Genomic DNA, 70,493 nt, shown 5'->3' on the forward strand with positions numbered 1-70,493 from the left:
TCAAGAGCGGCTTTCAACTCCATCCACCTTACTTCACTCAGTAAGATTTCGGCCTGCCTCGTCTTCTCGTTAAGTTGAAGTTGCTGGATCTACTTTATGCTAGCCGTGAAATCCGTCATTCTAGCCTTATTCATCTCGAAATCCCTCTCGAGTTCTAAAGCAACAACCGACCTTTGTGGTTAAAGCTCAACAATTTGACGTTAAAGCTCAGAAATTTGGCGACCAAATCCGGTCAGCTGCGGCTTCTTTGCTTTTATAGCCTCAACCTTCGACGAGCTAGCCTTATGAGCAATCTTTACAGCCTTTAGGTCATCCTCAGCCGGAAGAGCTTGTTCAAAAGTAACAAAGTTATGCCGGGTCCGCTCTATGAGGTCAGATAAATAAACGACATTTTCAGTGCTCAAGAAGCCGTCGTCCACAAGGTCGTTCAGGCACTCTTCTACGGAGTCTAGACCTTTGCATTGGAGGACCTATGAGGCAGAAAGGGATAGGATTTCTTACAACTTGGCAAAAGCATTGGATTCGGCCACGTTTTCCGAAGGCTCGGTCGAAACGGCAAAAAATCCAGCTGCCCCGAAAGTACTCAAGAGTATAGCATCAAGCTCGACCTCCCATGAAGGCTGCACAAGAAAAGATTTTAAGCAGAGGGAAAATTATAAGGAACATAGCAAAGGGAATCTGTTTTAAACCTGCCGAGAGGAAACTTCGGCCATGTCCCCTGGTTCATTGGTCAAACCTAAAGAGCTTAATGGCTGAGCCCAGTGTTTAAGATTGCTTCTCAATTCACGTGGTTGATGGAGGTTATCCACGTTCAATGGCCACTAAGGTGGCCAGGAAATATAGATAACACCCTTCAGCGCATAGAATTATCGATGAAATAAATGGTCGAGCACCTGACATTTAATATTTTCTCAGCTCAAATTGTTTATAGTAAAACTAACAAGAGAAAGGAATCAAGCCTTACAAAAGCCGAAGTGACTTTTTGAGGAAGAACTCCAAGGTTTTGATCCTGCGGATGGATCGGTGTCTCTACCGTTGCTTCAGGCTCGGCAAGAGGCCTTTTCCCACGATCTGCTATGGGAGGGTCGACATAGTCGGCCACCTCAACCATAAGATGAGGATTAATGGTAGGGGTTTTGGTTGGTCAAGGGCGACTCGCCAACAGAATCTTGTCGCTTTCGTCATCCTGAAATAAAAAGCTATTAATACTTTTGAATTTAATAAGATGAAAGGAGTTACCAACAACATAATCATACCTTTTCCAAAATGATCGTTGATTGTTTTTTGGGAGATTTTTCCCGACAGATGGAGCCACTTCTTCCAAAACAAGCACAATGGTTGGCCCCGGAGCTGCAGGTTCTTCAACCAGCGGAGCAGCAACTGGTTCAGCCATGACCCTAGGGGCCGGTTGAATTTGGGCCGCTTAGCTAGGTGGCATTGGCTGTTTCTCCATCAAGGCTTGAATGATAGAAGCAGGAGGAAAGACACTAGAAGCGGTCGCTCTCGTAGTCTGGCTGAAGATAACGTGAATCTCCCGTTCTCCTTTTTTCGCCAATTTTTTAATGCATTTTGTGGGGCGAAGGGCTTCACCTGCCATCTCAGTTTCCTGGTGAGGCCGTTTGCTCGGTGAGGTTTGCATGGAAACTTTAGTTCTCTTGGAGGGAACCGATTTTTTCCTAGCCACAACCGCAGCGATCATGTCTGCTTTTTTCAGCACTCGACAGCCTAAGAAATCGAAATTAAATTAGTAAAAAATATATATATATATATATATATAATAATAATAATAAAGGTATAGATAACCGTATACCTTGGGTTGTCTTTTTGGATTAAGGGGCAGAAGTTTTTTTTGGTTCGATCGTCGAAAATTCTGTTGATGACATTTTTGATCGAAGCCCCAAAAAAGTCCTGAGTGTACTTTTCCCACCAGTCGCCAAAGGTGTCAGTGCCGAGAGATTCAGGAACAGCTGGTTAGAGGCGGAATGCTTTGCACCGTTCCTGAAACTCTTTTTCAGTATCTCTGCACTCCCTCTCTGAAGAACCATATAGGCGTCATAGACTTAGGAGGGAACGGGAAGTAAGCAGAGACACTGGACAACCTTGGAGGTAACCGAGTTGTCGGGTGCTAAAGTGGGGGTGGTAAATCTCCCAGCTCGCTCGGCGAGTGTCGCAGCCAAGAGGAAGGTCATGTGTTAACACGCACGACCCCTAATTTTGACGAAGATCAACATCTGCACTTTCACTCCATGCTGATGTTGGAAGCTTGATGGGAGAGGGGTACTCTTAACGATGACATATTAAAAATTCGTCGTCAGAGAGGACATCTAGGTAGAAGAAATATTTGAAGACTTCTTCGGCCCAATGAGGAGACGCCAGTTGGGATGCCAACTGAAGGCCGAACGTTTTTGTGGATTGGAAGTTGGGGATCTCTGGCCGAAATGTGGCAAATTAGACTTGTAGCCAGAGTTGGAAGAACCAGAAAAGACCGTTCTGGTTTAGGTCAATTTTGTTGATGGTCGCTTCGGCCAAGCAACGCAAAAGATTGGCGAGAACGGCTGAGCTGAGTGCTAGAGTGTGACCACTAACTAGGGCTTCAGCCATTGGCATATTTCCGACCAAGCATTTGTTTAACTTGGTACAATAGATAAACTTGTTGTACCAGTAAAATAGGAAGACTTCGTGTTCTCCCTTCCAAAGACTCGCCTCCCCTCAGCCAGCAAAGTGGAGGATGAAGGTGTTGTAGTTGAAGAAGTTCTTGTGCAGCTTCTGAACTTCTTCTTTTGAAAGCTCTTAACCGTCTTGACTCAGCGTCTCGACGGCCCGTTCATCGAATAATGCCTTGAGGTCGAGATTTGACGGGCACCCAAAAAGGGCGGCATCTATTGGGATGCCAGAAAGAGAAGTTCCAAGGATAGCTGAGACGTCGAGGATGGTAGGGCCAATAAGGCCGAAATGAAGGATTATGGTGTTGGTAGCCGAACACCAGAGGCTTAGTACTGCTATAAGGAGTTCTTTGTCCATAACGATTTCCGCAGTCGAAAGTCTAATGGCATCTTAGATGCCAAGAGCTTTCCATTCTTGGCCAAAGAATTTTTCCATCTGGACAACCCAGGCTGCCCAATTTGCGTTGGTCGTAGGCCAGACTCCTTGGGGTTTTGTCAGGTCCCATTTGGCTTAATCAAATCTTTGCAACAAAGGTGTCAAGCAGTGGGACTTGAAGAGCTTGGTGATGGACGACGGCACTAAGTCCTTGAAGAGTGGCCCCAGGATTTGATGGGTGGTGCTTAAATCGCTTCCGAAGCTCAGAGTCTTGATGGCACTCCGGTCAATGAAGTCCTTGCATTTGTTGCACTCATCAGAAAGTTGTGAGATGAAGGAAACCATTAATGAAGATTTGGGGTTTGAAGGAAGAATTTCTGGTTTCAAGAGCTTTAAGTTTTTCTGGGGTTTCAAAAGTAAAATGGCGAGAGGATTTTCAAGGTTTCTGGAAGCGTAAAATGCAAATGGAAGGGATTCAGGTATTTATGGGCATTTCAAGAGGAAGGTTAAGCGTTTGATTTTCAAACTTTAGGGCGAAATTGACCTGGAAATCGCTAATCATTATGGATATCTAGGGAATCCAGGGAATAGGATCAAGGTTTTCATTGTTTGAGGATGCACGATTGCGTGTTGCGGCAGATTTAATGCATTAATGAGGAAGAGACGTTTCAGCTGATGCACGTTTTCAAGGGTCATGATTAAGGGCTGCTAGGTTAACCAAAGGATTGACACGCGGCAAGACGTGCAAGGGAATTCGGATCGTGCGATCGTGCTTCATAAATGCGCTCAATAAATGGGATGTTTGAGGCTTTTCTCCTTTAATTATCTTGTAGGGTTTAATTTCACTTCTTCAAGGTCGAAAATTGGTTAAGGAATTCTACGTTGAAGACCTGAGAAGCGAGGGGGTAATGTTTGGGCCCAAAATAATATTATTGGACCGAGCGTAGGTTTATGTTCAGCCCAAAGCTTTTTCAAATGTACTATGGGCTGTCTGGTGGTCCTAAGCCGCTCAGTTGGGGTGGCCGAGTCCTATTGCAAGAAGGAGTGATTTGGATAAGAGCGGATGGGTCGAGGTCCTAGTACGATAAAAGGTCCTAATGCAATGAGGATTCTTGGCTGGAAATGAATACGGCCTGAAAAGAGGGTGAGTTCAAAGTCCTAATAGGAGTAAGATTGGTCGAGATGAGGTTGGATCAGAATAAGAAGTCCTAATCCGAATATGGTTTCAACTCGATCTTAAGGAGGATTTGTTGTTATAAATAAAGAGCAGTGTGCATCATTCAAAACCCTCCAATTCAACACACAAATTGCCCTGCACAAACCTCTCAAACATCTTAAGATTTTTTATTTTCTTTTTCCACCAACACACATTCAATTTAGATAAACAGCATTATGAAGGCAACCGGTGAACATCTTCAATTTGGACAAACAGTACTGTTGCCGTAAAATCAGTCGACCGAGGAGCACCTTCAGTTTGGATAAACAACATTGCATCGAGCCTGACTGGTTACCTATCCAATTCTCGGTCGAGAAAGGTTTCCAAATCCTTATTGGCAGAGGTCATCTTATTAGCCTTCCTAGCGAAGTAAGGTGTTACAAGTTACTACATTCGGCACATTGAACGTCGAGTGGTTTTATGGTTGGATACTCACAAGTGAGTTTCAGAGTTCGGCATTTTGACGGCCGAACCACATTTACCATCAAGACATACATCTCTTTTGAGTACTTGTGTCCGATTTGACGTGCTTATACTCTTACAAATATAATCACCGTGATCGAACCCGACACTGACGATTCGTGAACTTCGCAGAACTAGCTGCCTTGTCTTCAGGCTCGAGGACCCAAAGGCCGAGACGTGGTCCTTCCTCGGTCACAGTTGCAAGATTAAGAAGTCAGTAGTGCGTTCAACACAACATCAACAAATTTTACTCCTCGGTCGAGCTCGACCAACTAGTTGGCACACCCCGCATCAATCAAAGGACGTAGTTAGCTCATTAATTACTCGGCATGCGTGTCACGTAGGCTTGGTAGTTTTTAGGGTCAACAATTACAATAAGCATAATTAATTAAAAATAAAAGGCAACTGAAGAAGATGATTGAACTTTGTAAGTTTCTTAGGTGTGTTGTTCAAAAATAATTTTTTGAAACTTTTTGAAATTTTTTTACCCTTGAATTAATCCTGGCAGTTGATTTATAAAAAAAAATTTAAATACGATGCATCATATTGTGCTGCGTGGTACAACTTGTAATTATTAATTTTTTGTGATGTTGGAACTCTAACGGTTGCAAGAGTAGAAAATTCAGCTCAAAGGCTCGGTGGTGTTCATGTGGGGCATCCCCTTTCTGCAGCATGATGACGTCATGGCTCACCAGCGGGCTCAAGGTCCAACAATTATTACAAGGCTGGTCCAACGGGCAACCTTTGGTCCAATTGCCCTCCCCTTTTTAGGATCGATGAAGATGAATTTATTGAGTTGGAAAGATTTTTCAATATGACCATCACGTAAGGTGGTACATCACATGTCTCTATATAAATGGTGGGTTATGTGTGTTAAAAGGTTAATAACTTAAAAATTAAAATTTTCCACCACTTGCATAAAAACATGTGGTGTACTATTCGTATTCCCATCATAACTAAAAATTTCTCGTTGAGTTGAGGGCAATTCAATCCAAATGCCTAGGTATTTTAAGGTCCAGTGGACTTGTTCTAAAGGGCCTTTCTTTTTAAGTATATTTATTTGGGAAAATTATTATAATTTTGGAAGGCAAAGAAGCAACTCATTTCCTCTTCTATAAGATTGATTATCTCCAATCGAAAGGATTAAACATATCTCGTTCATAATTATAGTCCTACAAAAAAATATTTTTAAATGAACAGTGTCAGACCATATTCATATATCATCTTCAATCGAAGGGGCTAAACATAACCTCCTCAATAATTTATTAGTTTTTAGTTTATACTTTAAATTTATTGATTCATTTAATTAAACTACTGTGAGATGTTTTCAAATCTAGTCATTAGTTTGGTTCAATTATTGCAATTGATTAGTTGGGCCCCAAAAAAAAAAGGCTAAGGCCGTCTCCAACGGAGATGGTTAAGGGTCCAAAAGCCAAAAAATAACTTGATTTATGGAGTCCACCGAACCATTATTTAACCAAAGGGGCATCAGGCTAGCCAAATGTAGCCCTCTTCTTAGCCTTTTTTGGGGGCCGAGCTCATTAGTTACAATAATTAGTTTAAATTCAACGGCTAGATTTGAAAAACATTCAAAGGTAATTTAACTAACTTAATTAATAAATTTAAAGTATAAACTTAAAACTAATAAATTATTGATGGGCTATATTTAGCCCCTTCGGTTGGAAATGGTATATAAGTATGGCCTAACACTGTTCATTTAAAATAATATTTTGCAGGCTTTAATTCTGGACGAGACTATATTTAGCCCTTTCAATTAGATATGACATGAGAGAGAGCTACGTTTGGCTAGCCTTGTGCTTCTCTGGCTAAATAATGGCTGGTGAGCTCCTTAAAATTATAATCCAATCATCGGTTAGAGATGAATTTTTTAACAAATCAGATCATTTTTTAACTTTTGAACCTAAAAGGTCCACTTCTCATTTGTAAGATCCAAAAAGCAACTCTTGTTACTTATGAATAATACTTTTATACACACTAAAAAACAACAAAAAGTTATGCTTTATTTTTTTATTTTTCATTTCTGTTTCTGGACTCAAGTGAAATTAAATTGTGAGTGCATACGAAAATGCCACATTACAGATTTTCTCAACACTCCCTGCCATCATCTTATCATGTATGTTCTGCTCACATAATCTAACCCTAATTTTTGTCGTCTACACATTCTTTTTTTATCACCACCACCATTTTTTTGTTTTTAAAGAAAATCAATAGACAAAAATTACTATAAAAATGTGTGAAAAGTAAAAAAAACATTCGTTAATAGCACTACTTTTTCTTTTCTCTTCTTTTCATTTCCTCCTGACCACGACTGCTGATCTATAAGGCAAGACTAGAGACCACTTGTCCATCAGATATCAGGAAAAAAAGAAGGGACAAACTTTGGACCAAGTGGTGGCAAACATAAGGGGTCAGTTTGGCCCATTACTTGTCTAGGGTTAGCCATGCAAAACCAAAACTAGGGTTGCCATCAAGTCATTGCATGTTCTAAAACCTCTCGATCGATCGAGATGGTGCATGCAGCTATCCGTTTTCTATTTCTTCAACATTGATGGAGTGCTAATTAAACCAACCATCATGCCTTGTTGGTTGGCCAGGGCTCTCACCGCCACCGACCCTCCGTTCATCGATTGGCCGTGTTTTCCTCCCCCTATCATACCCTATCATGGACTACATCAAGGTGGCCATGTGCCACTTGTGTTGTTCGTTCCTTTATTTAGTGATGTTACTTTGAGACTAGTTGCCTAATTATTATCATTTGGGAAATGCTAATTGCATCTCCCTAACTACTTCGTGAAACAAAGAACATTTATAAACAAATACATCATGAAAGAAAGAGTATTTATAAACTAGTAATAAAGTTAATTAGAGTAATGATTCTTGAACTGTAGTCTAATTGGGGGTTTGGGGTTTGTGAGTATTGGACACTTAACTTATTTTAATGTACAACAATGGTCATTTTGGGTAACTTTGTTAATTCTGTTAGAATGTGTGTTCATATTTTCCCCATTATACCCCTTATTTTGGATGAAATTTTCATCCGTGTTACTCAAATTGAATTTTACTCCATATTGAGACAAATTCAAAGACTAACATTTATGATTTTTAGTTCAATGACTAAAGTTCCAATTGGCCAAGGACGTTTGAGTTATTTCGGCTACATGCTTTCTTTCCTTTAAATGAAAATTAGATTAGAGCCTTAGAGTCTTAATTTCATAAGAGGAGTCTTAATTCATTATTTAATAAAACTTACTGTTTTTTTTATGTGTGGTGATCAAGCAGTTATTTAATTTATAGGAATCAAATCAATATCCTAAGAATGAATTTTGACTACGATAACATAAGATTTAATTGTAGAAAAACCCAAAGACCAATGCCCCAAAAAATTTCATAATACTAATTATTCATTTGCTACGCTTAAGTTTTTAAAATCAAATACGTTCTCCTTGTAACCGACATTACATTGCACGTGTACTGTGTGTGTCATTCGCTGTTTAGTGTCTTTTGGCGGGAGGCTAACGTTATCGGTTATGCATTAGCCACTTATGAGCACTCTATCAACTTCTATGTACAGTAATTGATAATAATTTGCACCTCTTTGTATACGATGCTTTCTGTTCTGGTGACCCTGTGACTCTATTCCACTCCGACAAATATCGTTTACATAAACTATCAACACGTGCAATACACATTCAATTCTCATAAGTTATCATTTTTTTTTTTTTATGAACACATTATTGATAAGGAACACAAAAAGAAAATGATTTTTTTTTAAGAGTCGTGCATTATCAGTCATTCATGTATGTAGATTCTACCGTGTATATTGAGTTCAATAAAAATAAGGAAGCTTTAATGAAAAGTTCCCGGTATTATTCATTTTAACGAAAAATCACATTTTTACACTAAAAAGTCAATCCTGATACTATTCACTTTACTCTTTACTTTGTCATTTTCATTAAAACTCAAAATTTTCAAACCATTTTCATTAGTTTTCCTTAAAAATAATAAGTGATGGTGATTCAGTAGAGTGTCGATGACTATTGAAAGTAAATTTCATGTCCCTTAATTGAATAACCAAATCAAAGAGACACAAAAACCATAAATACACCTAAGAAATACAAGAATAAAGCATTACCTTACATTTTCCAACTAAAATCAGGAGGATCTAGAATTAGAAAATGTATCCGCTCATAACTAAGTAATAACACCATGTAACGTTATGATTATATGCAGTGGCGAAGTTACATGGAGGCTAGGTAAGACTTGGGCCATCCTGAAATTTGACAAATATATATGTATAGTTTGCTAATGTTTATAGTAAATAGCTTGTAATGCATTGGGAAGTGGAGTTTGAGGGTTTTTATGGGGCCATGGGGTTCTAAATTCGTTGATGCCAACAACCCTCTGTTTTTTTTGTGAACTAAACCCCTTTTGTTTTACCATATAAAAACTAGTTTTTTTTAGCTCACATAGAACAAGGTCTATCTAACGTAGAAGAAGATTCCTTTTGTTTCATCATATGAAAACAAATTCTTTTTTTTGTTCAGTTCACCTAAAGATAAGGTCTATCTAATGTAGAAGAAGATTCAATTATGTTGAAAGGATTTGTTCTACGATATGAAAACTAATTTCATTATTTTTCTGTTTATATAAAACAAAGTTTGTAAACCTTATAATTAGTCTTATGTTTTATCATATAAAATCTAATTCTTTTTTTTGTTCAGTTCATATCAACAAGGTCTATCTAATTTAAAAGAAGATTCAATTATGTTGAAAGAAAAATCTCATGGTAATAGTTTTGCGTTATGAACTTAAATTTTTGTTTGAATCTTTATTTTCATTAAAACTCGTAAACAAGTTATGTTCTTATGAAATAATTATCTCAATACTGATTTTTTCAAAAAATAAAGGTTTAACGTCCCATCACTCTTGTTTGATAAAATTTCCATGCCAATAAAAAAACAAAAAAAAAAAAACGTAAATATTTCTCATATTAATTATATTGCTATATTTGGTTTACTTTCTTTTATACGTCTTAAAAGACTCATTTTGAGAGCAATTTTTGGCTTCGCACCACTAATCATACGAAATTCTTCTAAATTATGTTTTTAGAAAACATTCTTAATTGCAAATATGGTCAATCACCTATAATAAGGAAAACTAATGAAAAATGTTTGAAAACTTTGAGTTTTAACGATAAAGACAAAATAAATGATAAAATGAATAGTACCAGAATTAACTTTTTAATGTAAAAATATAATTTTTCGTTAAAATGAACAGTAACGTGACTTTTCGTTAAAACTCTCGTAATAATATTCTTTCCATTCGGAATTAAGAACGTAGTGAAATGCCGCCTATAAACATGGTCACTGACTCAATTATGACGGCCACAGCCCACCGGGATAATCACACTGATTAGTAGTCAATTAGTCCTTAATTACAATATACTAGTGGATTACAATCATAAGCCACACCCACCGCTTCCTCTCTCTTTCCTAATTTTAGCACGTGCCACTTGTGTAATTCTGGCGACTGTTGCAAGACGGTGACGCACGCTCAGTAACCCGCACGCAAGAGCAAAGCACATGGCCCATCCCTAGCCACCCCGCCATTCACGGCCCAGATTCCAGTGGGACCCACGTAATCACAATGTCGCAGACGGCGACCCCCCGTCGGTATTTCTCACAGCCGAAACGAAAGCTTCCACCTAAGCCCTTGCCAATAAAGACATTTCTCTCTCTATAAATCGACCCACCCGGCATTTTCTCTCTCTAGTCAATAGAAACACGACCTGGTTGCTCTCTCTCTAGAGAAACGTTCCCCTTCTCTCTCTCTAAAACGCTTCCATGGGTTTCCCAGTGGGATACACAGAGGTCTTCATCTTGCCCAACCTCTTTCTCCACACTCTTTCTCTCCTCGGTTTCATCCGAAACCTCATTTTCGCGCTCTTCCACTTTCTGGGTCTCTCCGAATTTCTCGAAACCGACGTTGTTTGGCCGGAGACCCGGTCCCACCCGCCGGAAAACCCATCCGCGTCGGCCCTCCTGATCCGGGAATTTCTCCCCGTCGTCAAATTCCGCGACGTAGCCGGAGACCCGCCGGAGAGATGCGCCGTTTGTCTGTACGAGTTCGAGGTGGAGGACGAGATCAGGTGCTTGACGAATTGCAAGCACATTTTTCACCGGGCGTGCTTGGACGGTTGGATGGACCACGACCAGAAGACCTGTCCGCTTTGTAGGATGGCCTTCGTGCCCGATGAGATGAGCGAGGAGTTTAATCAACGGCTCTGGGCCGCCTCCGAGATTCACCAAGATTATTACAGTGAGTACACATGAAAATTTCACCATGTAATGTATATACACATGAAAATTTGGTGCCAAATAAATAAAATTTGATGCCAAATTTGAAGAAGAAAAAGAAAAACAGGGAAATGAGAGAAAATTTTGGATAATTTCTCTCTTTTATGTTTGTATATTTTGATATTGGAAATACAAATGTTACATGATTCTCCATCTTTGTGCTCCATAAACTTCATTATTTTCCGGTTTTTATTTTCATGAGAATTTGAATTTTCTTTATATTGTTGTGGGGTGCGGTGTTTGGCCTTTTGGGTGCAAAGGAGGCAGCAATGCCAATTAGAGCACGACGTCGACTACCCATTGATCGATGGCAAGGGCAAGGGACAAGGAACATGCTCTCTGGCCCAAAAACCCTCCTCCAGCGCCAGCGCGTTAAATTGGCAAGAGCAAGTGGTGAGCCTAGCACTGCTCTGCCCAAAAGCCCAGTATCAGCGGGCATGTACCGACGTCACGCTCGCGTCAGCTGTCACCGGCGGGACCGCGGCCAAAAAGCACAGCAAAGCGATAGAATCCTCTTCCATAGTCGACCCACGAGCCACATCAAGAAAAACACTCAACTTCTTTCAAACCATAAGTTCTAGGCGCTTTCGATCCAGTGACGCCTTTTAGAGGCCTCTATTCCGACCGTGATTTTGTTGGAAGATCCATGGGCTGTCCATGGTGGGACTAGAAGAGGGTTTTTTCTTTTTTCTTTTTTTGCCAATTTTCCACACAAACTCTAATTTTAATATAGGGGTGTCATTTCTGTCAATTTTCATTGAAAATTCTATCAAAACTCATCATTTATTGCACACTTGATCAACTTTTCATGCGTACTTTAACCACTCTAAGTCCTCTCGGCGTTGAGTTCTTCTACGATCGGACGTTGATTCAAACCTCATCGGCAATTAATTTAACAGAAGTTATCGTTTGACCAAAAACCGAAAAAAAAAAAAAAAACCTTTAGGTGGTCTGGGATAAAAATTTCGTTGACTGCAACTTATTTTCGAGGAGGCAGAATAAATGTTTCACAAACTTTAGTCAACAGAATTCTTACTCAGTCACCAAGGGTCATTAGGTGAAAAAATACCTTTGAAAAAGGTCTTACATATGTTGATGATAAGTTTTGACTAAAGTTTTAACGAAATGTCATAGGGGTTGTATATTCACATTAATTGGAAAAAAAACATGTAATGGGTTACTAATAGGAAAAAAATACATTAATCAACATTTAAGTAATAATTCAATCATTGACAACCACGTCATATGATTTATAAAATTTGGTCTAAAAATTGGTTTCCCTCGTACTATCCATTCACATTAGAGCATGAGTATGGATGATGAATTTGCAAGATTTTAAGTTTTGGTGGTATTTGCGCACACTTCTAATAATTCAGATAGTAATTGTTTGGACTAAAATCAGGCATTGGGCATGGCCAAAGCCCAATTCTTTAAAATTCAGTTGGTTTGCTTGTTGGTATTTAGTTTTAATACAGATGAACAATAAGCAGCACAAAGTTTAAAAATGCTTTTGACTTGGTATGTTTGGGCGGCAAGATCACCCTCGTTCACACTGAAAGAAGAGATTTGTAGTTGGATTTGCAAGGAAAAACACTTTTAGTGGAAAACTTGTAGATAGAAGAGGATCAAAGCTCAAGTATCCAAGTGGGAGTCATACTTTGACAAAATTACATCAACCACTTGAGCCAGAATTGAGAACTTACTTTGGAAGAAAGAGGCAGTTTCTATAAAAGGGCAACTGAGAGATTGAAGAAAGGACACTCAACTCAACATACAAAAAAAGACTTTTAAAAGCTATGCAACCTACCTTTCATATATTCCTTTGTAGTTCAAACATTCCTTTATATTTATAACTTTGCTACTTCCCTTTGTAGTATCCATTTCATGTATTAAAGTTTCCTTTTCAAAACATGTCGTATACTTGCGAGACCTTGCCTGACTGGTATATGAACTTGCCTAAATAGGTCAAACATTGCCCGATTGGTTGTATTTGTCATTTATTTTCCAATTATTGTTCTTTCATGCAGTTTATCGTCCTTGTGACTAACAATTACAAGTATTTGCAAACTCTTTACTTTAAGCATTCTACTTTTTCTCCGTCTCGCTTTACTTTATGTCTTTACTTTTTCACAAAGATTGCAAATTAGATTGGACCATTTCTGATCAGTCTGTAGTCGTATTTTGACATTCAACACAAGGAGAATATAAAGTCCTTGTTCTCAAGGCAAAGAAAAGAACCTAACATGGATTTAAGTCTTCCATAGAATAGTCTTTTGATACAAAGCTGAATTTACTTGTGACACAAGCAAATGACCTATAAACATTTAAACTAATTAAACAATTTGTTGATCTTGGCTAGCAATGGCACGCTTAACAACAACTAACTGTGTAAGAGAACCTAAGAGCCCATTCATGGCTTTGCCAAGACACCTTCAATTAACTCAATGTCTAACACTCATGCAAGGGAGTTGTGTGAGGATCTAGCACCCCAACAGTAGCGAATGAAGGGAAGCTCGAAGAGCTTACGAGTGAGCTTACGCTTACTCTCAGCCTCTTTGATTGGTAGGCGGGCGGCCTAAGCCCCCTACTTAAGATACATTCATAAGGGGAATTTTATAGAATTTTCACTTTTATAGTTTAGTCGAACTTTTTAAAGTGTCAATAAACAATATCTTCACTTTTTATAACTACGTGGTCGCGGTTGAATTTAGGGAGTATAGAGGTTTTTTGATGTTGTTGGGCAGCTGGTAAGGCAGCCAATCGAATTATTCGGATCTTGTCAAAGCCAGTGCTATAATGGCTTGGATTAAGTAAAATAAGAGCATCAGATGACATAAAATAACTAAAATTCTATTTTAAAGAGCTAAATTTAAAAAAGACATCTTTAACAGGCTCAATAAAAAAACTTCTATTATAGCAAAATGAACAATCACTCCTTAAATTTACAGAGCAACTACTCATCAGAGAAAAGGTTGTTTTAAATAATGAGTGAGTGAATTGTCAATAATAAAACATCATGTAAAAATAGAGTGTTGTTAGAGATAAAAAGTTAAATTGAGTAACTAAAATAGTTTTGAACACATTTCACTTGCTAGTTTAGCAAAGGAGATGCTCTAAGATTCAACTATATTTTTGTTAACACATTGGAATTTAATTGTTGACAACCATCGTATACTCTTTTTTTATGGGCATGAAATCTTACAGATGTGTTTGAATATCATTTGCAAAGTTTGGGCAACATGACTGATGATGGTTCACCTAATACTTGCACTCCTCTACTTTGAGTAATTAATCACAAGTTGATTGGTATTAGTGTAAATTGCTTATTCATTAAGAGAAATTCTAAGGAGATTTTCTTAAAAATGGGATCCTCATTGATCTTTTTGGCATCTCATGTTTTTAGCGGTGTTTTATAATTTTGGTAAGAAAATTGACATTAATTATGGAGTATCAGAAAGTTTATGAAGAATCTCACTTGAGGAAAGACCTCTTACCATCTCTTATCCATTAAAATTTTAATTTTTTATGAAAGTGAAATTTATAGTGAAATTTATGATTATCACATGTTTAATAACCCTTCATTATCGAGAATATAATATTCATTTCATCTGTTCTTCCTTGACATCATCATAGCATCCTCCTCGGTCCGCCGCAAAGAAAAGAAACTCTTTACAACAACGAAATAAATGTTTTTAATATAAGCCATCAAAGGTTTAGTTAAATTAGTTGTGCTTGTACGCAGCGGCGGATCCAGGATTTTAAACTCGGGGGGTCCCAATAGTAAAGGTTAAAAAATTTATAGACAAAAATAACATTGAAAAGTTAAATATAATACATTTTATTCAAAAATCATTTGCATAACAATATTACAAGCTATAAAATCCTAATTCAAGCGTCCACGACGAGGTTTCATGGTCTGAAAATGTTCCATGATAGCTTCATTACCAATACATGAAAAAACATCTTTCTCAATGTAAACAACTAAGCTGTCACTCAACCATTGATCTCCCATTTTGTTGCGAAGTGGACCCTTAATGATATTCATAGCGGAAAATGCCCTCTCCACTGAAGCAGTTGCAACCGGTAAAACCAAAGCCAACTGAACAAGCAAATATACATATGCAAATGTTCGATGCAACCCTTTCTCCACCATTTTCTTAGCAAGCTCATAAATTCCCCGCAATTGAGAAAAATCATTATCATAACGCACAAAATGAATGTAAATATCAAGTTGATCTTGAAGTGCCGATCTATCTCGATCCGTGAAATCTTTAGGATACATGTGAGCAAGGCGAACAAGCTTCTCTTTATCAAAAGCTACAAATGAATCATTTGGACTCAAGCATGCCAAGCAAATAAGCAATTCGGTATTACCTTCAGCGAAGCGATCATCTAATTCTATAAGTTGGAAATCAATGACCTCGAAAAAGAGCTCCACTTTGTAATGATGATGATTGGTCTTTCTTGGAGCCTTACGCAATGACTTCCCTTGAATGACATATAAATCATCCATATTAGGCACCTCAATTTCATGTTCAACACAAAAAGATGATACTTTATCAACCAAAAGATCAAAATTTTCATCATTCCTCATGCAACGTAGTTGTTCTTTACATGTCTTGACTAAAGCCATTGCATTCACAATCTCTTGATCTTTTTTTTGCAATGCTTGTGAAAAATCGTTTGTAACTCCTAATATGGATTTCATCAAAAAGAGGAGGAACACAAACTCAAAAGATTGTAAATCTTTTAATAACCTCTTTGCTTCACCAGCACTATCATTGTAGCAATCTTCAACAATCATGTCAAGCACATCCACCACAGATGAGAACATTGTAATCAAACTAATCAAAGCACCATAATGTGAATTCCACCGTGTATCCCCAGCACGTTTGAGACTAGTTTCTTGATTTAACCCTTGCCCCGTTTCAAGACAATCATTTTCAATAGCTTTCAAGAGATTTTCTTGTTGTTTCTCTCTAAGTGCATCACGACGCTTACATGAGCATCCAACAACATTTACCAAACTATTAGTCAATGTGAAAAAAGCGGCAACATCGGAGTTTTTCTTTGCTACGGCAACAAGAGCTAATTGTAGTTGATGAGCAAAACAATGAACATAAAATGCACAACTTTCTTCATCCAAATTTTTTTTTTAAGGCCATTGAACTCACCTCTCATATTACTCGCACCATCATAACCTTGACCTCGTAGGTTGGAGTAGCTCAAGTCATGTAGTTTCAAGAACTCATCAATGGACTCCTTTAGTTTACTTGAAGTTGTTTCGGTAACATGTTGGACTCCCACGAACCTTTCAATTACTTGACCTTTGTTGTCCACATAACGCAAAATCACCGCCATTTGCTCCTTTGTTGAAATATCACGTGATTCATCTACCATTATAGAAAAGAATTTACTCTCTTTCACTTCTTTCATAATAGCCTTAATAGTTTCGAAGGCACATGAATTGACAATATCTTTTTGAATTGAAGGAGCTATTAGCTTGAGATTTCCCGGAGAATTTTCCAACACAACTTCCTTTATTTTCTCATCATGATCTGCAAGGAATTGCAAGAGCTCTAAATAATTCCCCCTATTATTCGAAGTGACACTTTCATCACGGCCACGAAAAAGAAGGCCTTGTCGCAACAAGAACTTAGTGCAATCTATTGATGCATTCAAGCAAAGATGATATTTCATACACTCTTCTTCTGATTGTTTGATCACAACTGCTTCAATATGTGTCTTTTGGTTCATTAGATAACTAGCCGCTTCTCTAGCTTTATTGTGGAAACTACCAATAGGACCAACATGTTTGTCAAAACATTCTCTTGCATTCTTCCATTTCTTAAAGCCTACCCCAGTGAAGGCATCGCTTCCTAATTGTGAAAAGTTGATTTTAAAGAGATAGCAATGAAGACAAAATGCCGCATCTTTAGATATACTATACTCCAACCAATCATATTCTTCAAACCACGAAACAACAAATCGTCGCTTTTTCTTTGCATGCAAAGTGTATGGGAACTCATACTTTGTAGGCCTACAAGGTCCCATTTGCAAATATGCTCTGCGGACCTCATCTTGAATATTAGAAGGATAGTCCTTCATTCGAATTCTTTTTCCCGGGTCTCTCTCAAGATTATTAAAATCAATGTCACACTCATTTTGTCTTGAGCTCGAACTACCCGAACAAGTAGATGGTGCTATTGGCTTTGGCTTGAAAAATCTTTCCATATTTCTTATTTCTAAACTACACATTTAACCAAAAACACAAAACATATACCAATCAACCAATAAACAAAAATTCCATCTAAATTTCAATTATAAAATGAGTATACAAACATAAAACACATCAACAATCATATCAATAATAGACTAAAAATCTCCACCAATATCTAATATAATTTAATTGAGATTAGATTAAAATACCAAAAAACTTACTTGAATTTGGAACCAAATAGTGGTGGCTTGGAGAATTGAAACAAGTGGAGGTATAATATTGGAGTAATGTAATTATAATATGGGATTGGGTGGGATTAGAAATTTAGGGTTTTGGGTGAATATAAGAAAGATGGGGGGATTAGGGGGAAAAGCAGTGGAAGGAACGGGGAAAGGAGAAGTGAAAGGGACGATAGGAAAGATGGCCCATGTGGGGCTGACTTTCAAAAAGAATATGTAATCGGTGGACCAATTTCAAACGTTGATTTCATTGGTTTAACAAAAAAAAAAAAAAAAAAAAGGGCCAAAACACTGCGTTTTGGACCAATTTTTTTAATGCCCTGTTTTCTTTCTTCTCCCCTGTTTTCTTCTTCTCCGTTGCAACCTGCAACCTGCTGTTGCAGCAACACAGACAGTCTGCACAGGCCTCGTGTTCGAGTACGAGGGGTCCTCCGGAAAATTTCTAGCAACATTTTAGGATGGTCGAGGGGTCCTGGGACCTCCCAGGACCCTCTGTAGATCCGTCCCTGCTTGTACGTATATGTGCACACAAGTTTGAATTTTCTTATTGTAATTTAGGTTGTCATTCAAATAAATTGTTTTGTTACTATCCCTTAAAAGTAAAAGTATATTATGAAAATAACTATTAAAAAAGAGAGTTGTTATTGTCACTAACTCGTTAGTGCTTTATTAACAACACATTAAGGACTCTTCAAAGTCATGTTTTATTTTTTGGATAGGTGTTTTTTATTCTATGGCGGATCGGATTTTCTTATTGTAATTTAGGTTGTCACTCGAATAAATTGTTTTGTTACTATCCCTTGAAAGTAAAAGTATATTATGAAATTAACTATTAAAAAAGAGAGTTGTTATTGTCACTAACTTGTTAGTGCTTTATTAACAACATATTAAGGACTCTTCAAAGTCATGTGTTATTTTTTGGATAGGTGTTTTCTATTCTATGGCGGATCGGTCTGTATTGTACGAACAGATCACTTGGGCGGATCGGTACCGGTGCGGCTAAGAGGAGAAGGTTGAGGATAAGCCTCCTGATGAGAAATCGGTGGAGGACCTGGAGGATATGGAGGAGCAGATGCAGATTCTGGAGTATAGCCAGGAGGTGGAGGAGGAGGTCCGGGGTTATAAAATTCTCCCGACTCTGGAGGAGGATGCGCAGAAGGTGGAGGCCCTGGAGGATATACTGGTTGCCCATATGCCGGTGGATGCATATATCCAACTGGCTGATGATGTCCATACCCTGCATGTTGATTTGGATACCCTGCATTTTGGTTTGGATACCCTGGATGTTGGTTCGGATATCCCGCGGGTGGATATCCTGGCGGTTGATTTGGATATCCTGCCGGTGGAGTTGGATATCCTACCGGTTGATTTGGATATCCTGTTGGTGGAGGTGGATATCCAGCGTGTGGATGTTTATATCCGGCATGAGGAGAAACTGCCTGATCAATCCGTGACATCTGCTGCATCGGAGGAACTGCCATCACGCTTGGTTGACCAAGCTTGCCATCCCTTTTGTCCAGTTCAATCTTGTGCTGGGTCTGCATAACCCCAAATCAATGTTTGTTTGCTACGATAGAGATTAATCGCCATGAAATTCGGGTTCTATCAAGTGCACCACTAATATAGGTTTGGAGATGAGGTTTTTAGTATCTTAGAGCAAAAGGGTTCAGGAATTACAGTTCACATTTCATTGGTTTATCAAAATTCAAATATCAACTTATATAATGCACTGATCACTAATTTAGTACATACCTGCATGCAAGCACAGACCCTGAAAAAACAAAAAAAGTCAAAGAATCAATAGAAAAGAGGTAACGAGCTCCGGAATGAATGTGTTGAAGAGGGTGGAATGAAGGCCTTACGAGCAGAACACCATGTCAGCTATACAGTTCAACACACTGGAAATATCTGAGAGCTCTTCGCTTCCAGTTAAGCAAGCAATCAAGGAGCATATACATGCAAGTTGGTTAAGGCAGAGCATACATCCCTACAAAGAAACGTCATATGTCAAAGTGATAAGGATATCATAAAATGTGTAGGCAGAGAAAAAGCTGTAAACAGAAACATAGAGATGGGAGATTACAATAATGCAATTGTCGCACGGTGTTGTTTGAATATTGAACTCATCTTGGATTAGAAAGCGTGTCGAGGAAACTGAACTTGCAAAGCAGCAGCAGACCTGAAAACAACAAAGTATGCAAACATATATAAAGTAAAAGTTCATGGATGTCCATGTCTAGAAAAATGCAGTAATAGAGCGCAGAAGGCGAGGAATACCTACATGGATTGCTAAATGCGTAAATTACAACAAAATAAAAAAAAAAAAAAAAAAAAAAACAATGTGATTAATACCTCCGTAAGAAGACACAGCTGAGGGCAACGCCTTTCTCCAAACTTTCCACTGCATGGCATATATCCGGCACAGCATGTGTACCTGTGAAACAGACCATTGCAAAACTAGTGTTCAGAAATTGCAGTCTTTCTATTTTGATCAGGAATATCTAGAAATGATTGTAATTATTAGTTTACCTTGACATATCATTGTAAAGAGCTCGTTTGCGCAGCAGGTAAGAAACGCACGGACCACTATCATGTAACGAAGACAAATTAGATTGCAGGATGCAAGAAACAAACCATCTCTCTTTAATACACAAGACTGAGTACAGAAAAATTGAAAAGAGCAACTGTATCGCTGGTACCAAAGTGTCACGATGAAATCGTTTATACGAGAACATCATACTAAACAATTTACAGCAAAAGTAGAAACATATCGAATCAATAAATGAGCTAAATGCAACAATTTAAGAATGCACCGCAGAGATATAAGAGTGCTTACCAGAGACATGCAAAGCAAAAGTCTGCATAACAAACACAAGAAAACAAGATTATATTTCGCGTCAGATCATATGAACGTAAAAAAAGAAATACCTAAATGAAAATTAAATAAAATCCCCATCCCATCTGCATGGAGCCTCTCAGACTCGGTAGGTTCTCTCAGTGGTACTCAAATCGTTTTTTAACGCATTAATGTTCTTATAAATAAAATCATCAAACAGTAAACATGCCGCAAAGAACGAAATTCCAATCAAAGGAGCAGACACGAACCGATTCAAAACAGAAACAAAGAAAGTCCTGTATTTTTTTCCTCACATTCTCGGCAACCAAACAGAAACTAAACAACAAGGTACATCAAACTGGTACAAACTGATACTTACAGGGACTATCGGTGGTCGCGGTTCCCATCAAATCGGCGTGCCATAGATTCCGGTACCCCTGGCGGGCCTGCATTTTCCCCACCTGGTCTTGAATCCCCATTTTCTCTCGATCCAAACAAGCCTCAAAACTTTCCGAGAAAGAAAACTCAACGCAATGTGATCGAAACGAGAGAAATCTCAAACACAAGAACACATGCAGAGAGGATTTGTGGCGAAATTGAAGCGTTGATTTCAATAATTTCGAAGAGTGATTACGTTTTTTGATGTATGCGTATATGCAGGTAAAAGCGAGTGGACGCCGGATATAAGCGAGGTGAAATTACGTTCGAGGAGCTGAAGAGAATGTGTGAGGGGTGGACAGCTGGTGTTTGCTATGTCTGATTGTGTAATTTTGCAGGTTGGGATCACTAGCCACGTATCTGCTAATTTCAATTTTATCCTCGTAGTGCAGTTAAAGGACACTAGTGCTAATTTTCTTTAGAGTTTGATATCGGTTTATCAAATAAAATACTGTAAAGATTTATAGAAATAAAATAAATTATTGTTTGTAAATCAGAAAACTAAACATGTCTAAAGGAGGTTTTAGTTCGCTTGTTAAGAGTAGTTGTATATCTTGTGATAAATGGTTCAGTGGATTTTCTCCATGTGAAAAGTGATTTTTTAGCAATACTTTGGGAATACCCAAAAGTTTTATTTTCTTTCTAAAACCATCCGAAATAATTCATAACAATTGTTGAGGCTCAAAAATGTAACATACCAAATAATTTAGTGAATTTTAACTTCAGAGTTGCAGATTGGTTCCCATACCCCAGCTCGGCATCAACCCAATTGGCCCAACCAATGGCTTCACTGCAAGAAAACTCAAAGTGGAGTGGCACCACAGGGAACCGACTACTCTCTATGCAACATCTCGAAATACACTTAGGATCGACAAGAGGAACCGAGTCTAGAGAAGGTTCTTCTTCCTTGAAAGCCTTATTCTGGAAGCCGAGAAGAGGTGGTGGCCTACCTCACTGGAGTCAATCCTCGGTCGAGAAAGACCCATCCACCACTGCAAGTACTTTGGAGAGTCCAAAGCCATAACGTACCTGTAAGGGAACGAACAACAAGCTATAAATACCACAACCCATCACATGGGCAAGTGGAAGAGAAGAATGGTGATGCATGAAGCAAAAATTTACCCAAGGAAAGCAGGTAAACATGCTGCGGCAAAGTGAGATCCCTAAAGTTCAAGCACACGCATGCTAAAGCCTGAGGCTTTAACATGGGACTAGCTTCTCTCATTCTATCACGCAAAACACACATGTTTTTCCCTATTCATGCCATGCCAACAATGAAAGAAAGTTATTCTAGCTCAGAAAAGCACGATATACTAATGTCCATGCAAAAGCAAGCTATATGACATCAAGCAACCATGCTATTGAAAGTCCTCTGGGTATATTGTATATTATCTGTGTAATAGGGTTTGTGTCAACCCTAGTAGTGCTTTATCTAGTTGTATAAGTGTCTTATCTGGTTGGCAGCTCCTTAATTCAAGGAGCTTAATTATGTATAAGAGTCTTATCTTGTTGGCAGCTGGTTGGCAGCTCCTTAATTCAAGGAGCTTAATTATATTTCCTATGACGACTTCTCAGCTTGATTCAAGGAAGTTCTAGGTTAGAGTCTTGAGTGTTGAGTGTAGTTTGCAACTCACTCAAACTCCTCTATATATTTGTATCATGTTTCTGTTCCTGGATGATAACAAAATACAAAATACACAAACTTCAAAAGTTAACATGGTATCAGAGCAGGCATCCCTCTGAAGCCTGTCTTTGAATATCTTACGTTGTGATTTTTCTTCAGCAAAACTATGGCTGATGAGCATTCGGAGGAAGAGAGCATCATTGCTTCTCCTTCCACTCACATCTCTGAAATGGATATCAATCCAAATCAACGACTCAGTTTAGTGTTACTGAATGAGTTCAACTATTTACCGTGGGCAAGAGCGGTTAGTCTCGCACTAGGTGGAAGATCCAAACTGGGTTTCATCAATGGCAGTTTTCCTGCTCCTGGAGTCACTTCTCCTGAATATGGAGGGTGGCTTTGCAAAGATCAGCTGGTCATGTCATGGCTGCTTAATTCCATGGAAAGGAAGATTGCTGAGATCTTCAGCTATTCCGAGTCGTCACTCACTCTCTGGACAACAGTGAAGGAGATGTATGGTAATCAAAATAATTATGCCCGCATTTTTCAACTCAAGAAGGATATCTCCAGCGTTCAACAAGAAGGTAAAACCTTTGTTCAACATCTTGGCTCTCTAAGAAGCATGTGGAATGAGCTGGATGTCTATAGACCTCACACCACTGATCCCATGGTGCTTCTTAAAAGAACTGAAGAAGATAAGATATTTTAATTGCTGTCTAGTCTGAGCTCAGACTATGAGGATTTGAGAAGCCATATCCTCATGAATCCTGAGCTACCATCCTTCACTAGCATTTGTGCAACCATCCAACGTGAGGAAGTAAGAAGAAAAGTCATGAACAATGGTACAAAAACCATTGTGACTGAAGCTAGGGCGTATCTGACAAATGAAAAAAGATACAAAGGAAAAAACCCCCATCTAAAGTGCCTACACTGTGACAACATCGGGCATGTGAGAGATAAGTGCTGGATTCTCTATCCAGAACTTAAGCCAGATTTCATGAAGGACAAAACCACGCAGAAGACAAGTCGAGCACATCCTCGTGCCAACACCTCATCATCTTCATCTTTCAACAGTTCTGATCCATACAAACAGTTCACTGCAAATCCTGCTACTCTTATAAATGAGTTCGCAGCCTATCTCCATCAAAAGAAGGGTAGGGAAGATCGTGCTGCTGAACATGAAGATGGAAGTACCTCGGCATTGCTTGGCAAGTTTGCTGGTTTCCTGGCTGATGCTGATCGCTTACCTCAACAAGGCATGAAAGGTATCATGAATGCTTTCAAAACTGCTCTTAAAATGAATGAGTTGCATGATTTTTGGGTTGTAGATTCAGGTGTCACAGATCACATGACTAATCAAGTGTCAAAATTGCATAAATTCGAGAAACTTCATAAACCATCACATGTGTCTGTAGCTAATGGTGAAGGTGCTAGGATTGTAGGCAAGGGAAAAATTCACTTGATATCTGATCAAATAGAGTCCATGGCCTTATACGTGCCTTCGTTTCCATTCCAACTTCTCTCAGTAGGAAAAATCACAAATTCCTTAAACTGCTTAGCCATTTTTTCACCAGAAAATGTCATTTTTCAGGATCTTGTCACCAAGAGGAAGATTGGTGAGGGATTTTACCTAGATGGTCTCTATTACATCTCGAAAAGCTCACCCAGTGGATTACAAGCAAAGTCTATACCCGTACATGTCTCCATTCAAGACCAGTTTTTGTGGCACCAGCGATTAGCACACCCATCTCAACATGTTTTGTCCACATTGTTTCCAGATTTAGACAAAGAACAAATTCATTGTGAAACTTGCCACATGTCAAAGGCAACAAAGCTACCCTTTCGTTCATCTTTGTCTAGAGTTTTTCATCTTTTTGAACTTGTACACTCGGATGTATGGGGACCAACTAGTGAGTCTTTTGATGGTTACAAATATTTCATAACCTTTGTTGATGACTATTCAAGAGCAACTTGGTTATATTTGTTAAAATCAAAGAGTGAAGTGATGGAAGTGTTTAAAGACTTTCATAGTCTTGTTAAAAATCATTTTTCCTCTCAAATCAAAACTCTAAGGTCTGGTAATGGCACCGAATACATGTCCCAAGTCATGACTCAATATTTGAGCAACAATGGCATCATGCATCAAACTAGTTATGTTGGCACACCTCAACAAAATGGTATTGCCGAGAGAAAAAATCGAGATCTCCTTGAAAAAACTAGGTCATTGATGTTTCAAATGAATGTACCTAAACGTTTTTGGTCTCAAAGTGTTATGGCAGCCACTTACCGGATCAACAGGTTACCTAGCAGGGTTTTGGGGTTCAAATCACCAATGGAAATTGTAAAGAACAGGAAAATAGACCTGTCACACCTTAAAGTCTTTGGATGCATTTGTTTTGTCCATGTTCAGTCCTTGCATCGAGACAAACTTGACCCGAGAACAACCAAATGCATTTTCCTTGGTTACTCATCCACACAAAAGGGATACAAATGTTACAATCCACAACTTAAGAGGTTAATTGTTTCCAAGGATGTCAGATTTCATGAAACTAACCCTTATTACAGCCAAGCTCTGGATAGTTCAAGTGAGGGGGAGAATTACTTGGATTTGTTTCCATTGCCAAGAACTGAAATCCTTGCCACTGAAGTACCTGATGCAATGGGGCCTGTTCATCACACAAATATCCCTACTGAAAATGACAACCAAGCCTCAAGTAATGATACCAACAATTCTGAATCAATCCACAGTATTGCTCCTGAGGAATCATCCTACGAGTTGCAATCGACTGCACCTCGACACAATCCTACTCGTGAAAGACATCCTCCAGCAAGACTGCAAGACTTTGTCACTTACAAACCAAGACATCCACTGTCCCACTACGTATCCTATCACAAAATGTCTCCTAAACACACTGTTTTCCTGTGCACTATATATGAGCATGTTAAGCCTCAGTCATTCCAAGAAGCAAATCAATCACCAGTTTGGCAGCAAGCCATGCAAGATGAACTGCATGCCCTTGATCAACACAAAACCTGGAGCATTGAGACACTGCCTAAGGGAAAGAAGACAGTAGGTTGCAGGTGGATATACAAGGTTAAATTCAACTCAGATGGATCCATAGAAAGACACAAGGCAAGATTAGTGGCTCGTGGCTTTACTCAAACATTTGATGTGGACTACAAAGAAACATCCGCCCCTGTTGCAAAGATGAACTCTGTAAGAGTACTCCTTTCAGTTGCTGTTAACAAAGGATGGCCTATGTTTCAAATGGACGTAAAGAACGCCTTTTTACATGGTGAGCTTGAAGAAGAAGTCTTCATGAGGTTACCCCCAGGCCATCCTCAAAGTCATGAACCTGATCTTGTGTGCAGATTGCACAAATCAATTTATGGTCTTAAACAGTCACCAAGAGCTTGGTATGCCAAGCTAAGTTCAGTCCTCACAACGGTTGGTTTTAAAAGAAGCAATGCAGACTCTTCATTGTTCGTACGCACGGGCACTGCTGGGAAACTGGTCGTTCTTGTCTATGTCGATGATTTAATCATCACAGGAGACAACATGGATGAAATAACTAAGCTCAAGCATTCACTGCAACAACGTTTTGCCATCAAAGATCTTGGCATACTTAGATATTTTCTTGGCATCGAAATGGCTACCTCTCTCATGGGTTTCTTTCTCAGCCAACGGAAATATGTTCTGGACCTTCTCAAGGAAGCAAACATGAATGATGCTAAACCTGTCAATACACCCCTTGACACGAAACTCAAACTTAGCTTGGAAGGGCAACCACTGCCCAACATCAGCTATTATCAGCGTCTTGTGGGTAAGCTGATCTACTTGACTATTACAAGGCCTGACATAGCCTATTCAGTAAGCATTGCTAGCCAATTTATGCACTCTCCCACCATGGAGCATTTTAATCTTGTCAAGAGACTACTTCGGTATCTCAAAGGTTCAATAGGTCGTGGCATCATCATGAAAAAGAATGAGAGCACTGAGATCACAGGTTATTGTGATGCTGATTGGGCTGGCAACTCTATTGATCGTAAGTCTACAACGGGGTATTGCACATTTGTGGGAGGTAATCTTGTTACCTGGAAAAGTAAAAAGCAAGCCGTAATTGCTCGATCCAGCACTGAGGCTGAATATCGCGCCATGGCATCTACTGCCTGTGAACTAATATGGCTGAAAGGTTTGCTGTGCGACTTAGGTGTCTCTACTACTCAGTCCATGTCTCTTTTCTGTGATAACCAAGCGGCAATGCGCATTGCGTCTAACCCCGTCTTCCACGAGAGAACCAAGCACATCGAAGTTAATTGTCACTATGTCCGTGCACAGGTACAATCACAGGTCATCAAAACTCATTTTGTCAAGAGCTACGATCAACTCGCAAACCTATTCACTAAACCTTTAGCATCACCTCAGTTTCAGCGGCTTCTCGGCAAGCTTGGATCCATCAACCTCCTGGATCCAGCTTGAGGGGGAGTATTGAAAGTCCTCTGGGTATATTGTATATTATCTGTGTAATAGGGTTTGTGTCAACCCTAGTAGTGCTTTATCTAGTTGTATAAGTGTCTTATCTGGTTGGCAGCTCCTTAATTCAAGGAGCTTAATTATATATAAGAGTCTTATCTTGTTGGCAGCTAGTTGGCAGCTGGTTGGCAGCTGGTTGGCAGCTGGTTGGCAGCTGGTTGGCAGCTCCTTAATTCAAGGAGCTTAATTATATTTCCTATGCCGACTTCTCAGCTTGATTCAAGGAAGTTCTAGGTTAGAGTCTTGAGTGTTGAGTGTAGTTTGCAACTCACTCAAACTCCTCTATATATTTGTATCATGTTTCTGTTCCTGGATGATAACAAAATACAAAATACACAAACTTCAAAAGTTAACACATGCAAAGCAAAACAATGCACTGAAATTAATCCTACTCGAATAAGCACCAACAAGCAATCAAGCCAAGCTCTGAACCAGTCGCACAATACGCATGAAAGGCAAGAAGAAAACCACAAGGGGCAAGCACACGGAGTTCCAAAATCAAAAGCTACTGAGGAGTGTGAATTAATTTCCCTAGGGAAAGATCATAACCCTCTTCTATGAAGAGCAAAGCCCAAAAATTCCTTAAGTGCGCAAAAAAAGAAAGAAAGGAAGAAAGCATGCTCATATTCACCATCAAAGCTGATAGAGAAGACAAGGAAATAGGAAAAATTCAAAAGTAAGAGAGGGTGATTTTTGACACGCCTTGATCCCGGTGTTCGAAGGACAACGGGAAGGCCACGTCCTGGCTGACACCCGAGGGTGACGCATGACATTTAATGAATACATATGCCGAGAACATGTGAAACATGCATATAATTTTCACGCGTAACCACGCAATATAATATCCAAATATAAACCTTAACAAAATAAGAGTAATAAGGTACGGGTCACTGGACCAAAGGAGAATATTCAACTGCCAACAATTTAAAAGTGATAATGCATGACATGTTTAGAGCATACTACTAATTAAGATTACAAAGAAATGGGTCATACACCGAGAGGACTCGAATATACTGATACGGGAATGCCTCATTGCCAAGATCAATTTCACAACTCATTTCTAAGTCCTGAAGGGGGTGCAAAAACAAAACATGAGTGGACTAAGTTTTATATAATAATACTAAAGTCAACTACTCTTCAAATGTACTAACCTCCAGATTTTAGAAAACTCATATAGTATAATAGGTAGTAGGTTTTCTGAAAATCCTAGCATGCCATAAAACCTTCGTAAAACATATATCATATATAGTGGGCTTAGTAGTGATATCATAATCGCCTGAAGGCACTACATCGCCCACCCGAAAGTACATATATCATCTGCCCGAAGGCATTACATCGTCCTCCCGAAGGCACTAAGCACAGAAAATCATAAACATAATCCTTCAAAATATATATCCTCGGAGCTCAATAGCTCAAACATCATATCATAAATCCATGTTTATGAATATTTCAGTAAACATAAATTCGATAAAGCATGATATTTCATAAAGCGTAAATCCGATTTACTCATAAACGTTTCATAAAACGTAAAATCATGATTTTCATGTCTGCATTTCTAGTAATAAAATTATGCATTTGGGAATGGGTCCACTCACAGATACTTCGTCGCCGAAGAGCCGTTCGAACTAGGGAGGATGGAAACGCCACTAACAAATGCACCTAAGCCTATAAAGGGACCAATTAATTAGACTCTATTAAAATGATTGAATTTGGGAAAACGGAGCGTGGATTTGGAATCAAGATTGAATTTGGGAAAACGGAGCGTGGATTTGGAATCAAGACGTCAAAATTAGTCTAGGAGGGGTCCCGACCGAAACCCAAAAAAAGTCAACCAAAAGTCAACGATGACGATCAACGGTCAACATTGACCAAGAAGTCAACAGCTGACTCAACCAAGCCGAGTCAAGCTGCTGGAGCTCACCGAAAACTGGAATTTTTGGCCGAAAGTCTGGGCAAATTTCAAAGCTTCGTGACTTCATCTTTCTTAACCAAATTCGGCCCATAATATATCAAAACGAAGATAGGAAAGTGTAGAACAAGATTATACCTATTTGGAAGCCCAATGGTTACCAAAGATGGCCATAAAATGGCCTGAAAGGTTACTGGTCCATAGGAAAATTAGGGAACTCACCTGAAACTGGGTAAATTTTAAACATTCATAACTTCTTCAATACTCAACGAAATCAAGTGATTCAGAACGAAAATCATACTTCTCGATGAGACGAAGAGAATGGTACATGAGGACTAACTTGTTATGATTTTGGCCAGAAAATGTCTCGAAAGTGGCAGTCTGTTGGAAATGTGCCCTAAAGCCAATCATATGATGATACTTTATGGACATTTCACATGTTAAACTAATCTAGTTTAATATAAAAGGCAAAGATTATTGTTTAAAGCCGTCTTATATAAATGTTATATGCTTAAACGATAAGTCTAAGGAAGATGTAATTGGGAGAATGTGATCTAAATAAGTTAGATTCATGAGACCATTCTCTTTTGTATACATATCCTAAATGTTCTTGATCATAGGATTGCCAATTGGGCATTGACAGTTCGTTAAGATCAGTACGTGCTATGCCTTCTCTTAGGGAGAGTGACTAGTCTTGAGTCATTGGTGCGACTAACACCAAGACAAGCATGTAGGTGCTCAATAGAGAATGAGTCCACTGAATGCGATCAACAAGGAGTTCTCATACTCATGTCACATGAGAACTCATGGTTGGGATAATGCAACCTTTGACCTGAGGCATCATAGTTGTCTTGTGGTTAGGTCCTTGATCTTTGACTATGTCAAAGTCACTCCATCAAAAGGTGTCCATGGCATAGTTGGGGTTAAGCCATTTAGCCATGGAGGCAAGTGAATGCACAACAAGAGATCTCTAACCTTCAAACCGTTTGAGGGAGAATACTCTATGATATGATTAAGAATCTTTGGCCAAAGTATGAATGAGATTTAGGAAGTTGTTCCAAATCACATTCAAGGTAATCATATAAGTAAAAAAATCACATTGGATAGTAGACACGAATAAAATATCAAACCAAACAATGTGGTCAAGAGTATTGTATTAGAGAAAGACCATATTGTATTGTAATCCTAAACTGAAAAGGTTCTCCACCTCTTCTGATTAGCTTGGGTAACCATGATATACTGCTAGGTGTCAATCATGGTTTGTAGAAGCCCTAAAGGTGTATAATCACTAAAAGGAGAATTGAAAGTATGTTTCAATTCACAATCGATTTGAAGAGTTCTAATCACCCACTGCCTCACTAAAAAGAACCTAATGGATCGTACACCGTGTAAGGTAGAGATTGAAGAAACAACGGAGATGAGTAAGGATAATTAAATGGTTTAATTATTTATGGCTAGGATTAATTAATATGTTAATTAATCAAACAAATAAGTTCGTTTTAGCTTTTGAGTAATTATTCGATCTCAAGGCCCATTGGGCTTAGAACCGTCAAGCCCATTAACTTAAGTTGTATGACAACTTAATGACTAAAGACTCAAAATGGCCCAAATAGCCTGAAGCCTTTAAAAGGCCGGGCATATTGTAAATGAATGGGTTTTGGTTCTTTTTGTCACTTAAGTGAAGTGACTATATAGAGGATTTGATAGTCAAACGTTCATTAGGGTTTTCTAGAGAGAAAAAATGAGAACACAAAGCTCTCTGTCTTCTCTTTGGAAGCTAGCCACCCTAGAGGAAAATAGTTAGCAATCTTTCATCCTTAAGGGTACAACGGGTTTAGGCTTGTTCTACACCCATGAATCCTCGAGAGGAGCCACCGCCCCCCTCAATCCTCGAGTTAATTCTCGCCTTGTTGGTTATGTAGATGCTGGTTATCTGTTTGACCCACATAGGGTACATTCTCAAACGGGCTATGTCTTTACCATTGGAGACATCACAATAACTTGGAGGTCTACCAAGCAAACGCTAGTTGCGACTTCTTCGAAAGCCTCGCATAAGTGCTTTTGGTTGAAAGCAATCATGGAGCAAATTTGAAGTCATTAACCTTTCTACGACAATCTTTGAAGACAATGCAGCATGTATCGAGCAGTTAAAGAAAGGATACATTAAGGGAGACAACACCAAGCATATAACGCCGAAGTTCTTTTACCCTCACCAGCAACAACAACATCAAAACATTGAAATCAAGAAAATTCGTTCCCAGGACAACCTGGCCGATCTCTTCACTAAGTCATTGTCCAAGTCTACTTTTCAGAAACTCATCCAAGGAATCGGTATGCGTAAATTATCTGAGTTGAATTGCTTGTAGTTCTCTTATTTGGAAGTTATGTCTAACTCAAGGGAAGTATCCAGAAGCATACTCACTTGATCTTAATGTACTTTTTTTCCTACGATTAGGAGCATTTTTCCCACTAGGTTTTTGCTACCTAACAAGCTTTTGATGAGGCACCCCTTCTAGGATGATCATACTCCATTGAGTTCACTAATTTTGTCTCGTTTGACGTTTGTTTTAGACATTATGCATACGTCTCACTTTTCTCCTTAGTCTATGGGTTTTTACCTACCTTAGGTTTTACCATAGCGAGGTTTTGTGAGTTTTACTACCAATGCATACTTTCTTTAAATTTGAGACTCACATTCGCCCATTGTGCCGAGATTTGTGCCCTCTGTCCACAAAATCCTTTAATGAGATAGATCGGTCCAGTCGTACTCTTCCCGTCCACAAATGACTGTTTTGAATTAGTTCGATGACTTTTCTACCTCAACTGCTGAAGACCTGATGTGAATGTTTGTTTGAGTATTTACACACTCAAGGGGGAGTGTTGCAGTCATATTAGATTAGGAATGTGATTGTGTAAATCCTAGTGTATCCAGGGATATCTTGTAATATTCCTTAGGGTTAGTTATTATCCTATTAGAATTGTAATCCTATTAGGGTAAGGATTTAACCTACCCTACTACTATAAATAAAGGCACAATGAGGTGATACAACACATACCTTAGAAGTACATCTCTCTCAACTCTCTCTCTCTCTTGCCGCCGGCCCTCTCCCTCTCTAGTCCCAAATACAGTTCAGTAAATTAGGCCTACAACATAAATCATATATTCAACTACATATAAAAAAAATTAATGTAAAAAATTTAAGGTACTTGTTACAATCCTATGATACATCTTACAACGCTAGTTTTACATGTGAGGGTGAAAAATGAAGGGATTACGAGCTCAAAGACTACGTCAGCTATAGCGGTCAGTACATTGGAAATTTCACCGAGTTCTTCATTTCCAGTTATGCAAGCAATTAGGAAGCATATGCATGCAAGTTGGCTGAGAATGACCATAACATATGCATACAAGTTGGCTGAGAATGACCATAAGGCCCTGCAAATTAAACAAGGACGTGTTGGAGTGAAAAGGGTTTACATCTCAAGACATAGAGAAGAGTTCACCGTTATTGTAACATCTCTAATAATACAAAATCATATATAAGTCTCTCTTTATATAGTATTACATTGTATTGTACTGAGATATCATGTGGCTGCGAACACATTCCATGTTTGCTCTCAACGATGTGTGTCTCTCAGAGACACAGAGAGAGAGAGAGAGAGAGAGAGAGAGAGAGAGAGAGAGAGAGATTACAATCATGCAATTATCACATGGGGTTGTTTGAATAGTGAGTTCATCTTGTATTAGAAAGTGTGTTGAGGAAACTGAACATGCAAAACAGCAGCCAACCTAAACACAACAAAATATGTACACAATGTTAGAAAACCGATCAACCCGAAAACTGTAAGTAGTCAAGAAAAGGACCAATTCTTCCAATGCATGGCATATATCCGGCACAATGTTACATACCTCATGGACCAATTCTTCCAAGTTACATACCTAATGGACCAATTCTTCCACGTGATGGATAAAATGTGCGTAAATAATTACATCCCTCAGTGAAAAGACAAAATGCGGGGCAGTGTTTTTCTCCAAATCTTCCACTGCATGGCATATATCCGGCACAACATTTGTACCTGTAACAGAGAAGATTGCAGAAATAGCATTTATTCAACATTTGACCTTAATTAGTCATTGTTAATTAGACGATCAGGATTATATTATCTAGAAGTTAATGCATGTATTTATTTGCTTAACCTCGACATGTCAGTTATAAATAAAACTATGATCACGTAACAAACACAACGACACAAGTTAGATTTAAAAACCAAGGAAAGTTAGCAGATTGAATACTTAGATTGCAGAATGCACATAATTGAGATTAAATGTATAAAAAAAGTCCAAATAAATGTAATTAATACAAATAGATAAACATGCTTACCAAAAACATGCACAGCAACAATCTGCATAAAAAACAAAAACAGAGGAGAAGATTAAATTCAATTAAAGTTTGAATATTTATGCATAGAAAATTTTCCATTACTTTGAGAGGAAATAACAATTTTATGTTTCTTCCTCCTACTATAGAAACACCATTGTTCTGTTTTTGTGATTTTCCCATGTCATTTTCTTAGCAATCAAGCAACTACTTATCAGCAACCTCTAGTTGGACATCCCTGGCCTTGAAAAAGAACTTTGTTGCGTTAAACTCTATGCTTATCCTCCGTCTTCCTTATGTTTTTTCCCTCACATTCTCGGTAACCAAACAGAAAGAAAAATGGATAATCGGCAGTCACTGTGCCGATCCCTACTTACATGGACAAACGGCTGTCACCGTGCTCATCAAATCGGTATGCCATAGATTTCTACAATCCTTCAGGAGATGCAATTTCTTCACCTGCTTTTACATCACCATTTTTGCAGGATCCGAACGTGTTTCAGAGAAGGAAAATTAAGCTGATAATCGAGATGAACACAAAAACGCGAACAAGCATAAGGTTTGTGGTGAAATCTAAGCATGTCGTTCCAAAGGGCGCAAAGAGTGTTGTAATATGATGAGATACAGGCATATGGTATGGGCCACTGTTCTAAAAATTCCCGCCTAGCGCCGCCCATTGCCCAGATTAATGTCTAAGCGTTTGAAAATTAAGAAAGGGCGCTAGACCTGTTGAGGCACCTCGCCTAAACACCTGCCTAGGTTGCGACTCACTTAAATAGAAAATAGATAACTATCATTTTGCATTTTATTATTTCCAATAAATTATAAGAGACTTATTGAACACTTAAATAAACACACATTATCCGTTTGCTCCCCATGTTTTCATTATGTTTCAATACTTTATAATCTATATGTCATTCTATTTTCTAGTTTATGATGAAATTATATATATTTTAAGTATAACTTATTTACACGAAATACAATATATTTACTTAAATCCGTCTAGTCCGTCTAAACGCTAGGCCCTAGGCCCCATCCTGTCGTCTAACTAGCGCCTAGCGTCTTTTAGAACCTTGGTATGGGTGGAGACGAGAGTGTAATGGTAAACCACCATGCAAAAAATGTTTTTCTTAAAAAAAAAAAAAAAAAAAAAAGCCTTATTTATGGAATGCGTGGCTTTTCATTTTAGGTAATTTGACCATAAAACCCAAGTTTATATGCAAAATATATAGTACAAATGAAATTGCATGCTTCCACTCGAGAATCTAGTGCCGCATGAGGTCAGGAGGAGCCATTGAAATCAGCAACTAGTGGTAGCTAGGGCACCACTCCGAGAGACTGAAGAAAATACTTTAACTCCTTATCTTTATATATCTTTTATGTATAAAGCTAAGGGCCCAATGAACGGTATTTTTTTTTTTTTTGGTGTCACAAGCTTCACTAAAAATAATTAAATAAAAATGCTTCTGAAACAAAAAAAAACTTTAAAAACAATTCAAAATAATGCATCAAATGTGGTAGGGGTATTTTTGTCATTTTAACAGTGTTTTTTTAATAATTAAATTTTTTTTACAGTTTTTTTTTAAATAATTAGTACCTCACAATAGGCTAGCAATAATGTGATTCAATCAGTTGTTCATTAAATATTATTTTCTTTTATTTTTAAACACGTTTAAAACATCTTAAGAGGCTTGTAATGCTAATTATAAAAAAGGTCTTTCGCACGCAGATAATAATGTGATTAAATTAGTTGTCAAATCATTGTTTTTTTTTTTTTTAACAAACGATATTATTTACACTAAGGGAGAAGGGGTGGGCTTAGCCTCACAATGGGCTTAGCCTCACAATGGGCTTAGCCTCACAATGGGCTAGCAATAATGTAATTCAATAAGTTGTTTATTAAATATTATTTTCTTTATTCTTAATATAAATTCAATAGAGACCGATTTTATTATGTGGATTCAGCTGCTTTAATTGGTTTATGAGGGGTTTCTTCTAGCATGATCTAAGATTATTCATTTACTTCAAATATTTGACTTTCCTTTTGTCAATTTATGCATATAAATACATTTAAAATGTGTAAGTTGTGCGTAGCATGCCCTGATTCAAAAAATGTCTTATGCACACACGTGAGCATGAAGGCTAGTTAATATATAAGTCCATTGAAAATTTGGACTTCAATTGCAAAGTATGATATGATTTTTAAGAAGTGTCAATAACAATATCTTTTTAAGATTATTTTTTATGTCCTTTGCCACATTATGTTGTAACTTTGAGGAAGTTTTGTATGCTTTTTATGGAACAAAAAATGATCAAAAAACGACACGTGGATTTTTGGGTTAAAAGGACAAAATTACTCTCAAGGCACACCAAGCCAAAAGTGCCCAAAATAGGTAATAAATTCAAAATTATTTTATCCATCCTCATCTTATATTCCCTACAAGGTATTTACTCCATAACCTTCAAAACATTCCATATAAATTGAGTTAATTGGCCAATTAATGGATTTATTACCTAATTAATCCATTAATTGCCAAATAACTCACCCATTACACCCCAAAAAACACCCAAAAGCCGGCCACTCTCTCTCCCAAAAAGGGTTGGCCATGCTCTATAAATTGGATCTCATTTTCTCTAAAAAGCTAGGTGACACACCCAAAAACTCTCCAAACACTTTTCTCTCTAAATTCTAACTTTGGCATCAGAGTTTCTTCGACCAAAGCCCCCCCCCCCCCCCATTCATCGTGGGCGCATGAGGCTCTTGGCCTTGACCAAAGGTGTTGATTGTTTTGTAGGTGCAATTTTGTCAAAGAAGGAGAAGGCGAAAATTTGCATCCACAAATTGGTGCTTTCATTGAGAGTTGAGATTCACACTCGTAGAAGACTATCACACAAAAAAGTTTTTTTTCTTTCTATTTTCTATATTTTCTAGTCCACTTGTATTTTTCGTACGTATTATTAGAATTTTTTATTTGCAAAGATTCTTTGATAAAACGTAAAAGAGAAATACAATGGCTAGAAATTTAGAAAATTCCACAAGTGAAAATTCCAATATTCAAGAAGTAGGACCGTGGCGATCCACGAGACTAAATGTGATCTTAGGGGAACGGCACCACCACCACAAGGCTCCACCATGGCAACCACCTCGGTGCCCACCACGTCAATCACCCACGGCGAGGTCCATGGCTCCACTACCACAGCCCGAGCCATGTCACTCTATGCCCAACGCGAGCCCAATGCGTTGCCAAGTCAAGCCTAAGCCTCACATTCACGAGCATCACCCGCTGAGCAGCCTGCTCTAGCAGCCCAGCCTACCCTCGCGCCCCAGCCTGCTCCCGTGGCACAGCCTGCCCTCGCGGCTCAGCTTGCTCCCATGGCCCAGCCTGCTCCCACTGCCCAGCCTGGTCTCGTGGCTTTCCAAGCAGCCCAAATCGGCCCAAGATTAGCTCAACCATCCCGGTTTTAAGTTTCAGGATCTACAATTAAACCGGGGGTATTTTTACCACATTTCTCCACAGATTTAACATTTCCCAACTCAAATCTCGCGCCCAGAGTCTACCACCCTTCCACTGCTTAAGGAGGTACATTCCTTCTAGACTTTTCCAATGCAAATGGTGAACAACACTTGTCTCGACAAGTCATCAAGTTGACAAGTGCCCTTGCACAACAAACAACCTTGGTGAATCAGCTCTTGCAACGCACTAAGATGCAACGTGCCCAGGACGAGGAATCCCGAAGTAGGACAAGGGCAGACGAACCTTTCCAGCAGCATCCCGGCAAGCAGCCCTTCAACCTGCCACGATCTGAGCGTTATGGTAATTTACGCTCCCACTTGGGTCCTTGGAATAGAGTATACTCTCATCGTAGCGTGCGGAGGAGCGTGCATTCTTGATCAAGCTCACGGACGAGCATACGTTCATGGTTGAGGCTTCACTCCGGTTATCAACATGGAAAAACTTCCAGGCTAAGTGTTCATTCACAACTAGGCTCGTAAGGAGCATTCTTCACCTCACATCGGAGTAGGCAGCATGGCAGACGGAGAGAAGCAGTCACTCAATCCAACTCAAGTTCAATCAGCAACCTGCGAACAGCTCGTTTGCTTGCCAGGAATGTGCCACATGCATTGCAGCAGCGACATAGACAAGTCAAGCATAAGGAAGGGTGGCCTAAGCCCACATGTCATGACTGGGGGCAGCCAAAAGTTCCACTGCCCCCAACAAAGGCAAATTTAAGTAAAAGTTGAAAGGCTCATAACTGAACGATTGTGCAATTTCCAACATGATGAGGCTGCTAACGATGCGCTTCAACGAGACATGACCAACATAAGCATGTCACCATCCACGAATGGGATCGAGTGGACAGATACACCTCACAGGTTCACTATGCATCACTTCACTCCGTACAAGGGAGACTAAGATCCAAATGGACATCTGAAGCATTGCAGTACCATGATCCTCTACAGGAACAACGATGCGCTTATGTGCAAAATGTTTGCCATAACTTTACAAGGTGAAGCGCAAGACTGGTTTCACACTCTACCGCCGCAGTCGATCCGGAGTTTCAATGAACTTTCCTTTGTTTTCACTAAGGAGTATTCGTCTAACCGCTCAATCAAGAGGACATTCGACCATCTCTTCAGCATCATAACAGACCCTTGGGAGACAATTCGCGATTATGTCAAAAGGTTCAAAGCGGAGAAGGTTAAGATTGTTGGCTACAATGTGGACATAGCAACGGCAACATTCAGAAATGGGCTTCCCACCAAACACCCTTTATTTAGAAAACTGATCATGGGAGAAGAATTGACCCTGGCAGCTTCGTATACTTTGGCAAAAAATCATGCACTATGGGATGAGGCCAAGCAGTCTAACGAAAACGAGTTGGAAAATATGCACATGGAATGTTCCCCAACTAGTGAAGACTCAACAGCCAAAACATTCACTAAGTTCACAGTTACAATCAACCAAATTCTCCGTAAGCTCAAAAACGAACCTTGGTTCGAACTGCCTCCACCCATGAAAGGCGATCTTACCAGGTTGGATCATACAAAGTATTACGCATTCCATCAAAGACCAGGCCACATTACCAACGGTTGCTTGAAATGGAAGCAGTATCTTAAGAAGCTGACAAATGAGGGCCGATGCAACGAATATCTTAACAGGTCAACAAAACAGCCTACACAAGCAAGGGAGGTTTCCATCACCCCCTTAACCCTGTTAGGTTTTTTCCAAATAAGTTTGAAGCCACAAGCAGCTCGACGAACAAGGTCTCACAAACCGAGAATTATCCAGTTTGTTATGCAGTTTCTACTTTCCAGCACAGTTGATTTATTTCTTTATTCTTAATAAAGATTCAAAAAGTTATTCATAAGCTTGGCTCGACTGCTGTCTACAACAACTGCTCAAAATCCTTTTTGGGTTTGCTCTCCAGTACAAGAGGATAAACTAATTGCTCTCTAGTGCGAGAGGGTAAACCAATTCCCCGACACCTATATGGGTCTGCTCTCCAATACGAGAGGATAAACTAATTGCTCTCCAGTGCAAGAGGGTAAACCAATTCCCCGACACCCATATGGGTTTGCTTTCCAGTGCGAGAGGGTAAACTAATTCCCCGACACCCATCTGGGTAAGCTCTCTAGTGCGAGAAAGCCACATGGCTCAAAAGATCAAATGCTTGAAGTAGGAAGCAAAATGGTCAGGGGGCAGCAGCCACTTTTTGCACTCAACAATTCGCTAATCCAACACTTCATCTTCAGCAGCTCTGATCTTGGCAGTTCCATTTTTGACTGCTCCATCTACGGTAGCTAAAAAATCAAACTCAAGCAATTTCCTCATTTCCGACGGGCAGCCCAAACCGTAACCCATGCCATGCCATTTCCTCAGCCCATGCAGAGCCAATCCTTAGCTTCAATCAAGTCGAGCAGCATAAGCAATGGCCCTTGCCACACCACCTCCTTGGCTCATGCCAAGCCGACTCTTGGCCCCTACCACCCGACGTGCCGCACCACCCCGATGGCTGCACCGTGACAACACTATCCAAGAAGAAGACAAGGAAAAATAAATTTATTATATCGATGCGGCGCGGAGACGAAGCAAGAAATAAATCTTTTGCACGGGCAAGATGTAAAAGATTGCTAAAGGAGGGGGAACAAATATCCTCTAAGGTTTCTCTCTCTTGTAGGGTAGAATAAATCACTCTCCAAAGTTGATTTAACAACCCACTTAAGGTGGACTTAAATAAACTTTGAGAGGAATTTATTTCCCTTTCCTAGAAGGATCTAATTTCATATTAAAGAGGGAATCTACATCAAAATAGGAAGCAGTCCTAAGTTTCCTAGAGCAAGATCTCTACACCTACTACCCTTTCCTATGACCAGCCCAACAGGTGTGGGGGCATTTGTGGAGACAAAAATAATCAAGAGGCGACACATGGATTTTTGGTTTAAAAGGACAGAATTACCCTCGAGGCACACCAAGTTTCCTACGCGCGAGTAACGGGCAAGCATCCCTTAACCAAGCCAAAAGTGCCCAAAATAGGTAACAAATTCAAAATTATTTCATCCATCCTCATCTTTTATTCCCTACAAGGTATTTACTCCATAACCTTCAAAACATTCCATATAAATTGAGTTAATTGGCCAATTAATGGATTTATTACCTAATTAATCCATTAATTGCCAAATAACTCACCTATTACACCTCAAAAAACACCCAAAGGCCGGCCACTCTCTCTAAAAAGCTAGGTGACACATTCTTGCAAAACTCTCAAAAACTCTCCAAACACTTTTCTCTCTAATTTCTAACTTTGGTATCGGAGGTTCTTCGGCCAAAGCCCCCCCCCCCCCAAATTTGTCGTGGGCGCGTGAGACTCTTGGCCTTGACCAAAGGTGTTGATTGTTTTGTAGATGCAATTTTGTCAAAGAAGGAGAAAGCGAAAATTTGCATCCACACTTTTAGTATTATTATTGGACTTAAAAACATAATCATATTATTGAAGAGAATAGATGGTAATATACCTTTTGTTTTTAATATTATCAATCGACTTGGAATCTATCGGTCTGACAATAATTTAGTTTGATTTGTTGGTTGTAGCCCAAATTAGATTTGATTTGTTGGGTCATGGCCCAGTCTAAAATTGCTAATGGATTGGGCTTCTTTCAAACCTTTAAACCTTATCATTTCTATCATTTTTTCATATATGAATTCTCTCATTCTCATAACTTTTATTTCCTTTTTCACATTGGTTAGCGAAACACCTTATTAATCTACAACAAAACTAGATAAAAGCATTGCTAGATACAACACAGACTAACTTGAATATCACGGCGATCGAGTATTTGAATAACTTGAATATCCTAGATAGTATTTGAACTCACAGCTAGATAAACTAGTGATTCTTTCAACTACTAGACTTTCGTCATCTACAACACAGAACTCTACCGTTGGTCGTGTGATGTTTTCTATAAATACACTATACAACCGGGTGAAATTTCCTTCATAAGGTTAGCAAGATGAATCTAACATGTCATGGGTTCGGTGAAATTTGAAGGGGTGGAGCTGCCATGGCTTCAGGAGAAAGGAGAGGAAGGTAACTGGTGGAGGTATGGTAATTGTGTTCTTGGTAATAGAGAAGATGGATGTTTGAATACTAGTAAAACAGTAGAAATTATGCGTTTGGTTAGAAAGATAGTAGGAGTTTGGAGGAGGATTGCATTTGACAAGTGTTCTATGTTTAGTGGTTCAAATAGGATGACGAGCAACTTGAGTTCTCACTAATGAATACTCAAGTATTAGCCATATTTTTATCTATATAAAAAGGTGAGTGATAAATGCGAGCTATAGTAAATATACGAATTAACTAATTAACAGCTGCTAATATGTACAAATGATATAGTGAATTTTCGATCCCAATTCTTTTATAATGTCAGCAATCCTCAAACTTATACATGTGTTTCATTTGGTCCGTTAATTAGATTTTAAGTTCTATAGTCCTATTTCCCCAAGACGCACATCACCTTAGTCCTCATCATTCTCACATCAATTCGATTATGACTTTTAAAGATAAAAACAAGTGTTAAATAGTCTAAAATATCTTGCAAGTAGGACACATAACACATTTGAAGAACCGTAGAACAACAAAGCTAAATTGAATGGCCAAAATTAAACATGAATAAATATAATAAGTTCAGGGCTTTTTAGCCAAAACGATCCTGGAGATTTATATAACTTCTCATTTTGATTTTTGAAATTTAAAATCAATAGAAATGGTCCTTAAGTTTTTCCATCATCAATCATTTTGGTCATTCTTTAAAAAAATTTCATTAAATAAAGATAAAATGACAAAAATATCTTCAATTTTTGTCAAATCATTCTGGTCCACTTTTATTAAATTTAAAGATATTTTTGTCATTTCGTCATTATTTAACATAATTTTTTTAAAAATGATTAAAATAATTGATGAATGACAAATTCAATGATCACTTTTATTAATTTTAAATATCAAAATGGTGAATTATATAAATATTTTTTTGGCTAAAAAGGTTGGGTAAGACACTTTCAAATTGTAGGGTTTGCAGAATTACATATATCATGGGTTTGTTCAAAAAAGGGAGATCAAATATCATGGGTTTGGCCATTTGGATGCCATCGCTCCTACCCCTTACAGTTTTACACTTTTACCCCTCTCTGCCCACTTCTGGACGGTCATAATACCTACCAATCGAATAGGTTTTTTTCACCATACTAGAAACTACAGTTAAATAAAAACCCAATCCTGGTATCCGATTCCGCGCCACCTCATCAGTTTTATAATTTGATTACATCTGGGCCCTTCGTTCTGTTGACTCGATCTCAAACGCCTATCGCACACGTACGCTCATCCAACACTTATCATGAGGCCGTAGGCCAATCGTGCTCGCCACTTGCTCTACCCGACTGCGGCTCGCCAATATTTCACCGCGGGAGACCGGCGCGCCACCTCCCCCACAGTCCTGCTACGAGCAAAGACGTTAGGTGTTTTCCTTTTACCGATAAAAAAAATTGTTTTTTAAATAGGAGTTTTAACGAAAAGTCTACAGTACTGTTCATTTTAACGAAAAATCATATTTTTACATTAAAAAGTCAATCCTGGTACCCCACAGTCTTGCTACGAGCAAAGACGTTAGGTGTTTTCCTTTTACCGATAAAAAAAAAGTTTTTTAAATGGGAGTTTTAACGAAAAGTCTGCAGTACTGTTCATTTTAACGAAAAACCATATTTTTACACTAAAAAGTCAAACCTGGTATTATTCATTTTACCATTTATTTTGTCCTTATGATTAAAACTCAAAGTTTTCAAATTATTTTCATTAGTTTTCATTTTTTAAATAGTACCATATTACCAAAATACCCTTATCAAATATCAATTTCAAATATTCCATAAGGATACTTTAGTCCATTACAGAGTTAAGCACATCTTCTGCCCAGTATAGATAAGTTTGTTAAAAAAAAAATAGTACCATATTACTAAAATACGCTTATCAAATATCAATTCATTTTTTTTTTTAACAAATTGAATATAAATTCTAGATAACCATCAATAATGCTAATGCAATCGATAAAAAACAATGGTAATGGAACATTTTGCAAGGGAAAACGATAACCTTGATTTTTAATGGAGCTGATCTTCAGATATTTGTTTTTAACTTTGACGCACCTTAATTTATTTTTCATCATTCTATCAAATAAATCAATTATAACAAAAAAATATTGTTAATAGGAGGAGAAAAAGTAACGGGTACTAATTGAATGACCAAACAACCCTTGACTTTCTAATCACTGCTGACCCACTTTAATTTACTGTGAGGGCGTCTGCAGAGGAGACAGTTTTTTCATTATCTTCATCTCTTTTTTTAAATTTTCTGTTAGGACAAACTGTCGTGACGTGTAATAGCGGCTGTCTTTCCTTTCAGGCGCAGTACCAACCCACCTCTCGCCCCGTAAATAGCATCGCAGTATAGGGGTAAAATGGTCAAACTCGACAATAAATCGAATTTATATAAAATACGAGGGGCCGAGAAGGCAACAGAAAAGTTAATAACAAAACCCTGATTATATCGAGTACTGTGAGATCTGCGCAAACAAAGAAAACCCCTCTCACCCCCGATAGCCTCCACAGTTCGAGAAAACCCTCGAGAAAGTGAGAGAAAAAAATTTCCCGGCAGCCAAACACTCACTTCTGAGTTTCTCTTCATCTATCTTTCCCTCCCAGATACGATCTTTGTTTAATTTATCTGAGCTTTTTTATTTTTTCTGTCGAGGAAGAAATGCGGATCAGGAAGAACGCCAAGGTCTCTCCCCTTCTGTTCACCTCGCACGCTCCAGAAGCCGAGGAGCTTCTACCGCATGTGTGCCAGATCAACCGGAACCCCTGGGATGTTATTCCTTTGGGACCGGAGTCGGACCAGGTCAGTGAAATCTGTGTGTATTCGAGCTCGATAATTTTATCCATTTTCATTTTTCAAAATTTCTGGGGCAGATCTGCGTGGACCCTCTTGAGCCCATGAGCTCATGGGAATTAATTTCTGTTTCTCTACCTGCATTTCTGGAGCTAGGGTTCTCATTATTGTGTGGGTTTTCTGGGTTTTTCCCCTAACATTAGGGTTCGTAATAAACCCTAAAATTTCCTGTTTTCTTCCTGTATTTAGCTTCTATTACTCGATTAGGGAAATGGGTTTCCTTCCTTTTATGATATTTCGAGGGGAAATGCGGTTTTTTGGTGGGTTTAATTTGGTTGTTTCGGGTTGCTGTTTGTGTGTAGTGGGAGGTCGAAGAGAGCTTGTACGGTGGGAGCTTCGGTGATTCAATCGGAGCCGTCGAGAGGTAAGCTACGCTTTGCTCTCCTTCTCATCGATTCGATTCGTTTTTCTCCGATTTCGTTCGATATTATTATTATTTCAAGCATTAGGGTTTTTCTGTTTCCTTTCGTTTTTTTCTTTTTCTTTTTCTTTTTTCTTTTTGTTATCGCTCTCCCCCTCTTTATATCATTATTTTTAAATTCTCGCGGCCCTCCTTGAAATGTTGCTGTGTTACGATGTTACGAAACGCAGCGTCGCGTCGTTGAGGGATGGCGCGGACGAGAAACCCTTGGAAATGAATGAAGGGCCCGCGGCGGAGAGTATCAACATTGAGAACAATTGGAAGGTGGGCGACGAGAGGACGGGGAGCATGTGCTGCCAACGGAATGACGGCCGTGGGTGGCATTGTAAGAAAAAAGCCAAGCAAGGGGAGTCCTTCTGCAACCATCACCTGTCCCTACTTCGATCGGACTGCATTGTCAAGGCCAACGGCAATGGATACTGTAGGGATAATGGAAATAATCACAACATATCTTCGAAGAAGGCTGCCGCCGCGGTGAGCGGGGTGGTACAGCTGGAAAATGGAGGCGGCGGCCGCCGGAAGAAGGTGAAGAAGGAATCCGCCCCTAACCCCTACGAGTTCTATTACTATTCGGGATTTGGCCCTTGGCGGAGTCGGAAGAGAGGCGGCGACAAAGAAAAGGAAGAGACCAAGGCCGAGGGTGAAATTGCTACTACGACTAGCTTTCCTCCTCCTCCTCATGAGAGCGCTCATCGGTCACCCTCGTCTCCAATTGCAAATGGGGAATTCGATTATGATGACGAGGATGACGACGATGAGCTCAATGGCAGCGGCGTTAGCAGCAGGAAGCGGATGAGGAAGCCGGTGAAGGAGAGATCGCTCAAGTCCCTGATGTGAGGCAGCTCAAGGAATTTTTTGGAGGAGAAGGGTGCTAGGGTTAAGAAGCTTTAGGAAGTAATTTCGTTTCACTGATTGTTGTGTTTTCTCGCGGGTGAGGATAGTATGCCTCTGCGGAACATGACAGAAGTGAGAGGGGGTTGTGTTAGAGTGTTTGTCCGGTGTACCGAACAGACAGTGTGAGTCCATGTTAAAAAATGCAAGGGTGGTTTCGTAATTTAACAGTAGTGTTATTATTCGTTTCTCTAATGTGTGCCTTAGAGTAGAGTTATAGGTCCGGCGTGAAGTGACGTGGCTGAATGGGAGATACTCGATCGAAAAATTAAAAAAATCAGAGATCCATGCAACAGAGACTTTATTGGGGCCCACAACTTGTGTGCGACACGTGGAAGGGTAATGGAGAGCGGGGCCCATTCAGTTGAAGAGTGCCATGAATTCACGTAAATTATTTTTTTTAATCTAAGAAAAATCCCAGCTCAACAAATTTCAGGTTAATAGTGGGTCTCTTTCGCTAATGGATATTTAGCGTCGAAGTAAACTAATCCCTAATTTAATAGACGGACGTAACATTGTAGTTATTTTGTGCAGCTGCGCATGCATTACTATAATTGGGATGGCAAATGGTACTACAACATTTACCAAAATAAGAAAACGTGGTCCAACCTAGCTAGTGGAATACAAACGTGAAATTATTTAACAAGCCTAGAATTCAAAGAGTTTTTCAACTTCATATATATAATGGAATGATGATTCTTTTCGAATTCTCTTTGTAAGAATTTCGGGAATTCTCAAATTGTGTCTATTTATCGTACATTGTGTGATCAATTTTTGTCAGGTACTGTTCATGTTTAATTTTAAATAAAAGTATTAAAAATAATTTTTGGTCGTATGATGTACGATGAACGGACACGATTTGATGATCTCCAAGATCTTCACAAAGAGGATCCAGCATTCTATATAATGTGGTGATGGTAATCTGCGGAGTTTCGTAGTACCATTTTGTTGATGGAGTGTTACCTCTTGTTGTAATTAAGTCTTTTGTCAAGGGAAGTTCTTTGAACTCGGAATATATAGTCGCCCCATACAAAAAAAAAAAAAATAATAATTAATTATATTTTGAATTATGATTTTGGATAATTATATGAATAATGTAGAATGGTGCAGTCATATTTGCCGTCTAATAACTTACACAATTGTCTGGTAAATGTCACCAATTTTGCAACTAAATTTCTAAGAACTAGTAAGAAGTTTTGACAAACATGCTTCTTTCTCTATAAGAATTTATCATTTTTCTTTAACGAGGAAATGTCGTAAAATTAATTATAACCAAGATGCATGTTTCAAGCTTTATAAAATGCACTCTTTAAAAATGTAAAAAAAGAATGTTGCATTTAAATTATTATTTTAGGACAGTTTGGTGTTTGATGTTGTCAATATGTCAGTTATAATTGTTGATTATGTGCGTGTAATCATGTTTACCTGTGCGATCATATTCACTGTATAACAATATCATACCTGATTATCTGGCAACAAGTCATCATCAATTGGATTCGCCAAAATCCTATCCTTCTAATGTCTTTATTTTTATGTTATTTTTTGTGAAGATCTCAAAATTGAGCAGCTAGAATACACCCACAAATATGTTGATCTCATTTCCCCTTTGTCTTTTTATTATATTCCAATCGTATCCTCATAAATTCAGGAAACAAAAAAAACGTGCCTAAGGATGCAACCATGTCATTATTTTTGTTTACCTTAATGTTTTTTTATTTATTTTTATAAAAATATTTCTAAAATTGATTTACAGCATTTCAAGGGCTCAATTCTCCATGGGTAGGCCAACAGTCTCCCTTAGCAACCGGTCATTCGTTGATATGACGCTAATCGGTCCACAGTTGCCTTTAAAAAGCCAACAGATTAGCATCTTTCTAATCTACCAAATCAAAAAATCTGTGTCGTCGAAGTTTAATTCAACGGTTGAAGTTATTATAATTTTTGAACTGAACTCTTGTTTGTAACTGTTGGATAAAAAATAACGGCACAAATTTTCTGATTTGATGAATTAGGAAGAAAGAATCTGGTGAGGATTCCTTTTCAACAGATTGGGGGGCTTGTCCCCCTCACAACCTCTTGTCCCCCCCCCCCCCCCCCCCCCACCCCCAGTTTAGTTTAGCAGTCCCCGTTTCGAGCATCCGTATCACCGAGTGGTTGCCTCAAACTCTTCTAGGAACTATATTAACTATTCCTTCCTTCTCATGTGCTATCCTCTATAGACAGGCTACTGAAAATTCTTTATATGCAGAGTTTTGTTAAGAATGGGTGTACCTGGTTGAGCGGACCTGTAGTCTGTAGACTCCTGCTCATGAGAGCAATCGGATCGTTCAATATGTTCTGGGGTCTAATGCTGGCGACTCTCCTGGCGGTCCTACGAGACGCTTGGTCGTGACCTTGGTTTTCACCTTCAAAGCTGATGCTCTTACATGGTATTAGAAAAAACTCCAAATGACAAAACATGCTATAGAATTGTTAAATTTTCATCATAGTTTTTTAATTTCCGCTTATTTTAGTGTTATCTACCATAAAAGAAAATAATAAAAAAATTAAAAAATTAACCATGATAATTTTGCATAACAAATTTATATTTAGAGAGAGATGGTAATGCTAGCCCAATTGATGTCTCCAGTTTTCCTTGACTAGTGTGAGTGTGTTTCTTTTTTCGACTCATTTCTTATCCTATCTCATTAGTTCGCTTTCTTGTTCGATTTTGTCAGCTTCCTTGTTGGAGAATGACTAATACGAAACAAGTTCATTGTCATCACAACGTCCTGTTCTAATAAAAAGTGACATTTGTAAAATTTTCAACACATAACATTGTACTACTAATTAAGACGTCACGTGATTGTATACCCGTTCCATATAAGTTGTTTTCCTCTTATTGGTCCTGGTGTATAGTGTATACATAAATTTCTCAAGTAAATATTGTATGCTTGTATCTAAGTGGCATTCCTTGCAATGTTTGCAAAGGTTGTGATTTCCTAAGCTGCTAGAGGTAGCTCATGTAATGAGGGCCGGTATGTAGGAATATGCTAGGTCAAAAGTTCAATTATCTTCCATTATAATCAAAATAAATATGTGGTATTTCCACATAAACATTTGCTAAAAAAATGTCGGTCAAATATTTTGGATCTTCATGCAATAACTATTTGCTTTTAAAAAGTTTGATCCAATAAATTTGGACACGGACATCCCTGTCTGCTAGCAGACAATACATACACAGAGAAACCTCAAACCACACGTTTATATATTGTCCATCATCAATGAGAATAGAGTGCAGATACTGAGATACACAACCATAAACGAAGTAGAGAACTCGGAGAAGTAGTTGCTGGATCACTAATTTCACTTCAAGACACTGCAGCAGATCAAAAGCACAAACATTAAAACCAAAGAACGCTGGCTTAAACATTTGAAGATTACATTATTAATGATAAATTGTGCCTTGTATAAATTAGAAAAATCAATTAAATTCTGCTAAAAGGGTTGCACAAGAAGACGACACCAGTGGAACAAAATATTTGTCAGACCATTACTGTTAATGCAGGTAGCAAAGAGATCAAACTTACTTGTACAAATAGGCGGCGATTCCTAAAACCAGAATCAGGAGGGTGATATCGATGCAAAAGTTCCGGCTAGACCTCAGCTATAGCAGAACGTTGATAAGGGTGTGAGGAGGCGATATCAATGTAACAGTTTCGGTTCATACGTCTAATTTAAAAAAAACGCACCCAATGCATTTACCTTGACTATGGTATCCTTGAGTCTCACATTAGTGTTTTTAAGGTCAGCATTTGCCCTGTCAACCTGGAGTGGCGTCGAAATAGAGCTCAATTATCGCATTTAAACCACTTGCCACTTGATGCAATCAACATCAAAACGTAACAGGAAAATAAAGACTTCACGACTTCCAAATCATGAAGTTCAGAGTTTTCTAATAGATGAACGAAAGAAAATGACTTTGAAGGCAGAGGGGTTACCTTATCATCTATTTCATCCATCAAGGGCACTTGTCTATCTATTTCCTGTACATAAAACATATACAATTATAACAGTCACCGTGCAAAAAATATGTGAATTGTTAATGGTATGAACAAACCTCATTCATGTCGCTGGCCATATTTTTCAATGTGTCCAATCCTTCTGCTATAACATCTAGACCTTGATCCTGAGTCAAAGTCAAATTAATATTCGATGTAAGATTTCAGGCTTTCAGCACTTACTATGTCAAGCAATCTTCAAGCCGTATTGCAAAGAGAATTATTTAACTAAATGGTGCAACAAAAGAATTTACAAGAGGCAGATTCCAGTCTCGCAAGTAAAGCATTTTAAGCATGTATCTAATGTGAATCAAAATGAGAACTTCAATTTCACAAACAAGATCAGTAATTCTAATCACAGAGTAATTAGAAATCTCTACCACATCTCTCGTTACAGAGAAAGTACAATAAATTAGAAGCACTACTTTGGATAGAACATGCTATACGAATACGTGCCTGTTTCATTCTTCGCATTTCATACTCCTGCCTAAAGCGATCCGACTCCTCAGTTTGTTGAAAGTACTCATTATCATATCTCCTATCTGACATAATTTAAGGCATTAAGAAAAGTTAAAAGTGATTTTAGTTCTCTTAACCATGGAAACTTTGGTCACAACCTTATGCTGGTTGCATGATTACCTGAATTCGAGTCAATTTTGATTCCAGCGTACGGAGCTGAATCTGTCCAACCACCAGTTTGTTTAGCTGCAGTTGTTGATCCATCTGGTATTCCTTCTATCCTCTCTTTTAGTACAAATACTAACTCGCTTCGAGCCTCAAGGTCTTCTTTCGAAAGCCCTTTGACCTATGCATGGTTAATGATTGTATTTCATAATAATTAGTTATACACAAAGACAGCACAGAATAGTATCAGAAAATAAAATATATATAGGGAATTGTTATTAGTACATCACAAATGTCATTATGCACCCCTCCCTTCTATATAACATAAGGAAGAAATTGCGCTACGAGGAGTGTTGGTGTGCCAATAATATCTTTCAATAGACAATATTATCATCAAACACAAAATGCAACCGCCATATTACAAGTATAATATTTTAGTACTGATTCGGTATAGTATCCTAAATTTCTAACCAAATAATCAATTTACTCTTGTGGATTGATTGATGCATAGAAATCATTATTCACTAAATCCAAATCAAAGTAAGTATATTCGATTGAAAACTTGAAGCAAGTTGTGACATTTCTTGGAAACCAAGAAAAATGTTGAATATGGCATAACTTAATTATATGAACATTCAAGGATTAAACCTTTTTAGGAGCAAGTCTTCGCAATTTGGGGAGCTCTTCAAGCAAACGAGCCTTGGTTCGTCGAATCTCAGCATTCATAGCAACAGCAGTAGCCCTGTTCCTCTCCATTGATACCATCTCCGATTTCTACAAATACCAACAATTAAAACAGACAATTCATAATTCATCAGGACATAAGCACAGTTCGGTAAACACCGATAAAAATGAGAGAATAGAAAAAGATTAAAGCTTTAATTTTTTATTTCTCTATTTCACCAAACTTTGGTTCGCAGAATAATCTCATACTATTACCATAATTTCTTTTGGCTTTATGTTTATTTGGCTTCATATTCTATCCTTTCCCTTCCTTTTGACATCACTTTGGTTTCTCAGAAATCATATGGACTAAAAGGCTAACAAAAACTAAAACACAACAAAATCGTTTTTGTTTTGAAGAAAATAGGAAAATGATTCCACGCAATTTTTTTTCTACGCATATATCTTTATTTTTGACCTTAACAGATCGAATAAAACAAAGGAGAAGCAACAGAGAAAAATAATCAGGAATACACGTTAATGAGAAAGGATGTGCATAAATTATCTCATAAATATTATTGTCACAAAGACCTACCTAGCACCCTTCACATGAAACATGGAATTGAGAATTCTATATAGGTTTTTTCTGATTTTTTCCCTTCCTCTACTTCAACTAATTAATTTCTCATCAACCAACCAACCAGACACAAGCTTAGTTTGTTAAGGAAAGAAAAATAATAATAGAGAGAGAGAGACCTGGAGAGCAGCATCGAGGTCGGCCTCAACGGCCCCGTATAGGCGAGCAAAACCATCGTCCCCAGAAATATTATTAAGCTCCTTTTGCTTATCTATGTCGTACTTGTCGTATTTCTTGCATATTGCATCAACCCTCGTTATCAAATCGATCACACTCATCTCTCTCTCTCTCCCTCTCTCTCTCTCTCTGAGTTGTCAACTGATCAGAGACTCTTGTTGCAGTGGTGGGTTTTCTGGTTCAGTCGGAGGACGGAAAAAATGAAGGCCAACTAATTACGTTGACTGTTTTGATTCTTTAAGTAATGAAATGAAAAAGAAACGTAAGAAAAGACAGATAAGGAAAGACAGAGAATGGGCAATTAAGTTTTGTGTTAACAGTATTTTAATTCCTTAATTATTGTAGGGCGGAGATTATAATGTAATAATCGTAGGCCCACAAGGCAGGATGTTGTGCTAGTTTATTTTCTCTTGATGTTTGTTTGGAATTTCCTATGTCAGATTCTGACAGGTGTACTTGTATGTTGTATTTTGTACAGCACTCGGACACTGATTGCATTCTGGCGTTTGATGGGGCCTAAAAATATCATATGCAAACCCAATTAAGTTTCAAACATTAAAACCACAGAAGGCTGGCTTAAACATTTGAAGATTACATTATTCATGATCCATTGAGCCTTATATAAATTTGAAAAATCAATTAAATTCTACTAAAAGGGTAGCACAAGAAGACGGCATCAGTGGAACAAAATATTTGTCAGACGTTAATGCAGGTAGCAAAGAGATCAAACTTACCTGTACAAAAAGGCGGCGATTCCTAAAATCAGAATCAGGAGGGGGATAGCGATCCAAAAGTTCCGGCTAGACCTCGGCTATAGCAGAACGTTGATAAGGGTGTGAGGAGGTGATATCAATGTAACAGTTTCGGTTCATATGTTTCGACAATCCAAACCAGGTCCTGTATGGCATTACTGTTTGTATCTCCCTTGCCGAAAAATGCACACAACGCATTTACCTTGACTATGGTATCCTTGAGTCTCACATTAGTGTTTTTAAGGTCAGCATTTGCCCTGTCAACCTGGAGTGGTGTCGAAATAGAGCTCAATTATCGCATTTAAACCACTTGCCACTTGATGCAAGCAACATCAAAACATAACAGGAAAATAAAGATTTCACGATTTCCAAATAATGAAGTTTAGAGCTTTCTAATAGATGAACGAAAGAAAATGACTTAGGCAGAGGGGTTACCTTATCATCTATTTCATCCATCAAGGGGCCAGGGCACTTGTCTATCGATTTCCTGTACATGAAACATATACGATTATAACACTAAAACATCTCAAGAACATCCCCAAAATGATGATAATGACGTAATTTGAGAGTCTGGGGTCCCTACCTTGTCGGGAAATCCGTGGGTCGCCAGAGTTCGTGATGGGTGTGGAGGTCTCGGGTTCCCCGAGAAGGAGAGCTAGTTACGGGAAAAGAGAGTGGGGAGCTGAGGTGGTTCGCCGGAGTGGAGGTGGTGGTGGCTCGGTGCTCTGGTCTCGGTGCCGGTGATGGTAGAGGGAGGACGAGAGGGGTGAGAGCTGGTCTGGGCTCGAGATCGTGACGTCCAGGTGGTGGTGACGGTGGTTCGTCGGCGTCGCAACGGCGAGGTGGTGGTGGTGTTCCTGGGGAGTGAAGGTGAGTGAGAGAGATGAATGAAGAGGGAGGATGACAGAAGTGAGACAGAGAGAAAGGAAGAGACAGAGAAGGAGAATCGGGAGAGCTAGAGAGGGAAGAGAGAGAGGGTGACGTGTGAGAGTCAGAGAGAGACTCGAATGAGGAAGTGAAAGAGTGCATGCGAAAGAGAGGTAGAAAGTATAGGGAAGAGTGGAACCTTCATCCTTAGTTTAAACAGTTTGATAAGGGGGCGTGGAACTGTAGTGAGGGGCTTTCCCCTCTGGATCACTTCAGGGGTTGTTTATGTACCTTTGATTTTCTTGTTAAACATTAGAATCGCACGGTGTTTGGCCCATTCAGGAAGAAAAAAGATAAAAAATTTTAAAGCAGCTGGGTGGTATCCAGAAGGAACTTATGTCCTCAAACTATAATGATAACTCTTCAGATAATTTTAGTGAGAAAGTTCACCTAGAGGCTCAAATTAATAAAAGACTTTCTCGAGTACTTAAGGAGGAGGAAGTGATGTGAGCGCAAAAAGCAAAGTCTAATTGGTTAAAATATGGTGATAAAAATACAAGATTTTTCCAACTATGTGCGACTATGAGAGTGCAAATTTACCATTTTGCCCCTTATTGGGAAAGGTGCGTACATGCAATTTACACGTCATACGTGCACACGTGTTTGTAAGAACATGTACTACCTACAAAGATGTGAAAAGGAACAAAGAGTAATAAGGACTCAGATGTCCATACATGGAATCCGCGGTCGTCCCTCCCCTCGCCGGAAGTGAAGCCCAGGAGCGACGGTCCGCCCCTTTGCTCCCGTCGGAAAACCTGCAAGTTGTGAAGCCCCTTCCTAATCGAAAAGCACATTAGGAAAGACTAGGAGGGAGGGATTAGGCAGAGCTATTCAAGTCTGGGCGGGGCTATATGAAGAAGCCAAAATCTGAAAGTTTTTTTTTTGCAAAGTTAGTCGCGCCCGAGGAAGAAGAGGAGGTCTCAACAACCATTTTAATTCCATGGTTTATCTAGGATGGTCCCACCATCTTTTTAATTGCTGCGCATTTCTCTTAAATAGTCCCCCATTTTCTGTTTATTACTTTTTTATACCCTTTTATTTTTCTCTTTCTTAACCTAAATATCAATTTTCCCCTCTCTTAACCCAATATCACTTTTTATTTCTTTTAAAATCACACCATATATTTTGTACCTAAAACTCTCACCTTTTAAAAAAATAACGTTTTATTTAATGTTTAAATATAATTTTGTTAAAAAAAATGTTTAAATTTAATTAATTTACATATTAGATTATAAATTTGCCTGAATCCGTCTAATCTGCCTAGACCCTGCCTACACACAATATCCCAACCCGTCACCCGATTAGTGCTAGTGTATTTTAGAACCTTGTTTTACAATCCCTCTTTCTAATTCTTTGCCTTCTGTGTGCCCAGATTGGCTGCAGTCTGCAACATTCAATCAACCAACAACAACCTTGCAGTTGCTTTCCGTTGCATTCTAAGTGAAAGCCAACATAGTCGATTTGATACTTATATGAATGGTTGGAGTAAAATATAGCAAGAGATGCTGCATTTTGCCGTTATTGCTATATTTTCAAATGAAAACGGGAGATGTTGGCAGTGATGTCTTCACTGAAAAAGGGTTTTTAATGTAACTTGTTTGTATTGATAAATTATGGACGATGTTACTAAACGGACTTGGTTGTTTCCCTTTTTTTGAACTTTGCATTCTTTTAAATTTGCCCATCCCCCTACTAATTCCTGGCTTCGCCACTGGTCCCTACCTAGTCGAGAAATCTGTAGGTCGCCAGAGTTCGTGATTGGTGTGGAGGTCTCAAGTTCGCCGAGAAGGAGAGCTAGTTACGAGAAAAGAAAGTGGGGAGCTGAGGTGGTTCGCCGGAGTGGAGATGGCGGTGGCTCGGTGCTCCAGTCTTGTAAATATTATTGTCACAAAAACCTACCTAGCACCCTTCACATAAAACATGGAATTGAGAATTCTATATAGGTTTTTTCTTATTTTTCCCTTTCTCTACTTCAACTAATTAATTTCTCATCAACCAACCAACCAGACACAAGATTAGTTTGCTAAGGAAAGAAAAATAATAATAGAGAGAGAAAGACCTGGAGAGCAACATCAAGGTCGGCCTTAACGGCCCCGTATAGGCGAGCAAAACCATCGTCCCTAGAAATATTATTAACCTCCTTTTGCTTATCTATGTTGTACTTGTCGTATTTCTTGCATATTGCATCAACCCTCGTTATCAAATCGATCACACTTATCTCTCTCTCTGAGCTGTCAACTGATCAGAGACTCTTGTTGCAGAGATGGGTTTTCTGGGTTCAGTCGAAGGATGGCAAAAATGAAGGCCAACTAATTGCGTTGACCATTTTGATTCTTTAAGAAATGAAATGAAAAAGAAACGTAAGAAAAGGCAGAGATAAGGCAAGACAGAATGGATGGAGGGCAATTAAGTTTTGTGTTATGAGTATTTTAATTCCTTAATTATTGTATGGCAGAGATTATAATGTAATAATCGTAGGCCCACAAAGCAAGATGTTGTGCTAGTTTATTTTCTCTTGAATTTTGTTTGGAATTTCCTATATCTGATTCTGACAGGTGTACTTGTATGATGTATTGTGTACAACACTTGAACGCTGATTATATTCTGGTGTTTGTTGGGGCCTAAAAATATCATATGAAAACTCAATTAAGTTTCAAGGCTCAACTATCATAAAAGTCTCAAGTCAAGCCTAAACACATGTAAATGTATTCAATCAAGAAAGAAAAATATTTACAATCATGCCACAATGTCAGACACTTGTATTAATCACGTCATGTCCATGCAAATCCATGCATATTCACCACACCATGACTTATCACAGTAACTACTATCACAATAAAATAAGCTCAAGTTGCGTGGCGAGAATTGCTAAGTGAATGGTGGTGTGGACGGTTATGAGAGTTTATCAGGTTTTAGGGGAGTCAAGATTATGGAAGACTTTACTAAGCTCACAATCCTTGACTTCTATGTAGGTAAGTTTGATAGCGAACAAACATAGTTTTCCTTTTTCCTTATCAAGCTAGCCAAGTCAATTAGAAAAGAACCAGACTTAAGGCCTTAAGTTCACGTGAAGGCCCAACAGAGCTTACATTTAATGAAAAGAGAGGTGGACTTTTCCTTCCTAGCACACGTAAGAGAACGATGAATGAAAGTCAGGAGATGCGTTACCAGAATTAACGCATGTGGAAGATGACTTAGAGGCGCTCTAAGAAGAACACGCAACATAGTCTTCACAAGAACAAAGGCACTCCACAGTCTTACACCAAAATAGAACGTTGCATTTGTGCTAGGAAAAAGGAGGATGAAGACTTAGCTATAACAGGAGATGCCTTAAGAAAGCCTACAAAAGAGAACTCTTCACCTACAAAAATGAAGATTCAACCCAATACAGGGAGGGATAGAATGTTATAGAGAGAGGAGAGATTCAAGATTGCATTGCACAAAGCAATGGAAATCTCTCCCCAAGTGCAAACGAACTTGAATCCTAAAAGCCAAGTTCTTACGATCTTAGGAGTTCCTCCCAACTTCCTTCGATCTCCCTCAGCTAATATCAGCTCGCTTAGAACCCTAGGAAATCCAGATTACCCAACCCATAACACTATGCAACCATGCAAAGTTCTCTCTTATGCTAAACTGGTAAACTTTTAACTTCCACATCATGCCTCACTTAAGCAAGCCATTATTTGATTAATCATGATGTCTTCGAGTTATTAGTATAACAGAGATACTTCCCAAGGCACACTAATCCTCTCGAGGAATCCGGGAATTGTATTCAAACGAACCAAGGGAAGCAAAAGGTACCTATCAAAGCCCAAGTCCAACTCGACCTAAAAGTCCCCCCACATGATTGTACTTATTTGTTATTTTAATTATTATTTATTTTATTTTTGGATAATGTTAGGGAAATCATCTATTTAAATCATATTTTATAAACCATATGATATGGTTGTTGATGATTCGATTATTATTTAAGTGTTATTAACGTGTTTATTTCATATTGGTGACACATCACATGGATTGCAAATGTGGTCTAAAAAGTTAGTCTACCTAGTATTACTCTTTACTTTTATATTAGTTGTGGTAGCAAAAATCCGTCATCTTGAATATTGACGAATTTGTATCTACAAAACAATTAACACCCTTACTCAAAAACCAAATCCTCACGCGCTCATGAGGTGATGGGGGTTTGGCCAATGGATCTCTGAGGCCTGAGTTAGTATCTATCGAAATAGTGAGTGTTTATGGCTTTTATGCATAGCTTACCAAAATTTGGTGGGGATAGAGTTTTTTTTTTTTTTTTTTTTTTTTTTTTTAGTTGGAGTCGCTGGCCATAGGGTTTGAGTTTTGCTTTTCACGTGGCGGCATCTTATTGGCCAAGGTGTGTCAACTGTTTGATGAATAAAGAAATAATATTTTCAAGATATTGATTAGGATATAATATATTGGGATAATGATGAAAGCATCCATGATTGATTGTAATAAAGATTCCTTACTTGATGGAATTGACCTTCAATTGGGAATATATTAAAGATAGGATTTAGTTATTAATCATTTCTTTAATGCATTTGACTTTTCCATGCCACGAGCAAGCGAGCCTTGAACAGTCGTAGACAGCTGCTTGGACCTCTAGAGATGTTGAGCTATGCAATGGAATATTTGAGAGCCCTGCCCATTTAATAAGGGTAATCTTGTTATTTCAGAAAAAGTACACGTGTTGTCTTCTAAATTTTTGGGATTACTTTTTCCTCCATAAATGCCCCACACCTGCTGGGCTACAAGCAGAAAATGGTAGTAGGTGTAGAAATCCCAAGCTGCTTAGGTTTGCATAGAGTTGTTTCTCAATTTGATGTAGATCTGTCAGTTTGACAAAAAAATAGAGTATTCTTAGAAAAGGAAAAGCAATTGCTACCAAAACTTATTTAAGCCTGTCTTGAGCAGAGGACTAAATAAAATTGGAGAACAATTTTATCTCCAACAAGAAAGAGGGAAAATGCTAGAGGATATTGAAAACTTCTCCATTAGTTTTCTTCTTTGCTTACCCTTGCGAAGAGCTGATTGTCGTCGTCGGTTTTCTTCTTCGCACCGCACCAAGGTAAGAAATACTTAATTTTCTTTCTTCTTTATTTTTCTGGACCCTCGAAGCTTGATGGAATGGCTCAGCGAGGGCTAAGGATGGTGAGACAGCAGCCACGGGGCTCTTGCGTAAGTTGGACAGCCCAATAAGCTGCCTTAGTGTGTCGCGGTTGGCTGACGGGGGCCAGGTGCTCGACTCGTCTCGGGCCAAGGTAAACAATGCGCTGAGGTGCGAAGCTAGGCTAACCACGAGGCTTAAGCCTTTCTAAGCGTTGGGCCTAGCGCGGGGCAAGTGTGAAAAGGGCTGTAGGGGCACCGACTCGTGAAGACGCGGGGCGCTTTCTCTCTTGCTGCTGAGTTTGGCCTCATGCTGGGCTTCTTGGGCCATCCCTGGTTTGCCCTATTGCGTTAGCCTGCTAGACCGAGAAAGAGAAGGAAGAGGGTGGCCTATCTAGGCCTTGCGCCTCAGGGCAGTGTGCTTGGGCGTGGCCTGGTGTGCTTCTACATGTAGAAGAAAAAAAAATAAAATAAAATAAGAGAACAATAATAGAGAGATAACTATAGTTTGTTGTATATGATTGAAAAATAAGTGGTGTTATCCACACACTTCTTTTAACATTTCACACACTCTTCTCAATTTCAATCATCGTATCGAATGAATTAAAAAAGATCAATGGACATAAATTAACACGGAGTGTGTGTGAACAGTGAAAAAGAGTGTGTAATATGTAGATAGTACCATCCTCAAAAATAGAATGAGCTGAATTTTGATATATAAATAAAGAAAGAAGGGAAAACGAGGGCTTAAGGCAAAATTTTACGTAAAAAAAAACTTAATTTTTCAATATGTAGAGCACATATGACCTTTTTTTTTGTTGGAAAAAATATTTTATTTGATATGAAAGAAGCATCATAGGATAAATACAATGATTATCAAAAGGATAATGCTAGAGAAATCAAAATTTTAAACTAAATTTGTAAATTAAATGATGTGTGGCCAATATGAAATAAGCACGTTAACCAACACTTAAGTAATAATTCAATCATCAACATCCACTTTATGCGGTTTACAAAATTTGATTTATTTAACATTATCTTTATTAAAAGCAATGTTCTAAAAATTAGCCTAGGCCACCACCTAGGCACTAGGCAGTGAAGGTCTGCCCCGATTTTGGGCAAATCATTTCGAAAAATCAGTCTAGAGCTAGACGGCTCCCAGGCAGTTTTTAATTTTTAAATTTTTTTTTTAATTATATATATATTTTTATTAATTGTGTGCTTTTTTCTTTTTTGGTTTCATGGTGGTATACTTATGGAAATGGTGTACCTAATTTGCAAATGATGGATTTACTACAAGTTCGTTGTGACAACCCGTTCCAAATTTTACGTTTTTATTTTATTTAAAAAGCATGATTTTACGAAATTGCCCTAGAGGCAAGGACTTTGACTTCTATTGACCATCGTCTAGAGAGACGTATGACTTATTCTTTTAACATATTCTCGTAATACTCGTGGATGTGAACGCATAGACGAAAGCCGTTTGTGAGTCCGGATTATAACGGTATAGTTACGGACGTTCGAAATTGGTTATTCAAGGTTTAGCGTTTATTTAAATTAAATTCCCCCCTTGTGGGGAAAAGCCCAATCAGAATTGGAAGAAAGAAAAGAAAAAAAAAAAAAAAAAAAGAAAAAAGAAAAAGGGAAGTGGGTTTTCGTCCACCCGCACCCACCGCGGGTGCCCATTTTCCAAGGCCGATTCCGGCCAACTCTGGTGGAGTTTTTCGATGCCACCACCACCATCTTGAAGCTCTCATTCCCCTCTACAAAATCCATCCAAGAACCACCTTGATTAACCATGGGATGTGGAGGTTTGAGGCCACGAAAGTTGACGAAAATCAATGGTGCTCCGGCCACCCTTCTCGATTTTCCGGCAAAACGGCAAAGCAATGGCCGATGCCACCACTTGGGCTTTGTAGCCCATCATCCCAGGAGCAAAACCCGACCAACCTTGACCCCGTTGGACCACCGTAGACGACGAATCGACGTCGGGAAGTTTTAGGCACCCGCCGGCTTCGTGGGCAAAATTGACCATCTTCCGTCCACTTTTGGACTTCGTGGCAGGTATGAACGTTGCTCCCCTCACTGAGATCTTCATTTCTGTGAAGTTTGAGAATTTTTGGAAATAGTTGAATTTTCCGGCGAGTCGGGGCAGCCGACCGCCACCCGCGGCGGCGCGTGGCCAGTGGGCCGCCAATGCTATTTTTAGGCTATGTCAAATGTCTTGAATTCAGTTTTGTCATTTGAATGACATAGGTTGATAGTTGGAACCTAAATTCGTTACGATACGTTACTTGATAAAATGTGAATCGATGATCCGACCGTTGGATCGTCACCAAAATTGGATACATTATATTACGTAATATTTAAAGATTATAGGAATTTACGGATCGGGAATCCGACTTACGGATCTTCCTGAATTGGATTTGTAAGTCAGTAAAATAAATGTTCACAGCCACTTGTTTTAGGCAATTGGCGGAGATTTGACCGTTGGATCGTAATAAAATTTTAATATGTTACTCTAGAAACATATTGTGGAAATCTGATATGCGGATCTTCCGGGTCAAGTTATACAGGGTTGTAAACCCTACCGTCGATCTTTGATCGACGGTTGACTTGTGGTCAATGGGTATCAAACTATTTTAGAATGTCGTTGAGGTTGTGTTTTATGTGAATTACATATTCTACAGATAAGAGTTCTGAGATGTGATTTGATAATTGGTCACAGGGACCAATCATTCAGGACGCCTCGATGCGTGCGCTAGAGAATCATAGCGTGGACTCCAGGTGAGTGCATCTTTTCCTTTTTATCGTACATATTATTGAGAGTTCAATCGACACTTTTAAATTGATTAGGCATATTACTTTCATACATATTTATTATGAATGCTTGAAGTACTATATGAACTACGAATGGGTTGATCCCTGTTTAGGGTACGTAGGCAGTCTAACGAGACGTTAGATGCAGCCATAAAATATTTGAGACAAAAGCCTTGCTTGGGAAATTGAGTAATGCGAAGGAAATTGGTAAAGGCAAGTTTTAGTTTTATGAATTAGTTAGCTAAATTAGTGTTAATTGGGTTGTCATGGATAATTATCCCTGAAAATATGTAGTTTGGGAGTAGGACGTTATTGATTGTACACTTCACACCGTATTGTTTATAATTGAGAATGTTTCGACATGGTTGAGTAGTAGATTGCATCGTGATATATCCATATGTATATTACTTGCATATAATTATTGGGAATGCTTTCAATTGCAAAGGTGAACTCAGGACACCCAGGTAAGTTCAGGTGAGTTTATGGTAATAGTTGGAATCGATTGCGTTATAGCATGACTACAGTTATGAGTTAGGCAACTTCGATACTGTCGTACTGGTTGCCATGAGTTGCACATGTTATATTGAGATGCATTGAGAGCTCATAAACCTGCACCCCGGTGTTAGTGCTCCCGCCCGTGGCCAGGGCACAGTCCTTCACGTGATGTTCACCTCCCGCACCTTACGCTCACCTTGGATTCAAGGTAGGTGCACAGTCCTGTCGTACAGACCACTTTAGGTGGTTCCGACTCGTAGGTGACCCGCGATCATTCGCCCAGTCTTCACGTGATCGTAGCACTTGAGCATATTTATTTACACCTAGTCCTGTCGTACAGACCACTTTAAGTGGTTCCGACTCGTGTGCAGGTATACTTATTGAGCTATTGGCTAGCCAGGATTGATGAGATATGGATAAGTCGTACAAGTCACTATAGGTGACTCCGACTTATATGCTAGCCATGATTGATGAGATATGGATAAGTCGTACAGGTCACTATAGGTGACTCCGACTTATATGCTAGCCGTGATTGATGAGATATGGATAAGATGTACAAGTCATTTTAGATGACTTTGACTGATATATCACTTTGTATTGATTTAGTTCATTTGGCCTACTTATTAATGTATGGTGGAGTTGATGGAAAACCGTGGTTTTGGTCATTTCTGAGTATGGTTTGGATATATGTATATATGTTGTACTGTCTTATGGAAAACGATACGGGTTTTACATTTAGGGGCATTACTTTTTGAGAGGTAGTAACTTTGGGAAGCTTGGTTTTATTGCTTACTCACACCTTCTGTTTGGTGCTCTCCAGGTTTTAACTGCTGAGTTTGTATCGACAAGAATCTGTGGCGAATCTTAGTATTGATGGATATTTTTGAGGGTATGATTCTTACCCACACTACTGTACCTTACTTATGCTCTGACATCGCGTGTGAAATGGGTTCGCTCCCACTCGTAGCGCACTCTGGTATTGAGACACTTTAGATTCAAATGCATTCACTTTTTATACACTATCACATTTTATGGCTTCGTCACCTTCCAGGTGTCGGCCAGCACAGCTCGATTCAGGGTCCAAGTAGACTTTCTGGGTCGGGGTGTGTCATTCGTTCAATAGTGAAATGAATTGGAGCACTTTTGAGGGGATACATACAAAGAAAAGAAATAAACTAGATATAACAAGGTTAATAATTTACTCTATGTCCAATCCAATGCAAGGATCATATTCATGAACAAGAAGAATTTAGTCCAAATCCTCCTCATTATGATTATATGTTTACTATTTTTTAAATATTGAACTTTTTGGATGTATATAATTTGTGTATTCTTCTACTTCTATTTTTGCATTTTATCATTCTTTTATTATCCATACAAGTATAATTTTTTTTTTTAAGTGTAAATAGACACTTATTTACAAGATATATAATAAATTTACATAAATTCGTCTATACGGCTTAGGCGGCTAATAAATTTACATAAATCTGTCTATACCGCTTAGGCACCCGCCTAACCGCCTAAGCGTAAGCCCCTACTCGCAGCCCGACTAGCGCCTAGCGATTTTTAAAACCTTAATTAAAATAGTTAATTCCAAAGCTAAACGTGAAAGTCAAAAACAAAGAGATCGTCTAGAAAAAAACATGAATGTTTGAAACCGTCACAAAAATTCATGCATGCATGCATCATTTCACTACCCTACCATTTATTATATCTTAATCCAAAAATTCGTGCCATTTATATCGAGCTTCTAGATGCATTCCATGTGGTGTCTACTTATTCATCCAACGGTTGAAATTAATTGTACGGCCATCCTCTTTTTTTTTTTGTTTTTGGTCGAATACGGCCATCCTCTTTATTTTGATGCTCTTCTTTTCTTGTGATTTTGACGTGCATTTCTATGGAAAATATAATCTTCTTTATGTAGTAAACTTAAAAGAACATATTTCTGATTATTTACCAAAATAAGAAAGAAAATATCTCTGATTGTTTACCGAAATTAAAAGAAAATATTTGTGATTACAAACCAAAATTGGCACAAGTAATCCTCTACATAATGGTGAAGAAAAGTATTACTCTTACATTAAGGTGTGGATTTAAATCATGTTAGTTCCCTAATTTTTTAAAAAAAAAAACCAAAATTTACCCATAATCTCCGTCTTATGTTTTAACACGTATTTCAATTCCAGTTTTATCAGTAATTTTTTTCCAAATCATAAATATATGATTATTTAAAATAACATAAAATTGGAAACATCCTAAAGTAGTGTAATCTTATCAAGGCTGAAAAGCTCATAGAATAATATATATATGTATATATGTAGGTGAATCATTTTAAAATGGCAAAAATGCCCCTTCGTTTAAATTTTCAACTAGGTGAAACATTCATAATTCTAAAATTACCATATTCCATTAAATTTTCAAATAAAATAAGATATTTACAAAAAAAAACCAAGCAGTGGTTAGTTAGTATTATTTTTAAAATATAATGTTATTTTGTTTTTCCTAATAAAAAATCAAGAGAGTCAATTATCACGCGTACTCGTATGTCAAGATGTTATTATATCATAAAGTTATTGCTTTATAAACCATTGTTTGTGTCATCAAATTTATCCTGATATATTTTTTGTTTGTCTAACTCACTTATCACTTTTAATTTTAATTTTAATTTTTTTTAATGAAATTTATAATCTTATATAACGATATATTTATACTACGTTTGGAGGACTAGACTTGTAACTTAACAACCCTCCCAACCCTAGACTTCTTATTACGATTTTTTATTTATTAGTCTCCGTCTCTTCTCCTTTCTCCAAAGGGGGCGTGTATGCAGCAGCTTTCACCGTCCAAAGTTAAATAAATAAATAATAAAAAATTCATAAAACAAAACATTAAAACCAAAAAACAGCCGGTAGCCATGGATGGCGGGTACAAGTCAAAGGCGTGACTCAAAGAAATTCTCCAATTTACCATTTAAATAATTTTGATTAGTCTAATCTTTGTCTTTCTGTTCCAAGAATCAGAAGCTCCCATGGCTTCGAATTCGATTCTTTGTTCCTCTTCCCATTTACGTCTCAGTCTTTTCGTGCTCTTTTTCTGCTTATTCGTCCACTGCTATTCGTACGGCGAACTGGGTCCGTACACCAGCTTCACTGTCTCCAGCTTCAGCTACCCACCGACCACAATCGGACCCTCTGGATTTCGATACATTAGAGGTGAATGATTAGCTTTTTGATAACCCCCTTAAGCATTTGATTGATTGGTTGCCTTTTCTATGGGTTTGAGATGTTTATGGGGTGTAGCATTGGATGGGGTCAAAGTCAAAAAGTTGAATTTTCTTGTGTTGTTTTGCAGTAGTTGTTGGAAATTTGTAAATTACATCGACTAAGGTTTTCTTGTTGTTGAATATGCTATAATTTGGTCTGAAAGTTGTTAACTTTAGATGTGATCATGTTTGAAAGTTGTTGACTTGGGATTAGTTGAATCACAAGCAAGTGGGTTTTCAGTATTTCGATTATCGTGTAATGAGTGATTTGTTTAAGATTGTAATTTTAATTTGTATTCAGAATTATATATAAAATGGTTGGTTGTGCAATTCCTAACTGGTTTTGGTGTTTTGCCTTGTTCTAGTTGAAATGCCACCATGGTTCTCGTCAATGTCGATAGCAATGATTTCGAACGTGGAACTTGTAAGTATGCTTATCAGGGCTCAAATTTTCCACCTTTTCTTTTGTCAACAATGTCTGAGTAATTTGAGATGGAAACTGGAAAGGTATACTGTGTACTTGCCTGGGAGCTGTTTCCCAAATGAAAGTTGTTTTCTGGATTCGCGATTGGCGTTCCTTTCCATAAGAAACAAGCCTGTAAATCGAATCTGTACTTGAATATAGTATGATTACTCTGCATTCTTGCTAATGATTCAAACTATTTTCAGGCTGCTGGAGACATAGAAAAGGTTCCAAAAATTAAGTTACCGTTGATTTGCTTCCGAGCTGGTAGCCTCCCACTGCCGGATGTTAACAATTCTCTAGTGGATTCAGGTATATGTCACCCAGCTTTAGATGAATTGACTAAATTGAAGTGTCGGTAAAACAATATTACTCCGTAGTCTCTGGCCACATGTGTACTTCTTAGGGTTTCTGCTCTATCTGATGCTTTGTGCCCTGTAGTTTTATGTTGCTGATCAACATGCATGCCAAATGTATTCCAAAAGAGTTTAACTTGACAGATACCTTAGGAGAGTCAGGACTGCGGAGTCTGCCTTGTTTAGTTTCCTTCGCATCGAATAAGCGTTAAGAATCCCAAAGAAATTTGCTTGCTGAGCCATTTTGTTAAAAGTGTTTCTCAACTATTACTCAACATGAATTTATCCGTGTGTCAGGTTAATCAAGGACATGTATAACTGGCATACTCAAGCAATTTGTTTCATGTTTTTTCATATAGACGCATTTAGATTTTCAGGTCCCCTTTTTTTATACTACTGAATTCTATTTGAACGATGATTGAACATAGCATTGAATGAATCTACTGATAATAGCAGTTCTAGCTCCCCTTTACAATGGTTCGTATAAGGGAATACAAGCTCTTCAGAGTTCAGAGCAGTGCTATCCTATGCAAAAGAATTTTACAATCAAGTTGACAAATGAGCAGGTCTATCATCAAACCTTTTACTTATTTTTGTACAATTTTGAAGAGGGAAAGATTGCTCGAGCATTTAAGTAGTTCGTTTGCAAATCTTTTCTTGTTTTTCTCTAAACAAAAGTTTATTTTCTATTTACCAAAGAAAAGTTTATATACTGCCTTACGAAATTGTAGTTCAGATTTCTCCAGGAGTTTGGTATTTTGGTCTTTTCAATGGAATTGGACCTACAAGGACACAATCAAAGATGGTATGTTCTATTATCCTTTAGATTTAATAGTTCTTGTGTTGATTTGCTCTGCTGTTTGGGAATGATGTTAGTCATGCACCTGAAACCATTAGTTCCCTATTTATCGTATGCGATGAAGTTTTGTTGTTCACATCTCACTTCAAAACAAATATAGAGAAAGAAAAATGCATGGTATTTGGAGATGAAAAGGCTTTGTAGTTTTGTCTCTCTTTATTCTTTTCCATCGAAGGCTCTTAATGCGCTAATAATGGATAGTAATGAAGTTTATGTTCATTTGAATTCTTAATTAAGCCTACTACACTAACATTGCAGATTAATCGCTCACCATCATACACCTTCAGTGCCAATATCACTGTGGAAGGATGTACGACCCTAACCATGTGGGGCCCAGAATGCAATCAGACAATTAACCCACTTTCATGTGCTCTATCTAACAGCTACAGTGCTGCAGACAATTCTTCAGAAGCTGGTTTGTATAACCAAACACTTGAATATGTAATTTCATGTAAAAACAATTTTGGCACTTGTCATGGAGATGGCGAGCCCAAATTCTACTCTTTGGATGTAGTGGGAGTATCGCAAGAGTTGAAAATTTTGGCAAAGGATGTTTGGTTAAATGTAACGTTTTCAAATAACACCAAGAATGTTAGTGATATTAATTTAATGTGTTATGCACGGCATGGTGCAATACCTTCAGAAACTGTGCATGACTATTCCAGTAATATAAACAAATCCCCATTGGTCATTCAATTTCCAAAGGTTGGAAGCTGGTATATTACTATTTTACCTCTCAACGTTTCAAAAGAGCTTGGAGGGAGTCTGGATACTGACACAAAAGTTTGTTATTCCCTGGAATCAAAACTGCTTGAATGTCCGGAGGGCAAGGCTGGAGCAAATTGTACAGGGGAAATATACACCCTTCAGGTGGGCTTGCTGATAAATATGTTTCTGCTTCTGTGAAAGTTCGTGAAATTTCTAATTTCTTCTAAGTGGTAATTTATTTGTTTGATTTCCACATTGATATTGTTAATACTTCTATATGTTGCAATCTTAGATGACAGAACAGTTTCTGTGTATTTAATTTTATTCTTGATGCTTTAGGAAACTTACTGGCAGGAATGATTTATTGACAAGCTGAGAATGGTTGTATGCAGACATCGCTGAGGAAAGGTTCAAGCTACTTTGAATACTACTATTTACCCGTCAGTGAAAAAGTGTCTCCTGATTCAGCCAATTTTCCTCTTGATCCTCTTTCAACGAACTCCTCGCATGGTGGACAACCAGAAGAAACATGGACTTACTTTGTCATGGACATTCCGCATGGAGCAGCAGGAGGAAACATGCACATTCGATTAAACTCAGATGAAAGGGTTAACTATGAAGTATATGCTAGATACGGTGGATTACCATCTCTTGCTAGCTGGGACTATTTCTATTCAAACAGGACAAGCAGTAGTGATGGCTCCATGTTTTTTAACTTATATAATTCAAGTGAAGACAAGGTCGATTTTTACATTTTGTACGTTAGAGAAGGAACTTGGAGCTTTGGTCTAAAGCATCTCAACACCACCAGTGATGCTTTGAAAGTTCCGACTAGCATGTCTGTTTCACTTGAAAGATGCCCGAGAAGGTGCTCTTCACATGGAAAATGCGAAACTGCGTTGGATGCCAGTGGATTGACATCATACAGGTTTATTTTTAATCCTTCACTTTATGGTTTTTTTTTATCTATTCAGTTTCCTTTTTTGGAACACCTATGTTTTAAATTTCTTGGTTAGTAAGATAGCTGACACCTTAATTAATCTTGCAATTGTAATTGCGAACAGTATAGTTTTCTAATATTAATTTTTTTGTCAGCTTCTGCTCATGTGATCGGGACCATGGAGGCTTTGACTGTAGTATTCAACTTGTAACACCTCATGGTATGTGTTATTTCAGCAGTGAACTTATACAAAATTGTTGTCTATGCCGTTGGTCTTTTTTAACTTTTTCTGCACATAGTTCGAAACATGCTAATGTAGTCTGGTTCTCATTGAATGAGGTTCGTTTGTCCTGCAGCCGGTAATATGAATTTTCCTCCAGGAAGCAAATTGAAATAGAAAGTGTTAAGACAAAATCTGCAAAAATAGGTTCCGCTATTTTGGAGAAATAAAATGTAGATGATCATTTAGCGAAAAAGATTTTTTGGAAAACAATATAGACTTGTCTAAGTATATACTGTATCTGCTTAGTTTGGCTGACATAGGCCCTGAATCTGGTATAGTTAGTTTGAAGTGGTTTTCTACAAAGTTATTATTTACGTTGCAAACTACTACAATTGTTCTCTTATTTATTTCCCTGCCTGAAAATTGTCATAGGGCACGTATGGCAATCCATTTTTCTTATTGCGTCAAATGCTGCAGCAGCACTTCCTGCATTTTGGGCCCTTCGACAGAAGGTAATACTTTTAACTTTGATTCACAATAACTAGACTTCTTCAAACATAATGTAATAATATATTACTAGTTGAAGTTTGTGACAGTACTCTCCATAAGATTATCCTAAGTGGACACTGAACTGATGCCATATTGGTTTGATTCAATTCTGAAATTTAGACGATTTTCATTATCCAGCCGGAAACCTTTTTTTGCTTTTAACAAGTATACCATGATTTCTATTTGCAGGCATTGGCAGAGTGGGTGATATTTACATCTAGTGGAATTGCAAGCGGAATATATCATGCATGTGATGTGGGAACCTGGTGTCCTCTGGGCTTTGGTGTCTTACAGGTACACTTCTTTCTCTATTTTCCTTCTTAAAGAAATAACTATTGATCGAACCTTTTGTTTTTAATGAGATAGAAAGATAATATCTTTCAAAGATTTGGTGTTACAAACTTATGAAGACACTCGTAAAAATAATAAACAATGAGAACGGGATACGCAAGTAATGGCAAAAGACTGGACGCATTTGAAGCGGACAAATCTGTCGTGTAATTAAGCAGTTATATACATTGCATTAAATCTGTGTGATTAATTAGTTATCTGGAAATTTCAGTTCATGGACTTCTGGCTCTCTTTCATGGCCGTAGTGAGCACATTTGTGTACCTAGGCACATTTGAAGACGATCTTAAGAGAGCAGTACACACAGCCGTTGCAATCCTTACTGCCCTTATGGCTTATACTAAGGCCACAAGGTATAGTTACCGTGCATTTTAAATCTGGACCAGTTTTTAGTAATTCCATTATGCATCTAACCATGCTGAACTTTGCAGGCCGGCCAATATTATTCTTGTAATGGTAATTGGCACCGCGGCTCTTCTTATTGGGTGGCTGATAGAATTGTCAACCAGGTTTAGGTCATTTTCCTTTTCGACCGGATTCTCCTTAAATATGATTGAAAGGTGGGTATCCTTGGAACGCTACGATGTTATTTTAAATTAGCATGGGCTGGGCAGGCATCTACAATTTTCACAAACCCTATTTGAGTATAATAGCCCTAGTAGATAAGTTGATGGTAGCCCGTTAACTTTTGCGGTGACATTTTTATGGCGGAGTTATATTTATGCTTATCCATTCCATTCCCTTTTCTAAAATACAAACGGATTACGCAGGTTGCAAGCTGTTAAGGGATGGCTCAAGAACCTCATTAAGACAATTATTACAAGATTTCGCTGGGGTTTTGTACTGGCAGGTTTAGTTGCATTAGCCCTTGCAGCAAGTAGCTGGGTACTGGAGACCAGTGAAAGCTACTGGATTTGGCACAGGTATAGTTATATAATGAAAATCTCTCTCTTTCTCTTCTCTCTCTCTCTCTCTCTCTCTCTCTCTCTCACACACGAATGGTGCATAAAATGATTTGCAGCATTTGGCACATAACAATATATACATCTTCCTTCTTCTTCCTATGCTCGAAAGCAAGTCCTGTAACTACGGTAGAGACGGAGAATCAAATGCCACCAAATGGAGCCTATGAATTGACTCGACAAGATTCATTTTCAAGAGGCCAATAACGAGAAGAATAGTACGGGAAATTTTGCGGAGGTAAGGTTATAGAAAAAAGAAATAACATTTTTTTTTACTGCCAAGGTAAAATGTTTTGGGAGATGGAAGGTTTGTGAATATTTACTGTATAGGTAGGCAGTATTTTTAGTTGGAGAAATATGAGAGAGTTATAAGTTATTGAAGGTCCTCGGAGGAAAATTAAAGACGATGTTTAGTTTGGTCATTGGAAGTGTAAATGGTAATATTATTTTCATGTGAGTCTTTTGATTTGGCTCC

General features: G+C 38.4%; 7 protein-coding genes across 7 annotated transcripts in view; 4 read left to right on the plus strand and 3 right to left on the minus strand.

The window, feature by feature from the left end:
• The first annotated feature begins 10,494 nt into the window (after nt 1-10,494).
• On the plus strand, nt 10,495-11,247 carry LOC137735558 (brassinosteroid-responsive RING protein 1-like). Its single transcript, XM_068474983.1, has one exon. It carries the CDS (start codon nt 10,582-10,584, stop codon nt 11,068-11,070), a length of 489 nt encoding a protein of 162 aa, XP_068331084.1. The 5' UTR covers nt 10,495-10,581; the 3' UTR covers nt 11,071-11,247.
• Nucleotides 11,248-14,977: 3,730 nt separating this feature from the next.
• LOC137734316 (uncharacterized) lies at nt 14,978-17,328 on the minus strand. Its single transcript, XM_068473606.1, has 2 exons — nt 16,269-17,328; nt 14,978-16,167 (listed from the first exon to the last, which is right to left on the minus strand). Exons 1-2 carry the CDS (start codon nt 17,326-17,328, stop codon nt 14,978-14,980), a joined length of 2,250 nt encoding a protein of 749 aa, XP_068329707.1.
• Nucleotides 17,329-18,524: 1,196 nt separating this feature from the next.
• Nucleotides 18,525-20,868, minus strand: LOC137734317 (uncharacterized). Its single transcript, XM_068473607.1, has 8 exons — nt 20,769-20,868; nt 20,390-20,411; nt 20,083-20,139; nt 19,906-19,987; nt 19,637-19,732; nt 19,416-19,540; nt 19,306-19,324; nt 18,525-19,091 (listed from the first exon to the last, which is right to left on the minus strand). Exons 1-8 carry the CDS (start codon nt 20,866-20,868, stop codon nt 18,525-18,527), a joined length of 1,068 nt encoding a protein of 355 aa, XP_068329708.1.
• Nucleotides 20,869-37,721: 16,853 nt separating this feature from the next.
• Nucleotides 37,722-38,716, plus strand: LOC137734319 (uncharacterized). Its single transcript, XM_068473608.1, has 2 exons — nt 37,722-38,465; nt 38,624-38,716. Exons 1-2 carry the CDS (start codon nt 37,722-37,724, stop codon nt 38,714-38,716), a joined length of 837 nt encoding a protein of 278 aa, XP_068329709.1.
• A 4,647-nt stretch (nt 38,717-43,363) lies between these two features.
• On the plus strand, nt 43,364-45,228 carry LOC137733207 (uncharacterized). The gene is made up of 3 exons (XM_068472363.1): nt 43,364-43,716; nt 44,070-44,131; nt 44,359-45,228. The coding sequence occupies exons 1-3, from the start codon at nt 43,576-43,578 to the stop codon at nt 45,023-45,025; spliced, it is 870 nt and encodes a 289-aa protein (XP_068328464.1). The 5' UTR covers nt 43,364-43,575; the 3' UTR covers nt 45,026-45,228.
• A 2,913-nt stretch (nt 45,229-48,141) lies between these two features.
• Nucleotides 48,142-51,391, minus strand: LOC137735584 (syntaxin-71-like). Its single transcript, XM_068475016.1, has 9 exons — nt 51,163-51,391; nt 50,392-50,517; nt 49,759-49,924; nt 49,576-49,661; nt 49,179-49,247; nt 49,060-49,104; nt 48,824-48,886; nt 48,649-48,725; nt 48,142-48,437 (listed from the first exon to the last, which is right to left on the minus strand). The coding sequence occupies exons 1-9, from the start codon at nt 51,319-51,321 to the stop codon at nt 48,425-48,427; spliced, it is 804 nt and encodes a 267-aa protein (XP_068331117.1). The 5' UTR covers nt 51,322-51,391; the 3' UTR covers nt 48,142-48,424.
• A 12,868-nt stretch (nt 51,392-64,259) lies between these two features.
• Nucleotides 64,260-70,493, plus strand: part of LOC137733730 (uncharacterized) — a 6,247-nt gene continuing 13 nt past the window's right edge. The window contains exons 1-14 of the mRNA XM_068472894.1: nt 64,260-64,559; nt 64,975-65,033; nt 65,279-65,384; nt 65,882-65,994; nt 66,165-66,233; nt 66,546-67,157; nt 67,388-67,923; nt 68,091-68,155; nt 68,591-68,670; nt 68,897-69,001; nt 69,270-69,409; nt 69,488-69,616; nt 69,827-69,979; nt 70,078-70,493. The exon at nt 70,078-70,493 is cut by the window's right edge and continues 13 nt beyond it. Coding sequence (XP_068328995.1) covers nt 64,376-64,559; nt 64,975-65,033; nt 65,279-65,384; nt 65,882-65,994; nt 66,165-66,233; nt 66,546-67,157; nt 67,388-67,923; nt 68,091-68,155; nt 68,591-68,670; nt 68,897-69,001; nt 69,270-69,409; nt 69,488-69,616; nt 69,827-69,979; nt 70,078-70,225 — 2,499 coding nt within the window. The 5' untranslated portion in view covers nt 64,260-64,375 and the 3' untranslated portion in view covers nt 70,226-70,493. The remainder of the gene's footprint in view (nt 64,560-64,974; nt 65,034-65,278; nt 65,385-65,881; nt 65,995-66,164; nt 66,234-66,545; nt 67,158-67,387; nt 67,924-68,090; nt 68,156-68,590; nt 68,671-68,896; nt 69,002-69,269; nt 69,410-69,487; nt 69,617-69,826; nt 69,980-70,077) is intronic.

This window comes from Pyrus communis, chromosome 5, assembly GCF_963583255.1.
Source record: "Pyrus communis chromosome 5, drPyrComm1.1, whole genome shotgun sequence".
NCBI classification, from domain to species: domain Eukaryota; kingdom Viridiplantae; phylum Streptophyta; class Magnoliopsida; order Rosales; family Rosaceae; genus Pyrus; species Pyrus communis.

Excerpts from the sequence above, each read along its gene's own strand:
- LOC137735558 (XM_068474983.1), top strand. The coding sequence starts at position 10,582 with ATGGGTTTCCCAGTGGGATACACAGAGGTCTTCATCTTGCCCAACCTC.
- LOC137733207 (XM_068472363.1), top strand. The coding sequence starts at position 43,576 with ATGCGGATCAGGAAGAACGCCAAGGTCTCTCCCCTTCTGTTCACCTCG. Across the intron at positions 43,717-44,069 it reads TGGGACCGGAGTCGGACCAG|TGGGAGGTCGAAGAGAGCTT; the intron begins GTCAGTGAAATC and ends GTTTGTGTGTAG. Across the intron at positions 44,132-44,358 it reads TCAATCGGAGCCGTCGAGAG|CGTCGCGTCGTTGAGGGATG; the intron begins GTAAGCTACGCT and ends TACGAAACGCAG.
- LOC137734316 (XM_068473606.1), bottom strand. The coding sequence starts at position 17,328 with ATGGAAAGATTTTTCAAGCCAAAGCCAATAGCACCATCTACTTGTTCG. Across the intron at positions 16,168-16,268 it reads TGGTGCGAGTAATATGAGAG|CAAAGAAAAACTCCGATGTT; the intron begins GTGAGTTCAATG and ends TTGTTGCCGTAG.
- LOC137734317 (XM_068473607.1), bottom strand. The coding sequence starts at position 20,868 with ATGGGGATTCAAGACCAGGTGGGGAAAATGCAGGCCCGCCAGGGGTAC. Across the intron at positions 19,733-19,905 it reads AGCTGTGTCTTCTTACGGAG|GTCTGCTGCTGCTTTGCAAG; the intron begins GTATTAATCACA and ends TGTTGTTTTCAG. Across the intron at positions 19,541-19,636 it reads CGTGCGACAATTGCATTATT|GGATGTATGCTCTGCCTTAA; the intron begins GTAATCTCCCAT and ends GTTTCTTTGTAG.
- LOC137734319 (XM_068473608.1), top strand. The coding sequence starts at position 37,722 with ATGATCCTCTACAGGAACAACGATGCGCTTATGTGCAAAATGTTTGCC. Across the intron at positions 38,466-38,623 it reads AGCCTACACAAGCAAGGGAG|ATTCAAAAAGTTATTCATAA; the intron begins GTTTCCATCACC and ends TTCTTAATAAAG.
- LOC137735584 (XM_068475016.1), bottom strand. The coding sequence starts at position 51,321 with ATGAGTGTGATCGATTTGATAACGAGGGTTGATGCAATATGCAAGAAA. Across the intron at positions 49,105-49,178 it reads TGGCCAGCGACATGAATGAG|GAAATAGATAGACAAGTGCC; the intron begins GTTTGTTCATAC and ends TTTTATGTACAG. Across the intron at positions 48,887-49,059 it reads TGGATGAAATAGATGATAAG|GTTGACAGGGCAAATGCTGA; the intron begins GTAACCCCTCTG and ends ACGCCACTCCAG.